The sequence below is a fragment of the Melozone crissalis genome, unplaced genomic scaffold, assembly GCF_028551555.1.
Source record: "Melozone crissalis strain CALT ecotype California unplaced genomic scaffold, PUWL_Pcris_2 ptg000013l_1, whole genome shotgun sequence".
NCBI classification, from domain to species: Eukaryota; Metazoa; Chordata; class Aves; order Passeriformes; family Passerellidae; genus Melozone; species Melozone crissalis.
In genome coordinates, this window is record NW_026535791.1 from 26,964,553 (window position 1) to 27,036,641 (window position 72,089).

Below are 72,089 nucleotides of genomic sequence, written 5' to 3' on the forward strand. Positions count from 1 at the left end.
TCCTGATTTGCAAGATTCAGCTTGATGCTTTCTGTTTTTAATAAACAGAAGGGACGGGAAGGGGGGAGGGAAGGGAAGGGAGTCTAAAGCATTTGAAAGTCAGAGTAATTTGATAACAATCAAATAACAACCCCTTGAACAAGAGCTGTCATGGATAATTCTGTCTAGATGGATCTATGAACTAGCAGAGCCTGAGTTTAATTCACAGAGAGTATCTCTGGATACCATAAGCACTGGAGCAATTTGAGCTCACTGAAATGATGCAATTTTGGATTTGTACTTAAAGTAAATCCATTCTAATGGTGATTACAATGTACTTCAATTTAATATTAATTAAATAAGCAAAAAGCTCGAAGGAATCATGGTAGTTCAGAGAAGAAATCAGTGTAAGAAAGAAAAAGTCAATTAGCATGAAATTAGCAACAGCTAGGAAGTCAAAATGTTTGCAAGACACACTGAGAATGAAGAAAACATGCTGTAACTTCAGGAAAGTGATTAATTGCTCAAATAATGCAGAGTAAACATATAAATTTACAATAACAAATTGCTAGGTCTAGGATCTATGCAAAATCTCTATGGCAGCCCAAGTGTGACAGTGTTGAACTTCTCACAAACATTTACCCTACCAATCAAAGCAGGCTTGGTGCCAAACAAATTGGAAGCATTAGCTGGGACATCAGCCTTGAAAAAACCACGAAAACTGCTCTGGGGAACCACATTTAATTTAGTCTTTTTTTTTTTTTTAATCAAGCTAATTTGTACAAATTGAAATAAATAACAGAATACAGAAACTATGGATATGTATGATATATTGGAGAAGAGTCTACAGGAGGAGATTTTTTCAATCTGTTGGAGGAGATTCTTTCAAGCAAGGTATGCTCATGAATAGATGAGTGTTTCTGAAGAAGGCAATATGCTTTTGGTTAAGCTGATTTCTTTAACTGAGAAAATTTGGCTTTATAAGAAAACATGAAGTGAGAATAGAAAGAAAAAAATTGGGTTAGAAAATTCCATTTTCATTATGGAGTGAGACAGGAAACAATGGAAGGTTTGGCCTGACTTCTGTGGGGATAAGGCTATATAAATTAGGGCTTGTCAGCTGGGAAGAGAAGTATCTAAATTTTATATAGTCATGAATGACAAAGGGAAGCTGAATAGAGAATGATTAATCATTCTGTCTTTCTCAGAAAACCAGAACTAAGGGGCACCCAATCAAATTACTAAGCAGCAGATTTTAAAGTAGATAATAAGAAGTAGTTTTTCTAACAATACATTATTAAATTGCAGCTCTAATTGCCACAGGGGGTTGTAGAGCCCTCATGTTTAAATGGCTTGAAAATGGGTCTCAGCAAATGGAATATTATTACACATTGGTTGCTATCAAAATTAAATGATCCAGATGTCCTGATTCAATGACTTCTGAAAGAGGGAAAATATCCCTCAATATTTTTCTTGTTTCTGAGATATTTTCCTTACAAAGCTACTATCAGCTCTTGCTAAAGGCAGAATACTGGATAGGATGCACTTCTGCTGGCATGATAGTGGCTCTATTTTTATAAAACAACTTTCACAGCCATTTTTCAGACTGGAACTGCACTTTAAAATAATCTCACAAGACTTGAAGTTTACTGTCTGTGCTCTGACCTTATTGTTACACATCTTTTGTATAGCCCAGACTGGATTACAGCAATTAATTCTTTACTGGCTTGCCTGAAAGGCAGATCCAGCCTGCCTGCAGCTATTGCAGCATAAAGCAACAAGCTTATTACCAGAAAAGAGCAGATGGGATTTGCGGACTTCCTGCTTCTTTGTTCTCTGCATCGACACCCTATTAGTGACTACACTGATTCAGAAATTCCTAACAGAGGATACAGTGTAAGTAGAATTCTATGGTAGATTTCTACTGATTTAGGGCATATGATTTCCCAAGTCCAAGAGTAACAGGTTTCATAGCACATTAGGATGTTTGGGGTTGGGGTTAGACACATTTTATCAATGCCTTAAAAAAAAGAATGGAACCATCAAGCCTTCAGTGCGGTTTGTAAAGTGCTGATGGAGTTCTGGGTTTATCAAACTCATCATTTATTGCTGACATACTGAATGGAACTCATTAACAATTTATTAGTAATGTCAATATTGGGAGGAGAGTAATTTATGTTTAAAAACCCAAACAATTAGGTTAACTATTTGAATGACTAAGATGTTCAAATCATCTTTGCAGTATTCAAACTGACCAACCTGAGTACCATGGGACAGTGTATTCACCAACATACATTTTACCTGCCAGCACCTCCGTGTGAAGCTATGTTATTAGTGGAATTATGTGTTAGTGAAATTACAAGTACACTTAAAATAGAGCAACAAATACAACACAGTGAAATGCATTTTTATTCTTTACTAAATCCACTTGTACAGGAAAGGCCTGAAAAAGACAGTCTCTCACACTGATTGTGAGCATAGAGGCTGAAGTATGCACAACTTCAAGCTGCTTTCTACCCATACTACTGGGTATCTCACTTAAGAAGTCCCAGTCAAGGAGGAGCCAATCTCTGGGCTGTTTTCTTGGTGATATCATGTCTGTGATCAATGCATTTCTCTGGAGAAGATGCATTTGTACCCATGCTAGGGCACGACACTGAGTCCTAAGCTTTTTCTCTCTGGCAACTGAGTTCTGAAATGAATGCCTGCAAGCAACATTTGTGTAGGTGGCACAAACAGTAGAGGGCATTTGAAAATTTTCAACTGCTTGTACTGGTAACTGAGGACAAGCATTCCCATGGTGACTCTTAAGATCCTGTGCTATGATGCTACATGCTCTGCCCAGTCTTCAAATGTGTCTCCTGATGTATCTCCAAACTGGTGTCTGCATCAAGATATTTTTAGTGATGCAATATCCAGATCACACTGTCATATTCCTGTTATGAAAACTGAAACTTTAAATAATAAAAACCCATTTAGTGTTTTTTTTTCTGCACTAAAAGACTTTGGATCCTTGGTTCAAATTAAAAACAAAAGCCTCCATTTCTTTTGATATTTCACAGAATCATCAGGGTTTGAAGACACCTTCAAGATCATCTAGTCCAACCATCAACCTGGCACCACTATTATCACTCCTAAACCATATCCCCCAACTGCCACATCCAGACACCTCTTGAATGCTTCCAGAGAGAGTGGTGGAACCACTAATGTAATAAATTACATGGGCAACTTATTGCAATGCTAACTACTATTTCAGTGAAAAAAAATGCTATGATATATAACTGAAGCTCTACTTCCTCAATGCATCCTCCAGGACTGATATTATAATAAACTTCTTCTTGGCTTTTTTTTTCATTGTACACTAGTGATGTACAATAAATTCAATATTACATATGCTGCTAATGAATCCTTTTATATAATTTTGCAATCTTACTGGAGTAACAATGCACATCTAAGAATTAAGGCTAGTACCATTATTAGTGATAACAAACTGAGAGACACACATTTTGCCTGGGACTAAACATGTAGAAGCTCAATTCTCCATTCACTTGTGCAAATAAAAATTACAGATATCTGTAGTAGTGAAAACTGGATGATGTTACTCATTCTAATAAAACATGGTAGAATTGGGGTCAGATGGTTTTTACACTCAACACTTCCCCCTTCTTTCTTCCAAAGGGACAGAGAAGACACAACCAAAGTTTTGTCTTTGCTATCTGGTTGCAAAGTAGTACACTGGGGGCTACTGAGGGTATTTACTCTCTTTATTCTGATAGATATTATATCATCTGGAAGGCAATGCTTTGTACTCCACCCTAGCTTCCTTTCTAGTCATTCTTTTAGAACTGGTTGTTATTATCTATACTGCAAGAGTGCTTCAAAGACTGACAAACAATAGTGCTGTTGTCCTGTGCACATGCAGAAGAAAGTTTCCAGATTATAAACAAAAGAGACAAAATTGTGACAGGCTGGATGATTCCAAAGTTGACTTATGCCCTGAACAGAGAATTACTGTCTGTTCCTCCTTACACCAGAAACCTGAGACAGCCACAAAGCGCAGTGAAGGCAGCAGTGGCTGACAGTGCTACTGCTCTGCCTAAAGCTGATGTTCAAGAGCTGGGTAGTGACTGACCAACAGATATTTTTAGTGGGTAGTTGAGCAACTTACAACCCTTAGACCCACGGAATCCTTTAGGCTGGCAAAGACATCAAAGATCACTGAGTGTGTTAACCCAGCACTGCCAACTCCTGGCTAAACCATCCCCAAGTGCCACATCTACACATCTTTCAAATACCTGCAGGATGGTGACTCAACCACTTCCCCAGGCACGCTGTTCTAATGCTTGATGACACTTTTGATGAAGAAATATTTTATAATATCGAATCTAAACCTGCCCTGACTTTGTGAGATTTGTTCCTGATTTCATATCAGAGCCATAGGAGACCTAGGACTGTGGCACAGAAGGTCGTCCCCTAAAGCTGTAGCCAGAGGAAATGAATTGAACGAGGGTTGTGCGATGCCTGAGCTGTCCTGGGCAACACTGAATCCCTGCTCACCTCCCAGGTGACACAAGGGACACAAGCAATGGCTTCCTACAGTGCTGGGGAATGAAAGACAACGCAAAACCACTACTGTAAGTGAACACTACTCACACCTCTCTCAAAGATCTGCAAGCTGCAAGCCCACCTATGTACCTGGATTGTGTTAAGAAAGACATTTCAATACGAGGGCATCTTTCACCTCAGGAGCTCTCCGATACATAACCAAAACATAGTTACGTAGTTTTTAGCAATGTTCGGTTCAGTGTTTGCTTCACCACCAACGCAACTTCCAAAACGTGTCGCTTTCCTCGCTTTGTGCCAAAACTCCCAGAATGTTTCAAACCTACAAACGGCGGCTTTTGGCTGAATTAGCTCCTTTCAAGCCCAACAAAGCCTCTATTTGTGATTCCCATTCCCCTCACACTCTCAATCTGCATAATTACAACCCTGACACCACCAGGCTCTAATTACACGGCTCACGAGAGGCGCGGCGCCCTGGGCCGGCTCCAGCCCGCGGCCGAGGCGGGGCGAGCCTCGCTGGGGGCACTGGGGGAAGGCACTTTATTCTTTAAGCACCCGGGGCACCCCTCGGAGGTGGTCCGTGCCGCCCTTCCCCGGGGCTGGATGGCGGGGGCGCCGGGCGGCTCTTTGTTCCTGCCGAGTGCGTGCGCGCGGCGCTCGGGCTGCCGGAGTGGGAGGGGATCCCGCCCGCGCCGCCGTTAACGGGAGGCGCAGGAGCGGCTCAGCGGGGCCGGGCGGGCGGCTCAGCGGTGCAGGGCCGGACTCCGGCGCTGCCAGCGGCGCTGCCCGGCGCTCCCGCCTTCCCCGGGGGCCGGGCGCTGCCCTCCGGCGGCGCGGCGGAGCAGGTGCCGGCGGCGGCAGCGGGCCGGCAGGATGGAGGCTGCCTTGCTGAAGCCGGCGATGATGGCGGAGGTGAAGGGGAGCGGCGCCGGCTCTGCCGTTAGCGCCGAGCTGGAGGTGAAGAAGCTGCAGGAGCTGGTGCGGAAGCTGGAGAAGCAGAACGAGCAGCTCCGGAGCCGCGCCGCCGCCGCCGCGGTGGCCACCGGCCCGCCCAGCCCGCACCTGCTGCTGGCCCCGCCGCCGGCCCCGGGCGGGCTGCGCCCCGCCAGTCCCCCCGCCGCGGGCCCGCCGTGCATGCCCAGCCCGGTGCCCACCCTGCTGTGCCCGCCGGAGCCCCTCGCCTACTTCAAGCCCTCGCCCGGGCCGCCGGCCGCTGGCGGCGGGCAGGAAGGCGGCGACGGCACGGGGGCGGCGGCCACGGTGCTGGACGAGGTGGCGGTGCTGGAGCTGGAGGACGGCTGCGGAGAGGACGAGGATACATGGTACATGCGGCTCGGCCCTGCCCTGCTCCCCGGCCCGGCCCGGCTGTGCCTCCCGGCCGGGCCTCCCGCAACGGTCTCCCGACTCTGATTAGCGTTAGCCCCCAAATCCACTTGATCTCCCCGCTTAGGCTGAAATCTGCTTTTTTTCTCCTTTTTTTCCCCCCGTCCAAACCGTGCCGCCCTGCCGAGGAAGGGCCCCGTGTACGAGACGCGGCTCCGGTCGGGGCTTCACCGCTCGGCTCGCCCGGGGCGTCGCGCCCTCCGTGGGGAGCAGAGCTCGTTTTCCACCCCGAGGAATATCGTTCAGATCTCAGCCTAGTTTCAGCCCCGTGTTTACATAAGGAATTAAAAATAGCGGAATTTCGTTCCGGGAAAGCCTTGATCTGAGCAGCGCTGCCTGCTCATCCTAAAATCTCTGCCAAATTGACTCCCATCTTCAGGGATTTGGGAGGGCTTTTGTCCTTTAGACGTTGATCTGAATTGTGTATCTTACGCGCCCATGTAGCTTTAAAAGGCACGGCAGGGTGCTAGGAAATGGAATAAATCGGAAATGAATAGCGAAATGGATAGAGCAAAAAATGAAATCGACCTGGACTGGTTAACGTGTGTAACCCGTAATGGTTACACTCCCGTAAAAAGAAACGGAAAGGGAGACTGCAAGGTAGAGGTATAAGTAGATCAGTATAGCTTGTGCCTCAAAACCTGTTTCAGCAGCGTGGGCGAGCATCACAGGGGCAGTGCTGGAATACTGTATTGGGCGTTTAGCCATGTGGAACGTCAATTTGTTTTCAAGTGTCAATAGCAATATATAGATTACCTTTATTTAAATAAGTTTTAGGGTATCTGTCTAAGCTTCTACATAGCTTTCCTTTTTATGAGGTTAGTTTTTGAATCAAGCTATAAGTTATTTTCAGATGAGAATAAAATGTAGTATAAAGAAGCTGAGATATGTTCAAAAATTAATCTTAATATCAGAAATATTTCTGGTTGTTCTGCGTGCTTCGTGGTACACAATATCGTGTTTCTGGAAATGGCTTTTGAGGATCATGTACAAATTGTGTCGAAATTTTTGTCAGCGTTGCTTCATTGTGTGTGTGGTTGGTCTGCAGGGCTGGCTTGGACTTGTCAGTCCAGACTTAAATCAAATTTTACATTGGTTCCAACTTCTAGCTTTCCTAGCATTAAGGAATATCAGATTTGTTTGATAATGTCTTGTTAAACAAAATGCTTTCCTTGTTTCCGTTTTATGGTGGTAGTCAGTCATTGCTGTGCCATAGTGAAATTTCCAATTTGATTTCCTCCCTGGGAGCAATCCTAGATTTGGGTGCCAAAATTTACCTGTATGTCACATATGTGTGTGTCCACAGGCAGAATTTCACGACAGCAATTTGTTAACAGATTTATTGCGCTAGGAGTAGTTGTTTTAACTGTTGAACGTTTTTAGTTCAAGGATAAATCTCCGTCATTGTCCATGAAAGGTCAGGCGTGTGGTGCCAGTTGCTTGGGGCTTTTTTGTAATCTCAGTCTTTAAAGCAAACTGCTACCTGGAAAGCCAAAGCCCTCACTGCATATCCTAGTTTTTGATTTGTAATTTTAGGCCTTAAATACCTTTGAGGTTTTGTGTTTTGCTTGCCTTTTTTTTTGTTTTTGACTGCAGTTACAAAAAACCCCAAGACCAACCAACCAACCTTGTCAAACTGCAGACAAGTGAAACTACTTTGTAGTGTTCAGCTTTTCACAGGAATATCATCAGTCAGATGTTTAGCTTTTGAAGGACTTCTGCAGGTTAACAGGAAACCTGAAAGCTTTTCTTTCCTTTGCTTTTTGGTTTTCTCAGCATCATTTTTTAAACGTGTGGTCAGGCACTGCAGGAAGTCTGGGGAAATGAGTCCTCTCCTCAGAGCAATTCAGTAGTTGATCTTTGCTGGGATTGCCAAGAGAGGGAGATGGCAGTCATAGTGAGGATATTTGTTCCTTGAGAGCTGGATAAACAGTGCTGATTGACTTCAAAGGCAAAGAACTCCATGGAGCAGCCACTGGAGAAGGGGTGCTCTGGTGGGACTTGGGTAGCTCTTGAGCCAAAACTGTGAAGGTGAAAAGCTGCTGCTACCTGTTAGCGACCCCTTGAAGGACAAAATCCTGTTTAGTTTTCGGTCTTGCCTTTCACTCCCCCTTTGTACAGGCTAGGTCCCTTTAAGGCCTGTGAAGTGTTTTTGTGGTGCCTGGAGAGTCTGGCTCTGGGTGTCCCTAGCCCCGTGTCTTGGAGGTGGTCAGGCCGGGGAGCTGTGAGTCGGACTCTTGTCCAGCAGACAAGAATAGTTTGCTCCCTGGAAGATTTGCACTCTGCCAGGTGAGTTGGCATCTGCTGTGCCTGCTAATCTGCTAGGAAGACAGCAGCAACCCAGATCTCAGCCTCAAGAATTCTCCCATGAAATCTGCTTTGAAACCTGCTTTCCTGATGTGCAACTGATCAGTTGCCAACTCTTGTCTGAGAATAATGCACATACGCTACCTTTTTTTGCATATGTGCTTTTTCTTTTCTGCTGGTGTTGAATGTTGAAAATAGATTTTCAGTGTTTTCTCATTGAATGTTTTTTAATCATTACAAATCTGACTTGAACAACATCTGGTTCATCTGTGTGAAGATAAATTCAGATGCTGAAATTATCTAAATCTCCAGTAAATATAAGTATAGGGAAAAAAGAGCACCTTTGGTGTGTGTACAGCACCTAATACACTTGAACTTTGGGCAGTGCTGACATTTAGACAATGGTAGTCATTAGATAAAAGATTTTAATGTGTAATCTACTTGAACTTTGTTTGGACATGCCAGACCTGTAGAGTTGATATTTTGCCACCTATTTTTCTGAGGAGGGAAGAAAGAAAAGAAATGTAAACTCTTCTACTTCAGGATATGTTTCTTTTTATTAGATATCCTCTTACAGGGCTCTGGATGTTATAAGTTATTAGTGACCTAATAGGAAAGTGGGCATACAAAAGCAAGCTTTGCAGTACTGCATATCTTGCTGATACTTCTGTGTGTTTTGGTTAAGGTTGTACGTCTTGCCTACCAAGACTCGCACTCCTCAAGACAAATCACTGACTCCTCTGCAGTGGTGCAGACGTGTTCTGGATCATCCAACTCCTGAGATAGAAGCTGCAAAACGTTCCCTATGCTTTAGACTGGAGCAAGGTAATCTTATTATGTTAATTCTGTTATTAGGAGTTTGGCATTTCTGGTCTGGTGTTTCACTCCTCTATTTTGTTTGCACGATTTAGCAGGCTTTACACATGGCAGATGTGGAGTTTCTTCATATGTATGCAAGTCTTCCTTCATTACATAAATGCTAACAAATCATTGAATATTTTTGTTTCTGATCATGCAGTTTTGAAAGTATATGCCTCCTTTGTTATCCATTTTTTTTCTCCTGCACAACTTGTTCTAACTTGTCAGTTTTCATCCAGAGCTTAAAATAGAGGACCTCCTGGCAAGAAAATACTGATTTTACTTTACTATTGCTAACTTCACTATTGCTATATCTATTGAGGTTTGGAAAAGGGTGCTTGTAGTTTTTTGTAAAGTCAGAGTTCTCATGGGGCTATAAATCTTTACTGACATATCTATCAACATATGATGTAGTGTTAGAACTTTGCTGAGTTTAGCACCCACCAAAAAGAGCTGTAACTTGACTGTGGTGCTGTTTTGTTGGCCTCTCTGTAATCTCAGGTACTGGAATCTGTCTGATGGCTGATCAGTGCTGGTGAACTTGTGGAGTTCTCTGTGTGCTCTGACTTTTGTTTTAAATAAATATCAGACAGCACTTTTCTTATTTTTGTACCATCTGGGGTCTCATTAAGATTGTATTAAGTGGTGTTGAAGAGAGCAGTTAAGGAAGGATATTAAGGTTTGTAACTCACTAGGAAAGAAGAGGAAAATGAACAATACATGAACATGACAAAAGAAGGAATAAAGCTAATGACAGCATGAACATATGGCAGTGTAAGTTAGCTACAGCCATCATTAAGAGAGATTGAGTATTTTCCTGTATGCTTTGGAGTATATGGGTAGCTGGATAAATCTTATCCAAAATCAAGTGTTTTGAGTGAATCAGGCTTTGAAGGCATTGGCCTCTTTGCATTGACTGCAAAAAAAAAAAAAGATGCTACAGTGATTATTGATCTGGAAATATTTAGTTGAGCCTATTTGCCTCAAGTTACGTGGGCCAAACTGTGGTTCCTACATTGGTGATCATCCCATCTAGTTTTAGGGTGGACTTTGGCTTGTTAATTGGGTGTCTTGAGTTCAGGTGTCTGTAGGGTGAGCTGAGTGTCATGTTTGAATATCAATGGAAGATTTGTGTGTAGAGTCAGAGGAATTTGGGGGGCTACTCAGGTGACAAGATTTAGGTGCTGACTGTAGAATGAATTTAGTAGCTCTCTTGAGTCCACTGGCATTAGTGAGTGCTTGGCACTCAACCCCACGTTTACCTGAAGGTGCTGCTGTGTGGGGTTGGGCATCCCACAGTGAGGTGCAATCTGCTGTAGAAGCTCTGCTCAGATTGCCCCACATGGGTAACTAGTGCCCTTGGAGATGGCCTGTTGCCCTGTTTTCTATTCAGCACAGATGCAGACTTTCCAAAGGTCCTGTGCTTTTACTGTTCTTTAATGACATCTTGGCCTCCTCAAGGGCCTCTCAGGTGGGCAGGCACATCCAAGTGTGGACAATTGAGTCAAGCCTGTAATGTCAGTGTAGAAACAAGCAAGAGGACTGCATGACCTTTTTTTTCCCCCTTCGAAGGATTTATTTAAATTGAATAGGCAATAAAGGTTTCAAATTAAAATCACTCTATAGTTATCAGTTCAGTCTCTCTCTGCAGAAGTCACAGCAAATGGCATATGTCACTGAGTTATGTTGACAGTGAGTTACTCTGATCCATATGTTCTACTCATGGAAATTGGCTCATGAATTTCCTGAGCTCTGTAAAAAGTTTTTGAGAAATTATGTGCCATAAATAAAACCTATTGTGGGAGCAGTATGTTCAAGGAGTGAATAGACTTGTATTTCTACTGCATCAATTCTTTGGTAAAATTGCTCTAATTAATAATTCAGTTCAGACTTGATTAATACTAGTATATTTCTAAATATTTTCTATTAGCACCTGTGCCTTTTTAAGTAATACGTAATCAGCAAGCATCATCCTTCTTACTCTTAAATTTTTAGAAGTTAATTCCACTATATTTATTTATTCCTTAGTTTTTCAACCAGATGCGAGATTTTTGTAAGAATATAATAATTTGGTTTTTGAAGTACAGCAAACTTTCTGTAACCTGACTTCGCCATGTTTTGTTTTGCAGGGCACTCAGTCAGTATTATACATGTGAAAATATGTACACATAATCCATCCTAATTTTATAAGTGACTCACTAAGTATGGCATTCTTCTTTCTGGTGCTAAAGTTTCAAACTTCGTACTTGTAAGTTGAATGCTGCTTTCCCCTTTTAGCCATATGCCTTGCAAGGGCATTTTCAAGGTATTTTAAAATCTACTTGTGCCTCTTCTGCTTGGCTCTGTATCAATGGTTAACACTGAAGTACTTGAGAACTATTAAATGAGCAGTCAGAAAACATTTATAGTGTACCAGAGTGTGATTTCTGAAATGGCTTATTGGTAGAATTCGCTTAGTGCATGGTGCATTAGCCAAAAATTAAACCAGTTTAGTTGTTATAGCTCTTCAGACACCATGGTGCACATGGAAATAAAAAGCAATAAAAACTGATTTTTGACTGCAAAGTCAGCATATCTGAATAAGTTCATGCAGGGAGAAGAGCTGCGAGCCAAAAGGAAAAAAAATAATTGCCAGTCATATTTTTGAGCTGTAACTAATTCTGATTTTCTTACTAAGATTTTTAATCCTCCCTCATTTATTCCTGCTCCTGAAAATTTTTAATGTGTTACATCCTGATTGTCATAAAAGTTTTAATTTGTTTTTTGCAATATCCTAGCATTAGGGTATCTCATAACAAGGCTGAAAGTCTGGTGAGAGACTTCTGCCAGGGCAGTCCAAGGCAGTGAAATAGTCTAACAGCTACTTGGTCTTTCAGGCCAAAAAATCAATTGAATGGTGGTATTTTCTTTTCACTTTGCTGTGCTCACCAGCCTGTTTCTTTTCTAGCGAAAATGACTGTTGTGAGTATTTCATGGTGGAAGTTAAGAATTCATTTTGGCATAAATCCTTAAGATTTATTACAAGCACAGAGGTGGTCTCCAGCAGGTGGTTCTTCTGTGAGCCACTCTGAGAACCTGGGCAAGCTTCTCAGCATTCCTCTGGTCTACTACTAAGTAGGTAAAGCTTTTATAATGTTTATAATGAACCAGGCTTATTACAAACCCTGTTTCTGTGGATTAGGCATGCTAGCTTTAAGGAGGATGAAAGTTTAATGTAACCTCCTATGATAGGATCTTTGCTTGGAATTGTGCCTGTTTTCCATGAGCAGTTACAGTGTTGAGGTAACATTTGTTTGCTGTTTGTTTCAGTTGTTTTATCTCTGTGGGCTGGACTGGATTGCATCTTTGTTCTCACTCTTCATCAGTTATCTTTTGTTTGAAACCTTTCTGGTTTGTTGTGCTTGCAGCAGTTCTTTATATATTGTCGGGTCAATTAGCTTGCTGTTTGGATTTTAGTCTTGCTGTCTTATTTTATATTTTTAGGTTAATTGAAGTGAACAGGGCCACCTAACAGTCTTAATGGTGTGGTAGAGCCTCTTCTGTGTCTTCTTAGCAGTAGTTGAAGATGTTGGGACATGCATTAATTCAGTGAGCAGAGGGATGTGACATACAGACTTCCTAGCTGATGCAGATGGGTATAACCCCTCTGAGAGTGATGAGGTGGTGGTGACTGACACCCTGGCTGAAGATACCCTGCCTAACTTCACTTCTGAAAAAGCTCTGAAGCAGGCGGGTGGATAAACAGAGGACTTAAGAGGCTTAGCAAGGAGTCAGTCTGTAGGAGCTCAGCTTTTATGCAGGGCCTCAAAGTGTAACTCATCCAATTCAGCCTTCCAGAGAGGAAATATTGGCTCAATTCAGAATTGTGCTGAGATGAGTTCTTACTCAGAAACACCATTCATTTCAGATGTTTAAGAACAGTAGGCAGCTGAAGTATGTAGGTTTTGCAGTTAGCTGTAACAGTTCATAGTTTTAAGGAGGTAAACTCTGTTTTCTTTCTTAAATTATTATTGTGCTTCAGGATGAATGCCGTTATGTCATCTGTGGATGACAAGATTTGTTGTGAACCAGATCCATTGCAGTTTCTCTCCTTTGCTTGAGATTCCACTAAACAAGGATTCTTTTTAGAGGAATTTTATTTGTTATTGTGCTGTATCCCAGTGATGCATACCAGTTAAGTTTGATAACCGAACATACAACATACCTAGAAGAAAAACTGTGTGGAGACCAAACAAAATGATTTATTTTGATAGTACTGTGTTCTTTTTACCTATTAAAAAAAAATCTGGTAGGTTACAGCTAGTAGGGCCCCAGTCAGAAGGTTTTACCTGGATGTGTAACTTGTGGCTTATGCAGGTAGAGGCAGTGTTCTCTCCCCTGATCCTAACTCTCTTCCACTTTCCACAGGTTCATAGTGAAAGAATGAGTCTTCAAGATATGGAATATGCTTCAACTGTTACAAACCACTGTTATAGGGAATTTTTATGCTGTATTTTATTAACCCCAGAAACAAACAGAAAATACTATGGCGGGGGAAAAAACATGAACAAAAGTTTTTGTCTTGTATGCTTGAGGTATATCCGGTGCTGAAGCAAGGGCAAGGCAGATTTTGTTTGGTTTTTTTTTCTAAGGTAGATTTTTTAGGTTTAATTTTATTTGCTGTCCATTGATGGATCAGATATATATGTTGTGATACTTCACTGGATTAATAAAATTTCATGTAGTTTTCTTGATCATATAAAATGCAGGTTAGTTCTATGTAAAGTGCTTTTGAGACAGCAAGTAATAATGTGTAGAAGCTTACAGATGATTATTGTTTCCATCATAAAGTGCTTAAAGCTCTAGAAAGAATGGAAAAAAGTGGCATGAAGTTTTGGTTCCTTTTTGTGTATGTTTCTGATTATAAAAAATGATAAGCAGCCATAGCTCTTATCCACATGTTAGCACCTTTTGAGGAATGTTAGGGCATCTTCTGCTGCAGTGCAAGCTTAGTAGTGCTTGGAATGCACCTATACATGCACAGCAGTTACTTTGTAATAGATTTCATTTATTTGAAGTAATTTCTTGTAACAGCTGCATCATTCCAAGCACTTCTTAGAGGTTTTTGCAAATGCTGATATCTCTGGATCTTGTAGCACAGCTGCTGAGGATTCGTTAGTTCAAGTTGGAAAAACTCAGGTTTGATACTTGACTTGCATTTCAAACAGAGTATTTCTCTCTGTCACTGTAACATTGCTGCTCTGCAAGTGCACTTGAAGATGGAAGTGTTTGGTTTAAAACCCTTATGGCAACAAATGTGTACAAGATCAGACACTTAACTTTCTATTAACTTCAGAGATATCTCTTGCCTTTTTACTACAACTCTTCAATATGATTTCTACTTTTTATTAAATTACAATATACATACTATTTAGGAGTTTAATTTCATATTTGGGGATTGATTGTTGTGCAGCTCATAATTATTTGCCTAGAATAGAGTTCTGGTTATCATTTCACTTGCAAGGGGAAGCTGAATTCTGCAGTGTCTGTAAAGGTAGAGAGGTGGTGTTAGATCACGCCTCAGTTGAGAAGACACCCATCCCATTGTAATGTGTGGTTTTTTTTTAATCCATGATGACTACTGAGCTGGGATTATCATCTCATCATGAGTGGTTAAACAGCTAGAAACACTGTTAAAATTCATGTGAGGATTTCAGTAGGGTTTTTCTTACTTAAAATAATTTATACTCACAATGTAAGTTCAAAGCCTGTAATGCAGTGTGTGTCTAAAAGCAATAGAAGTAGCATCAACACTGCTTTTTACTAAAAGTACAGGCATATGTAGTGTTACCCAGCAGAGTACTAATCCGTGGGTTGGCTTCTAAAGTGTGCAACTACTTTCCTGTATAGAAATTAAAAAGAAACCTAGGTTTTAATATTTGACTTTGGGGGCATTTGAAAGCCTATCCTCTGGAGATACTTTTTCTGTTGAAATGAGGATCTTTTCAAAACTGGACTGTTCTGGATGCTGTCATTTCATTATTGCTTCTAAATCTTATGTGCTTACTTACTCACTGTTGTTAGCCCCCAAATTATTGTTGCAGCTTTTGTCTTTCATGTTGTCTTTCTTTCACAGTCTGGTTTTTTTCATGTCTGCAGAAGAGAGCTGGGAGTAACATTTCAGAATGTGATAGAGGTGGCACTGCTTCTTTACTAAAAGGTTTATTTCTGTATTTTCACTTTGGCTGTTTGCTCAACTTAGCCAACCCTGTGTGCCCCTCTAATGCAGAGGGGGACATTGCACTTTGTGCAGTGGGACTTGGAACAAGTCTCCTACTCCGCCTGCTATTTGGAAAGAAAGCTTCTTTGTGTTCACTTGTCTTTTCCCATTAGGTAGTACCAAGTACCAGTGTTGATTTTGCTGCCTGCCCTGTATTAATTCAGGGTGAGGAGACTTGTGTCTTGAAGTGCACAATTCTGAAGTGGTTACTCAGAAAGTTAGGGGCAGATAACTTGGAAGATATCCTCATGCAGTCAGATAAATTCTTCTGTAAATGTTGATGAATTGTGTCCTCTGCTGCATAGGAGAGATCAGTTGGTCTTTCTTAGTTTTGTCTGTAGATGATGGAGGATGGATTGTTTCCAAGTTAAGTACAGTAAGGATTTGTAAGAGCTCTTTTTGATACTAAATGTTACGCATAATGTTACGGAAACTTGAGTCATTTAAGCTAGATGCTTGAGAGAAACAGTCTGTCCACAGATGCTGAAGAAGCCAAAGCTGCAGTCCACCCAGCTGTTCTTAAGCAGTTGGGTGAACTGAGTCTGGAGATGGTAATTTCTCTCCACTAATTAGAGAACAACCTCGGAGTACTTAGCATCAGAAGGATTTGGATTTTTAACAAGTTTTGAGTACCTTCTGCATTTTGCAACAATAGTCCTGGTGGCTTTCATGCAGAGATAGTTTCTCATGGTCTCCTGTTTCTTCAATCATGGTTATTTCTAACCTTGTTTGTAATCTTTTGTTTAGAAGCTAAGCTCATTCTCCAAAATGTGGATGCAGGATACTTGCAGATTTTTTTGTGTTTTCACATACCAGTAGCTATCTGTATCTTTCTATGAAAGGCACAAAAGTTTTGTTCCACATTCCAATCAGTGGTGGAATAGTGTAGATTCTATTGTTTTGTCTGCCAGTCTTCGGTTAGATGCATGGGATATTGCATTGTGTTGTATCTGTATCACAGAGGAACATCTGTGTGATTGAATCTTCCTTGGACATACAGTTTGTGTCTCAGTTTCCATCTCCAGACTTGGAGCTTTTCCTCTTGTGTATGGCTGTAAGGACCTTGTTGTTGGGTCTCAGGTATTTATGGGAATTCATAGAACATATAACGGTCCTGGTTTGTTCAACTTAATTTTAGGTTTGTGTCTAGTAAATACACAGTTTAAGGTTCAGTCACTTTGACTGTGATCCGTTGATCTTAGTGAGGGTGCCAAGAATAATCTGACACTCTTTTGCATCCTTGGCATATCTAGGTGGGCAGATGGGTGTGATACAGGATCTGCACAACAGCCTTGCTGAACTGGACCAGCTGGAGCACCAAAATGTCAGTACATTCTGGTTTTAGATGACTGAATCATGCCCTTGCTGTTTATGCTGAAGGATTGATTCTGCTCCAGACTGTAGGTGTTAAAGTGAGGCTGTCTGCAAGTAGGCCCTTCTGTGTGTATGTATGCATTTTTTTGTCTTTTCTGTTTAGATATGCTTTTTACATATAAGAAAATACAGTATGCACTTTATATTGGTGCTGTCATTTCATAGAAAAATTATCAGTACACAAGAAAGTAAGTGCAAGATCACTCATGTGGTGAAAGTATGCCACTGCAGGTTGACTTTAAGTAGTATTAGCTGCTTGCCACTTCATTTAAAATCACTTGAAAATCGTGTAAAGATTTGTGTCAGAATATAAAGTGATTTCTTAGGGCTAGGGGCTCTAATTTGTTTTATTCTTTAGGAGTGGCTCATATAATGTAATTCCAGTTTCATTGGGCTCAAGGTCCTACCGCAGTGTAGTTTAACAAAAGCATATGATTGAGTATAGATCTTTAGAATTTGTGTCTGACTGGTACCATATATTTTTTAATTATTATTGTATTTTATTTTAGACTTAGTTGGTGCTTGATGTATCTGTCCCTTTTGTCTTCAGGCAATTTTTTCTTCATAACATGTTTGGAGTCCTTGCAGGGCAGGGTTTTGTGGCCTGCTGTTACGTGGGTGATAGCAACTGAGTCATCTGTTGCGTTGTTGCCTTTGGATACAGAGGACTTGGCTCAGCATCTCAGTGTCCTTTCTTCCTAAAAATCCTTCCACCATGTCCTTCAAGCAGCTCTGTGAAATGCTAGCAAACTTTTTCCATGTTCTTTGTTCCTCCTTCCTAGCCCTTAGGAAAGGCAGGATATAGGGTAATTTGCAGTCTAGCATGAAACAGGGCAGGGTGGAAGGGTCGAATCTTGGCTTCAGCATGTTCATCCATAGTGTCTCGGTTTTCTATTTTGTCATTTCTGCTTCATGCATTGTAATTGTATAGCCAGTATTCAGACTGCCTCATGGTTGTTTCTTAATGTCTTTTGAAGCACTGGGTGTGAAATACTTCACTATAACCACAAATGGATCTTTATTTAAAATTGAAAAAAATAATCTCAATTTGTATGTAGACACATACATTCTTATGGTGGATGTAGTCCAAAAAATATTTTACCTGTTTCTGGTTTATGTGGATGCTGATAGATCTCTAATAAATATTTGGAAGAAATAAAATGTTTCTTTCTACAGAGGCTTGAGGGAATAGCTCAAATTATATTGTCCAAGCCCATTTCTGCTTATTGTGGACATGACAATGATGGAAACACTTAAAAGATGCTGCAGAGTACCTTTTATCCTGAACAGTAAGACAGGGCAGAAGGATGCTGCAGCAGTGTAATAGTTGTGCTGATGGTGCTTCTGCAGTGTGTGTGCTTTGACTCCTGTTGGTGTGCCATTCTCATGCCTTCCCTGTTGTACCATGTTCTTGGGTGATATTATACTCCTCTCTCCTCTGCCAGCTTATATCTGTGTTGCTTGTTAGTGAGGAGCAAAGATTGCCTCTTTGTTATATGTTTGGACAGTTCTTGGTGCAGTGTACATCTGGAAAGTACTTGCAAGGCAAAGTTTACCTAAGGAGATTCCCTTGAGATACCTGAAATCACCCCAGGGAACTTTACATGTAGGAATGCGCTCTGAGTTAGTGTCAGGAGACATTGGTCTTTCTCCAAGGAATCTGAAGAGGCTGGTCTGCTTAGCTTCAAAATTGTTGCAGAAGCCCTAACTCCCATGACAGTAATGATAATGGTTTTCATATGTCACTTTATCCATTTTCCTGGTAGAAAATTTTTGGTTAGTGCTTCTTAATTTGACTCAAGGTTGGTGTTGAATTTTAATTCTGTATGAGAATACATATTCTGAATATGTAATTATATTTAACAGTCAGTTAAACCTCTGTTAGAACTTTATTAATCATAAATGTATGGTGTTTTAGAAGTATGAAAAATCTGTTTCACAGTAGCTTTTATTTTTTAAGTGTTTTGTATCTTTTTTCTGCTTTTGGTAATAGTGTTAACAGTTTCCCATTATAATGACATAACTGTGACACCTGCTATATTTATCCAAAAGCCACAGGGTTCCTGGAGGGTAAGTGCTGCTTTTGACCTCGATTTGAGCCTTAGATTTAGCTTTTTCAGTCTGCCTCAATATAGACAGCAGATATACTTGAACAAAGATGGGAGTGTGGCATCTTGGAACAGTACTGAAGTCAGAAACTGTAAATTGGGCTCTCTGGCAGAAGCCTCCTGCCAGAAATTTAACCTATGAATACAGATGGCAAGCAGATATGGTTTCAGGGGAGCTGTAGTGTTTGTGTAGGTGTTGCTGGGATGCAGGGGAATTTCAGGACCAAACAGTAATGACAGGAAAAGTGCAATTTAGGGTTAATCCTGGACTAACTGGACTATTTTTTTGTCTTTTCATCTATCATGCATGATCAAGAGAGTTATATCCCAACAGACAAATATTTGAATTCTAACTAGTATATAACAAAGATACTGTTAGGAGAAGAATGGGAAATTGTCCTTCTTTGAGTCTGTTTTTAACAGAATGGATCCCCTACCCTTTATTCTTCTCTGTTTTGCTGATGATATTGCAACAAAGAAAGAATTATGTAAGCTACCAGAAATTTAAATTTAGGAAATGTAATTATATATTTTTAACTGTGTTTTTCCTCCGGATACTTGTTCAGAGCAAAAATGCACCTTTGATTCAAATTCTTGCTACTGTGTCTGATTAGCAGTATAGCCCATGTCCACTTAGGAGAAGTGTTGTACATCCTGCGTGGCATGTGGAGATAAAATTCTCTTTTATTAACTGGATTTACTGTCTCTGAAGAGTCCACTAAATAGTTCATAATAGCATTTTTTATACTAGTGCAATGTATAGACTAAATGAATAGTGCATTTTTAGCATGAGAGTACCTTGTGTAGTAGCTGAGCTCTGATCTGCAAGGGGAGTTAACTAATTCCTGTTCTTTCAATCACACAGAGAAGCCTTGCTCCTTATCCTAGAGGATCTCCCTAAGCGAGGACTTAGAGAGTGACAGGGCAGAGGCACCCTTCATCTTCGTTCACTTTGTCAGTAGCAGTTGAGCTCTTCTTGAAATATATTCAATGCTTTTCAAAAATAAAATTTTTTATACTGCCATTGAATGTTTGTCCTGATTATTACATAGTGGTGATTTGATCTTAATTTGTTTTTCTGCAGTGGTGCTGTTACTATTGTCTTCTATCACTTACTCGACTTTGAAGACCAAAGCTGCAGAAGGGGAGTCTGTTCAGTAGAGTTCTTTGGGATTGCTGTGATTGCAATGACTCAGCACCAATACAAATGATTGAAATTACAAAGCAGCTGTTACTTTCTAAGGATTGAGAATATTTCTGAAATAGTGGATGAATTGCTATCAGTGGGATTTTAAATCCGCTATTGGCTGCATATTGTGGGGATGTCTAATAGACTGTTTTAAAAGAGTGTGGAGGTTTATTTCTGCACCAAAAAAAGCCTGATTAGGCTAAGTGGTCTTGAAAACAGGCCTTCTCAGGCTGAAGTTAAGAAAACACTGTAAGACTCATGATTTTTTCGCTATGTAGAAAGTAGCTTGCGGATGAGAGAAGTTTCTCATGTTCTTAGTAGCCTTGAAGGATACAGAGCATATCCAGGCACACAGAAGACCTCACATGTTCATAAGTAACCTAACAGGAGATTGTAAGAATTGATCCTGTCAGTGCACACAGGCTTTCTACACCCTGCAGAGCATGCCAGGCTCCAATATATCTGCACAGCTCAGTGCTGCATGGATAATGCACATTGGTATGGCTGTCACTGGTATCCAGCGTGAATGAATGTCATGATAGTGCTCATATTTTGGTTTTCAGGTTTCTAGTTACCATATCTGTTTCTCTGTATGTTAAACATTGTTAAACATGCTTTAAGTGCTTTCAAGATAAGGTTCATACTGCTTTATTTAAGCCATCTTAAGCTTCAGGCTTGAAATTAGTTACTAGCTGAAAAAAACAACATTTTTGGAGCATGAGATCTGTCTTCTTCCAGTGACAGTAGCATCATTGGTTAGGTAGGACTGGAGGTCACCTTTGAATATTGTACACTAGTTGAGATGAATACAGGTCACAGTTTCTTAAAAGATGGAAGATATGTTGTGTTTTGCCAATTGTTCTCCTCCTCCTCTGTGACTGAAATTCAGATTGGCTTCTGTACTGTAACTCTCATAAGAATTTTTAGTCATCAAGCAAAATTAATTTCCAGCTTTTACTTACCCTGTGGTATACTGGAATTAAATCTGTTGAAAACAGGCTTTCTGCAACTTCAGGACTAACCTGAGGCAAGAATCAAGTGTCTCCAGTTTTGTGGTACAAAGGAAGGTAACTGAATAAATACCATTTAAAAAATCTTTTGTGATTGTGTCTAACATACTCTAGATAGGAGTAGAAAACTTAAAATCATAGAAATGTAGTAAGAAAAAAACTGTATGGATTCAAAGCCTGCTGAAGTCACTGGAAGTCTTTAAATTACCTGGGATTTGTGCATTATCTTTATATTCCTCCAGGTATTTGCCAATGAATTATATGCTTTTAGGGATGAGTGTCAGTGAACTTGGAGAGGAGTCTTCTGCTTTATGTTTCAGGTGCTAAAATGTGGTAAGCTTTCCACATGTGTATTGTTTCCAACATGACTGAAAAAGAAGTAATTTTATGCTCTAGATTTGACTGGCTGTGATCAGTACAAATTATTTCAAACTCTGGAATTTGATGCCCTATATTTAGAGATTTTACTACAGGGGGACTTTGCAAAACTTGCCTAGACACCATGGGGTTCTTCTGACTCATATAACAGAGCTACATGTGGTATTTTTGACATTTGTATAAGTGTTGGGAAGGTCAGGTCTTTGCTAAAGATGTGAATGCAGCATGGTTTTGTTCATCAAGAATGTGAAAAGATGTACATCTGTGACCTGCTTTGGCCAAAGTCCCTGGTATATACATACATTTGTTCTGGGACGTTTTCCTTGTATTGATATAGCCTGTCTAGTCCATGGCAATGCTTGTGGAGTGTTTTATAAAGAGCAACTTTGCTCAGTGGTGTAAAGTAATTTACAGATGTTATCCTACTGTATTGGCAAAATGCCTCTTCACCCACAGGCTTATTTGGTTTTCATATTAAGGAATCTAAAGAATTGAGTGGGTGTGTGGAGTAGACGAGTTAGGGGAAGCCAGTATCTTCTAGCTGGGAGGCAGATGCTCCAGAAAGCAGCATGGTCATAAGCATATTCAGGGAGTTATCTGACAGAGAGCTAGCCAAAAATGAATTTACCAGCTTCTACTGCAACTGAAAAAAATTGTCACTACAACCACCATGATGTGTGTGAAGGTGGATGAAGCCCTCTGAATAGGGGGCATGAAACTGCTTCTTCCTCTTGGATGGTGAGGCAAACTCCTCATATAAGGATAGCCACAAGGCACAGAGCTGACTGGCTGGGCAGGAAGACGACCTCTAACAAAAGTCACATAACCAGTGTATATACCAGATGGGTTTCCAAAGAAGCAGCAGGCCAGATTCTTCTCAGTCAGCTTCACCACTGGATAAGTTTTAGGATGATGAAGGGCTTATTTAAGTGCACAGATTTATGATCATGGGCCTACATCAGAAGCAACTCCCACTCCAACATACATTATTAATTTTAAATGTAATACCAGGTTTCTCTCTTCATTGATCCAGAATCTTGGCTGTCGAGAGTTGTAAGTTAGAGGGCTCAGCCTGCCCCAGGGGATTGTGTCCAGGGAGAGTTGGAGTGCTACAGCTCTCCTGTTCCTTTCTGTTAAGTGGTTTGTAGTCTTGCAAAATAACAGCTCTGGTAACTATTTTCCATATCAAAGTGGAAGGATTTTTTTTTTTTTAATTAATATCTTGATCAGGGCCTGACTTTGGACTTTGGACTTTCTTTGTTTCTTTACACCACACCTGAAAATCAGTGACAAACCCTACAAACAGCCTGATTTCTGGTGAGGTTGCCAAAATTGTGCCTCTTTCCTCTGTGAGGATATGTCAGCAATCTAGTTACAGTCAAGGTGCCTCTGTGCAAGATGATAAGTATAGCAGTTTTGAGCCAGAGAAAACAGGTCTACCTCCATCCTCATAATTCTGGGTAATGGCCATAAGCCACAGAACTGTGCTGGTAATAAATCTGGCACAGTGCCTGTGAAACTCCTGGTCACCAGAATTTTACCATGTGAGCTGCATCCTGGGCAGGCATCTTCGCTGAAGATGCTGCAAGTTTGGAATTGTGGCAGCTGTGGAGGTGATGGCTACAGCCACATACTTCTTGCTGCTGCATATCTGCTGACATTCCCTTGACTGTTGCAGACAAGAATATGTCATACTGGTCTGCAAAGCAAATCTCCACTGGATTTATAAGCAATGAACTATATGGTAGACAAAGTCTGCTAGCGCTCTGCAAGCAAGTAGGCTGTGAAGAGATGTCCTGAGGCCCAGACATGCTGTCTCTCAAACCTGGGAGATGCCACAGACCCAACCTGCATTTAAAGAAAAAGACAAAAAGAACTTTTTCTGTTCAAAATGTACCTGTTTTTGTTGCTTGTGGAATGTTGTGGCAAACAGAACAATTAAACCAGGTCTGAGTGATTGCAAAATACTCTTCCCACAGTATTCTGTGGGATTTTGCTGTATCACGCTGTCACTGAAATACAAACAAAGTAGTTGCTAAAGGTAGCAAATTCAAGAGAGAAAACCAGATTGAGATGAGTTTCACAATGTTTATGCAAAATGAGTATGAGACTTTGGCTTTTGCCTGTCATGTTGTGGTAACATGTGCATGTGTGTAGTCAATGATAGACCTGTGTTTCATTAAGGAAAATATAAACTCTTAAACAAATTGTGCCAGCAGAAATGATTTCCCTTTGGATTAGTGGGCAGTGAGTAAAATGTGATTCATGATGATCACAACGCTCCAACGATGTTGAAGTGATATGATATGACTTGTGGCACAGCTCTGCTTAAATCTTAGTGTCACAGACTGCAATAGCAAAGTCTTTGTGAAGACACCCTTTCCACATTAGAGGAGTAGGGCCGCAACTCCGAAATTAGTGGTATGGAGGTTTGGCAAAGTTATTTCAACAGATTAATTTTCCTCTGGGGCACAGCTGGCTGCTTTGAAGGTACACTGATTGTAGAAGAGACATTAGTTTCTTGCTGAAGTTCTACCTTGCTCTGGTTGATGCACTAGTCTTCTCAGAGCTTCTTCAGAGCTCTTCATTTGTGCTTACAGAGGTTGCTGCCCCTTCAGATCTACTAGCTGAGATGATTGGATGATGCCCAATTCAGTCTGTACCTGCTGAGTGTACCTTACCAGAGACCTGGGAACTTAGAGCCAGAACCAGCAGAGGCAGGAGGTCTATCCAGCTGGCCCAGAAAGAGTTGGGGGAAGATATTTCAGTGGCCTGAGGTGCATTGTCTGCACATGCTGATGGTAGATCTTTATCCAGTGAGTGACACCATAAGGTGGTTACAATTTTCTTTTTTGTTGCTAATTGTTAAAATACGCTGAAAATGCTCTTGCTTTACTCTGTGCTGTGTGGGTGTGTGAATGACTGGATTCAGACATGGAGTTCATCTCTCCTGCCCTTACACACACCTTGGAGGCTGTTCTCTGATGTGTTTCTTTTGGAGGCAGTGTTACTTCAGCTGTCCCACCTTCCTGCCACTGTTCTCCACTTCTCCATCTCTCCCTTAAATGTGATGGTACAAGTGATCTTCATCTTCCTGGTAAAGGGGATTGAGAAACACTCCCTTGTTTAAAAAAATTAATTAACACAGAGGTCCCCTTCCAACTGGAAGTGCTGCTGAGAAAGTTGCTTGGTGACTCCAGTTGAATACCAGCTGGTTTCAGGAGGATGTATGCAAGCATTGCTGTGCTCTGGTGCTGAGAGAGTTGTCTTTTTCAGTTGTTTAGAAAAAGTGAAAACTGAAGGCAGTCTTTGAACTCTGTTTTTAAGCTCTGTTTATTGTTCTCTGTAATGAATTCAGTCAGAGAGTTTAGTTTGTATGCAGTGATCTGTATTGGAGCCAGTCACACTGGGCTGCCATTGTAGGCAGAGCAGACAAAGGGGTATAGCTCCCTTTGCAAGGGGTGCTATACCTCTTTGTCCTTTGCAAGCAGAAGTGAGATGAATCATTCCCTCTCCTTCCTCTTGGAAATATAGTGTCCTGAGGTGACTAGGTCAGCCATTGATGTCCGTACAGAAGAGCATCTTCCTTGTGGCTGGGGCACAGGATCCAGCATCCTAAAGCACCATGAATAGATACTGGAAGAGAGACAATGTGGGAAAGTACTGTATATGACTGCCCTGACACCATGCTAGCTGTGTAGCCAGTTCAGTAACTGACAGAACCAGATGGGAACTCTGAATTAGATGTGATTTATTAACCTTTGGTGGATTCTTCTTTAGTGAGATTGTGTATTCTTCCTGTGTTAATTTTTGCATTCACAGTGCCCTTTGGTAAGAATCCTTACCAAAATCCTGTTTTTGAAGGCTCTTAAGGCCTTACTTGAAGGCTTTTAAATTAAGTGGAGTAAACACTCTTCTTAATAATGAGATACTAATAGTTTGGTAGAATCTGGCGGGGGCTGTATATTTTGTTCCAGGTTACCCTGTGTATTGATACACACGAATGAGTTGTCTGTTCAGAAAGGTCTGTCTTAATTCAAACTAGCTGAAATGTGAGCTGCTCATGTGTGCACATGGGTTCTGGTCAATCCACCTAATACAATGGGAATGCATCAGACTGACTTTTTTGTGTAAAAACTGGGAGCTGGGGAGGGAACAGATATTTGGGCCCTAGGTCATGCCTAAGGCTTAATATTTCAGCATAGTATTTGGCCAAGTTCTCAAAGGAGGGAAGCCAAGTTTGGCTGTTAGCTCTAATCAGAACATTTGCTTTTGGGTGTGTGAATGCAGGTAGAGTTTTGCACCCAGGAGGAAAATGAATGCTGAGAGAGTTGCATTTTTCACAGAGCCTCTGTGCTTGTCTGTTTACATAGCTGTACAGTAAAAGGCTTGCCTTAAAAAAAGAGCCAAGTTAAAAAAACCCACAAAACAAGACTAAACCCACAACTTTACCCTCCAAAGGACATAGCTAAAATCCTCCTTTGGGATTTGTAGGAAGTAGCTTGCACCTTGTGATTCCATTTCCTTTCTAGTCTTTTGAATCCTTTGATGTCATAAAATAATTTTTGTTACAAAATTGGGTCAGTGAATGGTGTTTGGAGTTTCCATGCTCTTCAGTGTGCTGCAGCTGGACGGTGCTGTGGTTGTGTTTTCAGCATTCAGTGTGTACAAAAACAATTTTTAAGTCAGTCTTTCACTGGAATACATCAAAATAGAAGAGTAATTTACATTTACCTTTGAAACTTCCCTGCTCACACCAATGGGTAATCACTGGCACAACTAGACTGTGTCATGCAAAGTATTAGTCCTGAATCTTAGATTTACATTTTTGTCACCAATAGCAGTATGTCAGACACCACTGCTGATTGCATTCCTTGCTGTGCTAGCTGAAAGTGACAGGAACTGCTGCAATTTAGACAATCTTTCTGATTCTGCCTTTAAAAGAGGTCTGTGCTATTTTTTCTGGGGCAGCTCTTGAGGTATATGTTGTAGCTGTGTATATCAAGCAGTTTTATACTAATGTATACCAACTGAGCTGCTTTCTCATTTTATGCTAATACTAGATCAGTTCATGTGAATGAACTGGGAAACAAATTTCTCAGGTACTCCCAGTTTTCTCACATTTTTAAAACAGAAGCTCTCACATACTCTTGAAGTTGCTTTTCAGTTTCCTAGGCTTAGGGGCAAGTGGACACTCTTCATTGATTTTCTCAGCTCCTCCTAATTTATCACTGTTTGTCCATGTGATGCATTGCCCCTAGCTAGACACCAGCTGCCCACCAAAACTCTGCTATTGTTCCCATCTTCACTTGCACAGGGGAGAGAGAATTGATTGGAAGGATTCTGGGTCAAGATGAGGACAGGGAGAGATCAGTCACCAGTTAGTATCACAGGCAAACCAGACTCAGCTTAGGGAAAAAATTATTTTATTGCCTATCAAATCAGAGTACTGATAATGAGAAATAAAACCAAGTCTTAAAACACCTTCCCCCCACCCCTCAATTCTTCTGACTCTTGAAAGGAGTCCCTTTGTGCAGTCTATACTGGGAAGTTTCTGTTCTCATTGCAGTTGGGAATGAGGGGGTGCTCTGCTTCTTGTGATGGAGAAGTCAACAGACAGAAATGACAAGCAAGCCTCAAGCATTTTGTGATCTCTGTGTGACAGGGCAGGGAAATAGTTCTGGGCAATGACAATTTCAGTGTGACTGCAAATGTGCATTAAGCATATGAGGTGTGACTGTCTGATTGCAAAGTTTCTGCCACTAGCAGGATGGCTGGCTGAGCTACAGCTGTGGTTAGGAAATCAAACTGTAATAAGCTGATGGGATGATCAAAGCTGATGGCTGTGGGAGACTGGAACTAGGAGTGTGCTGCTTGAAAAGTCAAGAAGTTTGCTGTATAACATTCAACAAGATGGGAAAATGGATGTGCCCCAAACTAACTTCCAGATTTACAGGTACAACTCCATGCTCTTTACTCACAGTTATTAGAACTGAAAACATTGCTGTCTTAAACCCCGATTTTACAATCTTGTAAATGATAGACCCATAATTTTTTCCAAAAAATGAATTTTTAGGACTTGAAATTGCAAAGGAAAGCTTTGAACACTGTGTTTTGAAAAACTGTGGAAGGTATTACAGCCATTCTGAGCACAGGACTGAGTGCCTCACCCTGTGAAACAGACCAAAGATTGCACGTAGTTTGAAGGTTCATGTGTTCAGGAGCTACTGAGGTACTTGAAATACAGATGCTGCTTTTTTGAAAGCTTGGCTCCCTGAAGTTCTTCTGTTGGATAGGAGCGACAGTGTTGGTTCCTGGTAAGTATCTAGCAGGATACTTACTGTCTTGTATTGCTTCAAGTTCTCACATGAACCTCTTCTGCCTTGTATTGCTTCAAGTTCTCACATGAACTCTGGGTTTTCAAGTGACTCAAGTAAATCTCTACAGGCTGCTGAGTAGTGGGAGCCCATGTTCCCTGCTTCTTGGGCCAGTACTGTTATTGCATAACAGCACTAATCAATGAGTAGTGGGGAATATTTTCATGTTTTCCTCTGTCAGTCTTTTCAGGCATGTTAGACACACAGAGATTCCCAGATGTATATCTGACTGCAGGAGTAGTTCTCAAACTCTGCATTGCTTTTTAACAGGGACCAAAAGTGAAGGTAAAATACCTGTCTTCAAGAGGGAGAAGTTAGTTATGCCTCACGGAGGTGATGCCTCTTATTTGGCTTAGGCATTCCTATCTATGGTAGAGTGAGGGTTTTGAATTCCCTTCCAGTACTCTGGATTTTCTCCTGTGATCAGCTAAATGCTTCTGTTTTCCATGTAGGTCTCTGTGTTTTATTCCCATGAGAGAGATTTTTCTTTTAAGCATGGCTACTGTGCAACCACACATATTCAAAATACACCAGGGATTTGGTTTGGGTTTTCTGCTCTAAAGAAATTGCATTGGCAGAAAATTATTTGCAGTGCTGCAGATTGACAGTATTGTAAGTGTTCCTCCAGTGCTGGCTCGAAATGGGATTTTGTTCAGGCTTTGTAATTAGAACCCATATTCAAATGTCTGCATGTATGCTATATAATTTGTTTTAAGCATGAGCTTAAAAGGTATTTTTGACTTTGCCTGGAGGCCTATACAAAAATTAACTAATTGAGTGGATAAACAAGTCAGATGATGCCTGATATAATTTAGCATGTTTAGTCAGTAGTACAACACTGATATATATGATTTTATTGTTTTCTGTCTTTATAGCAAAAAAATATTGTTTATTTGTGTTGCTTAGAGTGAAAGAAAGTTCTTGCCTGGCAAACTGCGCTCACTGAGTTTCCTAATGGAGTCCTGAAAATGGGAAGGTGTTTAAAATGTGCATGTACTTGGTTTGGTTTCCTGGAAACCCTTATACCCTTAGCTAATATGACAACAGAATCACAGAATGGGTCACACTGGAAGCGACCATAGTGGGCCATCTGGTCCAACGTCCCTGCTCAGGCAGGGCTATCCTATAACACATTGCACAGGGTTGTGTCCATAGGGCTTTCAAGTACCTCTGGTAAGGGAGACTCCACAGTCTCTCTGGGCAGCCTGTTCCTTGTGAGTGCTTGGTCACCCACATGTCCTGGATATATCACATGTGATGTTCCAGGTGTACCTGATTCCTCAAATAGAGGATCTTGTCTTGAACTGTCCCTGTTCTCACCAGTGTAACCCCGCATAACTAAAACAACATAATGAGGATCTCTACCCATTATTACCTTGTGTTCCAGCTGATGAACATTCCCATTAATTTAAATGGCAGATTTCATCTTCCCTTTCAAAAACATGCTTCTGTATATGTTTAGGATTTTTTTTACACCTTATGTGGCTTAAATAAGGAATTAGTTTTAGGAAGGGGATTGCTTTAAAAATGGTACAGAATCCTGTGGTTTTGCAGGGTATGTGGTTCCTTTTGAGTGCTGCAATTCTATGGATGTTCACTTGTTCAGGCTTTCATGTGAAATTTTGCATTGCAGTTCTTATTAAATACTGATTATTTACAGGAGTCAGCAGGGTGAATATTTTTATTTTTAAATTACTTATTCATATTTTCCTATATGAGTTACTATTTTCATCTGTTTTAGCATTTTGATATCTCCAGGGATGTTATAAAAATAAGGTTAATTAATTTTTAAACCTTCAGTTCTGTTAGTAAATATTTAAAAGGTATGAGCAGTCTCACTTGTTGCTGATGTTATTTTTGGAAGGAAAGGTTTTGATTGCTCGCTTGTGTGGTCAGTTTGAAAGTCTTTTTTTTATCATATTAGAGTAGGTACCATGTAATGCAGTGCATTATCAGCAATCTAGTTATTAAGAATTTATCAAAACTAAGGAAATAATATGCAAAAAGTTGGACACTTCTAATAGCTGTAGATTTAAGATGACTGGGACAATTTATGCTTATTTTATTACAATATTCATTCCACCACCTCAACGTATCAAGAAGTGAAATTTAAAGCATTTACGTCTTCGATGTCAGCAAATGAAATGGATTTTTTGGCTTCTTTTCTCCTGGTTGTTGTTTTAGATGCCTCTGCTTTCCTTTTCATGGCTGAATCTCTTCCTTCCTTCAGTGCATCTTCAGTGTAAGTTACTCAGAGCAGAATTATCTATATTTCTATTCAACTGCAAAAATTAGAAACTTACTTTGTTTTTAAAGGGTGCCTGATCATCTTACTTCATCTGCAGATAACTGGCATTGGGGCTTTAAGAAGAAGCTACAAATACTGTAAAATTCAGACCTGAACAGCTGGATTTTAAACTTAAAATAAAGGTCTTAACAACATTGTCACGTCCATGCACAGCAGAGTAGTGCCTATCATGCTGACCAGGGCAGTCTCAGATTCAGTTTGGAGCAAAATAAGTGTTCTGAAATGACTATCTATTGCACAGTTTTGGGATTTTACAAATTTTACATGAATTTACATATTTGCTTGCATGTCTGTAGCACTCACTTCCTACGTACCTTTTTATGGTTTTGGCATTAGCACAAGACTTCAGTAAGTCTTAATTTTGCTGTCTTTGTTAGTACGGGAGAGTGCTCAATATGTACGTTGATGTTCCTATTTGAAACCTAATGAAAGCTGTTTTTTATATTTGATCCTAAACAATGGATTAACTCATATGCCTAAAAAGTATCCATCATTTCCTGATGTTTAGACTAGAAAGTTTTATTTTAGGCAGAGAGGCAGAAGTTTGTAGGATTGGGAATGTTTTACATTGGTGTCCCTAGAGATTTTATATGTATAGAGGTTAGTGTAGATAGAGCTTCTTGGCTCCATCCATCCATCCATCCATCCATCCATCCATCATCTTTCCTTGAGAACACATGCTGTTTGAAAGAGGAGTTTGAAATCTGGTTAGCCATAAATATTAATTAAATTCTTGGTGTGGGTTCTTGCTTTCAAAGTCATAACAACTGTTGCCTTGTGCTCAGCTCACAGTGGTTATTGTAGAGGGTAATGAATGATGTTTATTTATGCTGTGTGCCTGACCACATCTGGGGGTGAGAACATGCTGGCAGCTAATTGGCCTGGCAAATGGTCAGGCTGCTACAAAGCAGTGGCTTGTCCTAGGCAGGAAAATAAAATCTCAGGCAACTGTCATCCCTTGCTCTTATTGATGGTTCCTGGTGGAAATGACAGACATTAGCTGTGGATGTGATATTGAGATCTGCTCTTACTGTATGGATTTCTTTCAGTGAATACCTTAGATCAGTTTGCTGTTATTAACACCTTGTGAATTAATCTCATCCCCAGGGACTCATGTTAATTGCTAGTTTGTAGAGTTACATTCATATGTGCTTGCTCTCCTTTTTGTCCTGAGACACTTGCATGCTTCACTTTAGAACTGATCCTGTTAGTGAATGTTGAGGACAAACAGTCCAGCTGGGCAGTCTGTGTTGTGTGCCTTGGTTGGCATCGAGCAATTTCCTGAAAGTGGTGCTGATGCTGCCTTTAAAGATCTCAGAACTTTGGGCGTCTTTGAGCTCGAGGGAGCCAGAATCACCAAAAATGAGAGAATTGCAATAATTCTTCAGTGAGGGGACAGCAAAGAACACAGTTTCAATTTTTATGCTACTTATGTGTACTAAGCTACCTTCCTCAGAGCCTGAGCCGTGCAGGTACTGCCTGTCCCTGCAGACTGCTGTGTGCCTGTGCTGGACCAGGCAGTTGTCTTCATTCCAAGCTTAGTAGTACTTGTGGGAGGAGTTGAAGAGGCTTTTACTCCTTAAAAACCCAGGAGACATTTAAGTAGGTCAAAGCAAAAGGAATAGGAAGAGAAATTACACTGTTTGGATTGGTGACAAACTGATTGTTCCAAAAGTTGTGAGGATGTGATTGACAGCCTAACAAGACATCCTTCCCATGGCTACTTGAAGTTGATGTTAGCAGGAGGGAGGAATAAAGTTTGTATGTCCTGTTAAATCATTTTGGTGATAGGGAGGTTTGAAAGCAGAAAACTTGAATGTTATTTGAATCGCTGTTAGTGTGTAAAATGACCAGATGAACAAGTCCAAATAACACAGCAGTTTCCATGAGATGGAGAATGGCTTTTGGGGGCTTCTGGACCCTTCTGGTTTTGAAAATCAGTTTGTGGCACCTGACAGTGCAAAGAACACGTGCTGAACATTGAGGTTATGCTGTTGATTTCAAAGGTAGGTGTAAGTATTATCATGGCTCCCCCTCTTGTCTCACTATACGTAACATCTATGAGTCGAAAATAGATTCTATTTTAAAAAAAGCAATCCCATCATATGTTTTCCATCTTTCTTTGTATTTGTATGAGTTCTCTTTAAATTTCAGAGAATATATATTTCTGTATATTTTAAAATATTCCTTTTTCTTAAAACAAATTTATTACTAATATTTATTTCTTTTTGGAAGAGCATGTGAATGTTGTTTATTCTACTTTTTCAAGGTATGTAAAATAGGCAAACAAAGGACAGTTGTATTAATACTGGGTGGGTAAGAAAATGTAAATTAAATAAATGTAAATGAAATAAGCCTTTAGCTTTATTTTTGCCGACTCTGAGTGCTTTGTGATATTGCTTAGAAAACCAGATGCCTTGCAAGCTTTTTGTAAACAATGTATAGAAAAAGGGATGCCTTGTTCTGTTATTCAAGAAACAGTGGGAAAAAAAATCATGCTTATGCAATCAGGAATTTGGTGATGTAAAAAGAGAAGGGAAATATGGTAGCTTAAAAGCTTGATATGGGATTACAGTTGTTTTTAGCACTTGATGGTTAAGCGTCTTTTACTGCTCTGTCTCTGAACTCCCATAACTCATAATTTAGCTGCTAATTCAATTGTGTGATGATTAATTGTCAGGAACAATTCCTTGAAGAGCACTATAAATTTCATTTTCATTTCTCTGCTAACTGTAGCAGTTTTTACTTCCTGTTGTTTGTGTGTTGGTCACCCAGTGATGTATGTGATGAATATATACCAAAAAGGTGCATATGCAAAATATAGTCAGCAGATATATTTGCTAGAAAACCTTTTAGACCTCACTTTTACATGCAGAAGACTGTGCTGATCCTCTGATTCACTGCTGAATTTTCACCATTTTTTTCCTCTTGTATTAAGTAGAAAATGTATGATGAACAGATTAAGATGCGATGATTTTTCTCTCTGACAGTACTGTTCTATTAATAACTGTAAATCTTGTTTTCTCCCCCTCCTCCCTCGCATCCATAACAGCTAGCCGATGGCGGAGCCTCTTCTCTACGCCTGTCTCCTTGGCTTTTCCCTATAGTCCTGTTGCAAGACTCACCCCATATACCAATGGCTGTAATAGTCCCAGCTTCTCTAAAACTTCCAGTAAAGCAATACTAACACCTGAGCGGACAGGTAATGCTTATCTTTTTATTGATTTACGGTGCTTACAAAAGTGCTTGATTGTATCTAATCCTGCTAGCATTTAACAGCAGTACTCTTTTTAGATGATTGTATATGAACTCATATCTCAGAGGGAAATTGGAGTTTTGGGCATTTTTTTAATGCCCTAAAATTTGGCTGTTAACTACAAGTGTTACGCGGCATGTTACAGGAGAGTGATGCTAGTAAATACCACTAATGATTTACCCAGTAGTACAGTTGTGACTGTGTCAGCTTCAACAGTCCCCAGCTTTGTTGCTCATTTCTGCCCCATGGTGCCCCTTTCTTATGTCCACAGAAACATATGTACAGCTGTGTAATGAAATTGGCAGTGAGAATTTATAATAAGAAGAGCTGGCAGAATCATGCCTGTTTTCAAGCTGATATTGTTGCTTATGTTCAAGATTTGTTTTATGTTTTCCACTATTTTTCAGGGTACACACAAGTTCTAGGAAAATAGAAAACTTTCTGTGGTCTGTAAATTGCAAGGATTTTCATTTTCCTTCTTCACTACAGATATCAGGAGTCAGTTTGTATCTGTGACTGCCCTTAAACTGCAGTGGCAGTGGAGAAAACAATCTTCTGGGTGAAAGACAGTTATGTTTCATTGCTGGCAGGAGCAGGCATGGGCTGAGGATGGGCTGATGATCAGTGTCACACCCATCTGTGTGCAGTGTTCCTTACAATGCTTGAAATCACTGCAGAAATTCCTATTTTAAGGGATATGAGCACTGTGGGTGAGAAACAGCTCCAGACAAAGAGTCTGCTGTAGCTGTCTGCGTGTGAGTGAAACATGTTCCCGATTCAATGGCATGAAGCCTAGTTCCTAAATGAACTCATGCTATTTGAGATACCCTCAGGTACCTTTTCTAGCTTCCCTCTGCAGCTCCAAAAGAGCACAGCTGTTACTACCTCTGCAGAACCTCAGGGACTGCTGTAACTTACACATTTAAGAAAGCAAACACATTTACTCCATACAATGCTTCCAAAACAAAGTAATCCCCTGCTTATCCTTTTCTTTTGGAGATATTATTAGAAAATAGCTGAATTTAGGATGAATTTTAGGTGGCTGCTTTCAGCAGTGCTAGAGGATGCAGACACACCTGTGATGCAAGCACAGCTGGTGAGCCATAGTCACAGCAGTTCTTGCCCTGCAGGCTGTGGGTCTCTGGTGGTCCACAGGACATTAGAAAATTATTTACTGTTTTAGTTGATGGGATTTTTCTTTAAAGTTGGACAACAACTAGCTCATGCAACTAATTGCAGGTTAGTTTATGTTTTACTATTACACTCAGGGAAAAAGTATAATCCAGAGCCTTTCAAAAAGGTAGCTCTGTGAAGAAAGTAATGCTTTCTCTGTTGCATAATGTTCGACCCTAATTGTTACTGAGATTGAGTTATATGATAATTGTATATAGTTTAAAAAAAGAATAGTAAAATTTAGCTAAATGGCATTTGAGTATTGAGCAGAAGTCAGTGACACATATCCATTTGTTTTTCAAAACAGAGTAGGGAGAACCACAGTCCCATAAGAGAGATGCAAATGCAGATTTTGGTTAGACTATACTAATCTGAGCTGTATCAGAACAGTATTGGGTAAATTATTCATTGCCTGGGCTATGCAATGCTATTTTGGGAACAAGCCAAGGAATTCATGATCCATTCCTCCACATACTACTTCTCATGAATATCAAAGCTCTTTGCTAATTGTTAGTGAATTGCACTACACTTCTGTAAGTTTTTATGTGCTATTCAGAAAATGTTTTAAGCTACTGTAATGTAAATTCAGATGATTCTGAATGAAGTTGGCCATATTTGTAGCCTAAAGTGTATGCTTTCTTACTTAGGGTACATTTCTAGGAGTTCCCCTTTGAGTCCGCAGTCATCGATAGACAGTGAACTGAGCACTTCGGAGCTGGAGGATGATTCCATCTCCATGGGATACAAGCTGCAGGACCTCACTGATGTTCAGATCATGGCTCGTCTACAGGAGGAGAGTAGGTGGCACTTTTTTGGTTTTCATAACAGTCTGAGGAAGACTTCTCATTATAGTTAAAACTGCTCCAGTCTGGTCTCAGTGAAGTAAATATTTTTTAAGTTGTATTGCCTCTTGAGTGGCAAGTGGAAGTACTCTTCACCTGCATGGAGAAGGTGTGCATGTTGTTGGGTTCATGTTAATCTGAACTGGATCTTTTAAAATCTGATGTTTATGTTTTCCTGAATATTAATTGAAATAATTTTATTTCTGGACAGGGAAGATCCTAAAGCATTTTTTCTCATATGTGCATTTAATGAGAAAGGTAAAAATAAGCAGCTCTCTTGGCTTTCTTTGCCTCCACTACAATTTTCTTATATTTTCAGATGAGTTTTGAAATGAAATCCCACTTAAATACAGAATTGGGACTTTTAAATTCAGTATCTTGCTTTAAAACTAGTAATTATGCACAAATCTGAGTCTAAAGTCTTCTTTGACATAGATTTTAGTTTGGCTTAATAGTAATTTTTGTAAAATGTCTTTATTAATAAATAAAAGGCATTTGACTTAGAGGTTACTGAGGCATTAAGTGGAGTATTTCTCCCGTATCCTGTTAGTGCCAAGTGAGATATCAAGGAGGAAGTGATGAGATTAAAAGCAAGAGAAATTCACAGATGGGGCCTGAATGAAAATGCCAAGTAATAAGTGATTTTATAAATCAAAAATAATAAAATGAGAAAAAAAAATTAGAGCCATGACCTGGCTGAAGCCACCAGACTGGGCAGGCAGTGTGATCACCTGCCAGCAGGAGAGCTTGCTGAATATCTGGTGGGACGCATCATGTTCAGCAGAGAAATGAACAAGTGTTCTAATTTTGAAAAGAAAAAAAGTTATGACTGTCAGGGTTACAAAGGATTGCATTATTTAAATGACAGCTGTGCTCATCTCCTTCAGAGTGAGGTTTAAAAAATACTTCAGGTACTTAGCTCTTTAAGGAATCAGGGCATTGGCAGACTGGAAAGAAAAATGCTGGTTTCTCTTCAAATCTGTGTCATGTGCAATTGATTGTATGTCATCCTTGTAGTAGCAGCTGGTGGAGAATGTTTGAGCACGTGACAGTTGTTGACCACTTAATCCTGTGGAAAGTGGCAGTTCTGTACGTGCACACAGGCGCGCTCTCTTCACAGCCACAAATAGAAACTCCCACTTGAGGAGAGGGAGAGGAAGCATATTAAGAAGTTTGCATTATGAGGCAAAGACATCTGTTAAAAATTAGGGCTTCTTGAAGGTCTAGGAAGGTTGTTATCTGAAGCTACTTCAGAGTTACTTGTCTCCTGGAAGTGCAGTGTTTTTTCCTTGGTTGCTGTGCATCCGGAGAAAGGAGGGATGTGCAAGTGATGTTAATGTTTCCCTCTCACTTGACCTGGAGCAAACAGGCTCTTACAGGGTAGTGCTTATTATAAGATGGTTTTCAAAACCTGGCATTCTGAGAAGAGGGTGTACTGTGTAAAATACAGTCTGAGAAGATTGTGTACCTGTGTAAAATACAGTTGTGTTACCGCTAAGCCTTGTCCATGGGACTGGATGCTATCAGGAAGTAATTCTTGTTCAGAGAGTTTGGAGAGCCAAAAGATTTAGGTGGGTTGTAGGCTTAAGAAATGTCATTGTAAACATTTTTGTTGCACGAATACAAATATTCAATAGCAACAGCTTGGAAAACTAATGTGGGTGTAATTCCTCTGATTAAGAGTATTGAGAAGTTAAAAACTTAGTACTCATGTAATCCTTATTGGCAGAGAAATATGTGCCTCCTGAGAGTGGTTCCTCTTAGGAAAGGCATCTAAGACATTGTTTAGGGACTCCTGTATTCTTTTTTAGTATTTTATTTTAAAAAAAAATTTCAAGGAGAGAATTCAGGCTTAGATGCCTGAAAGGTGGATCAGATGAATCCTACATCAGATCCTCAGTCTGATTACATTTTAAATTCAATTCTTGATGTAAAATTCCGTCTACTTACCTGTGTAGTTTTCAAGATTGAAGTGCATATTTAGAGTTAATCACTTAGCAGAAGCTGAATCATCCTCCTCTTGGAATTTACAGGCCTTAGGCAAGATTATGCTTCAACTTCAGCATCTGTGTCAAGGCACACTTCCAGTGTTTCTCTGAATGTGGGGAAAAAAGGGACATGCAGTGACCAGGAGTATGATCGCTATAGTCTTGAGGATGAGGAAGAGTTTGACCACCTCCCACCTCCGCAGCCACGTCTGACTCGCTGCTCCCCCTTCCAGAGAGGGATTCCTCACTCACAGACTTTCTCCAGTATCCGGGACTGCAGGAGGAGCCCTACTTCCCCACAATTCCCTACAAATACCTATCAGCAGCCCTTCTACTCTCCTCAAGCCCAAACTCCAGAACAGCAACCAAATAGGATTAATGGAGGTGGGTTGCATGCTTTTCTGAGAAGTGATCTTTTCTCTGCCATTTTAAAGATGAATTGTACACAAATTGTGACAAACATTGTGGCAGTTTAAGCCTGTGTAAATGATGAAGGGATGTTATTGTTAAGCAGTTTTCTACAAAATGTAATCTGTGACCTGGTCCTGAAAGTTGTGGCTTTAGTCTGTTTTAAAATGCTGCAAAGATGACCACAGGTGAAGAAAGAAGGTGAAGCAGAGCATGTTTTAGCAGGCTAATAGTTGGCTAGAGGAACCTCTGGGGCTTTCAAGCTTGATGTACACATGTCCATTCTGGATGCAGTAAAATACAGATCCAGGTTTTCAGATTTTAATTTTATTTCTTATTCCTGAGTTTGCTGTTAATGCAGCTGTGCTGTGATGAGTGTTTATGGCCCTTTGCTTCTGTTCCAGGTCTGATAGGGCTGATTGTTAAAATAGTTAGAGATAATGTCACTCCCAAACTATCCTGAGTTATTGCTGCTTTTTTGCACTGCATTTGAGATGCATTCCAGAATATGGAAGATTTGTATCTCGATGCTTACTCACGATTTAAGTTTCTCTCCATTTTTGCTGTTAGCTTCTTTCCTTATTATGATCACAATTTTTCTTCTTTCTGCTGCATTTTACTTTCCTATACCTTCAGTCTTTCCCCCAAGTTAATTCTTAACAATCCATTTCCAGCCAGGGTCTTGTTTGTAACATTGCAGGTTACAGCTCACCCTTGGGCAAGAAAATAAATGTGTTGTTCAAAACGACATATAGTTGCTATTTATGGTGCTACAGGTATGCATGTTGCTTTTCTGACAAACAAGACATGACAGGTTGGTGCCCAAACCACTTCTATTCAAAGTAAGCCCTGGCATGGAAGTATAATTGACAAGTGACAATATAGAAGGAGAGGTGATGTTAACAGAGGGTAGAGCAGCGTGGGTGTCTGTTGGTACAGCATTTGTGCCGTATTAATTTTAATGTTACTTCTCTTGTCAGTGAGGTACAAGAGTGGGACAGCATTGCTGGGCTTGCAGAAATGTTGGCAGTTTGAAAGGAAGGCTTTGGGATATTTTTGTTCAGGAATAAGAGAATGATTTGTTGCTGCCATGTTTTTATGTGGCTCCCAAATATGTTTTGAATGGTTTTTTTAATGTTCTGTGTCAGTGGAACTTAAGCATTAGATTTCCTGCATGGAAAGGCATGAAAACCTTTAAGGTACTAAAAACATTAGACTCCTAGTTTATTAACTGTGAAGTGTATACATGTAAAAGACTACCAGTTTTATCACCTGGTTGATGTTTTTCTCAAGATCTTTGAGGTGTTGGATAATGTGTTTGGCATAACCCAGAAGCTGGGGATGTGACTTCAGTTACCTGTTTGCAGGATTAACAAACAGTGCTATAATAGTACCACTGTCTTTAGGAGGGAATGATCTCCTCAGCTTCTACACCTTCAACCTCTAACACATGAAACTCTGATCCACGTAAGTGACAAATACTGATGGTGAGAAACATTTGTTTGACTGTGTTCTTTTGGCAGACAAGGGGATAAGGATTCAAGTGTTCACTGTACTGAGGATGTCTGTGTAGTACTACATCTTATCAGCACTTACCCTCTTGGCAACCATTTCATTGTCTTTCAAGAATTCCTACACATTGAAATGGAGGTAGACTGCTAAACAAGAATTTGTCTGTAGCTGTCTGTGATGGATGGTGTGTTCCACACTGTTAGTTTACAAGGGCAGTTGAAAAGGAAGGATGTGAAAGATGGAAAAACAGAACCTTTAGTTTCTGCCTTCAGTATATGTGGAAAGCATGATCCATTATTAATAATTAAGTCACACTTACCACATGCTGTACTGCTCTTGGCCATTCCAGCAGTCTTCCTAAATCTTTATCCCTTTGTCTTCTCCCAGAGATCACTTTTGCTCTTGTATGTGCAGTCAAGGGACTGGCCTCTGCTTCATCTGGCATTCACAGAGCTTTTCATAAAAGAAGAACAAGCAGCAAGTAACTGTTGAATTTTGACACTCAGTCTAGGTTAAAAAACCCAGTATTTAGCTTTGACACAGTATTTCTAGTGTTTCATAGTCTACATATTTAGCTTAATTACAATTTTTTGCCTTTAGGCAAATAGTGTGAGGGATGCTGCCCTACTTGCTTTTGGTGAACTTTGTTTGGCATGGTTGTCTAGGTGAGATACTTAATTTCCTGCATGTGAAAAATACGGTGAAGGTGTGATACGCCTGGAAAACTTCCATAATTATTTTAGGAGTATAGTATTGTTTGCCTGATGAGAAGCACCTACATTTAAGTGCTGAGATATGGGTGCCCACCTCTGTATGAAGGGCCCAATTCAGCTGTCCAGGTAGAATTGCATGAGGTACTCTGCTGCACCCTGGCTTCACCATCACCCTGTGTCAATGCTGTTTAGCTGCCATAAACAACCCAGGATCTGTGGGATACCATGAGGTACTTTCACATAGGCACTGACTTGTGCACCAGGTGTCTGGTCTCTCACTGTACCTTGTTCTCCATTCACAGGATTATAATTTAGCAAATAAATGGTTTGCAGTTTCTGGTCCTCTAGTGATCTTCTGCCTTTCCTGGGGGTGAGAATAGTCTCTCAAATAGTCTCTCTGTTTTCCAGCTGTGTCTGAAGCTATACTTCAGTGAGCTCATACATTGTTCTTGCCAATGTATTGTACCAAAGTGCTGCCCCTGCTGTAATATTGACACTCTGCCCTGTTTTAAATTGCTGTACATCTATTTGAAGATAAAATTACGTACTTCTGGACCACACCACACCATGTTACCCCCACTCTCAGGTCCAGGTTCTTCATCTCACCTTATTCCACTCATGCCTGAATGAATGGTGTCAGTCACATTTACTGCCAGCTCCCAAAAGCTTGCTGTACTGGAAGGCTCCTGGTAAAACACTAGTGTAAAGTGGCAGGTGTGTGCCAATCTTAATATGTTTAGATGTGAAATACATTGCAATGTGTTTAGTATGTGGGGCACTCCCAGCATGAGCTGTAGGTGTACTGGTTGTTACTTTTAAACAACATTTTCACAGCCATTGTCTGTGGAATGTTGATATTATCTTTGCTTTCTAATAGGTTTTATTGCCAGTTCTGGCAAGAATATAAATAAGCTTTGTGTGAAATCTGTCTGGATTTGTTTCCCTTGTTGAATTACATCTTTCTAAATCAGCTGAATTTTCTGTAATGATGAGTTACATCAGAAAAATTACATTTGTAAACTTTTTAAGGTATCCTGATTTTTGGGGATTTTTTTAATTGGTCGATGGGTCAGAAAATAGATAATTTAAAGAAAAACTGAGAGAGGGTGTGAACAGCTTTTGAGCTATCTGTTTCAATTAACTTAAGTGAATTTGTCTAGTTAGTGAGTGTTTTATACTTAAATAATGTTTTTAATATGTTTGCAGTGGAAAGATTTATGCTTATGTCTCTCTCCCCTTAGTCTAATTTGAAGAAGTTACTATTTAGCAACTTAAAATGCTGCTAACTATTAATATCCAGAATACTTTATATATAACCATTTTCATAGAAGAAATACCACAGAAAGTCATAAAACCAAGCTGATTTCTGCTTTATATTGTCCATAGATATACATTATTTTTTTTACTTTGATGCAAAAGTAACTGCCCTCACTTCAAATTTTAAAATATTTATTCTATTTCTGTTTAATAATTTTATTAATTAGCTGATAATATTTTTGCTCTTTATGCTTCTGATTTTCTGAAACCAGAAGTAATGGTTAACTGTAGTACTGGGAAATCATCCAGAGTAATCAAAACCCAGATGACAAGATACTGAAAATGGAATTGATTTTCTTGTATTCAGGCCTACTTTCTATCTCTTGAGATCAGCTTGCTCACAACCTTTTATCCTGGCAGACAAAAGATATTGTAAATATTTTATGTAGATTTTAAAGTGTCCATTTTTATAATATGTGAAAATTGGAAACTTTGTATTTTGGATAAATTATTCCAGGTAAAGAAGGAGTTTATTATAATACAGTAAGAAGAGGTGGATAAAAAATAATGGTTCATGGAGTCGCATCGCATTCAGTCTGGTTAATCTTACTGTATATTTTCTATTTCCTTTTCATGTTGTTTTTTAAGTTTTTGGCTTGGCATAAACCTTCCTAAAAAAGCCACAGATACCATTCACTTGAAAAAATTCACTTTTCCAGAAATTACTAGTTATGAGTAACTTTCTCACCTATGCTTCAAAAATATTAGGGACATCATTGGCAGTTGCCCCATTTTGAAAGCTGCAGTTGTGGTTTCTGTTTGTTGGCTGGGTTTTTTAAGCAAACTCCAGGCAGACATAGAAGAGCAGCAGTACATTGTGTTTAGATATAGGTTCAGCATAGACTTATGAGGTGTTCTCTGCTCATAACCTCTCTTGCTCAATAAGAAAGGAAAAATTCTTTCTAGGAGATTGTTGCAGACTTTATTACAGAAAAGGAGTAAAACAATATTACTTTGCTGCCTTTGGATTATATTGAGGACAGTGATCAGTGGGAGAACTCATGGAAGGCTAATGGAAAAATCTTTAATTGGCTCTATCCGTGGCAGGAGACATATGCATGTGGAGCCAGGATGAGATGAAGTAATAATTCTGAATAAAATGGAGGTATTGACATTATTGAGAATGACATCACTCACTTAACTGAAGGTCTTGCTTTAATCTGTATCTGTGCTTTTACACACTGATGTCTCTGTTGTATCAGCTTGTGATTCCACAGACCATTAAAGTGGCCTTGGTGTATTTGGGATGTTACAAATGCTATAAACTGTGACAAATGTAATGCAGATACTCATCTCACGTCCTCAGAGATGAGGAAGAGAAATTAATCCCATAAAGTGAAGTTGTAATAGAGTCTACAAGAGAAGTTGTTACAGAGTCTACAAATTTATTAATGATTTCAGAACACACTCTGAATGTCTACATAATATAGAACATAATATTTAAAATCAAAAAGCACCGTTTTTTTCCTTATAGCTTTACCCTAACCTTTTTGTACATACAATACATGTAAAGCAGAATTGAACTTGCAGGATTTCTGTGAAAGATTTAAATATGTGTGAGAAACTGCTAAGGTAGCTCAGACAGTGATACAGATTTCTCTGAGACACCAATACTTCTGATTCACTGTATTACATTTCTGTGCTTTTGGTGAGGTTTGGGAGTCCTTTTGTTCAAATAAAACATTGACAACACTTGCGGAGAATAACTGTGAAGGAATAAACGTGTTTTAAGAGACTTCACTGTAGAGTCAACTTAAGCCCTCCCTGCAAGGAGAACCTCATTGGATGAGGCATTTTGGCGGATTGAAGATGATAGTGACCAAGGACTGCTACAGAAGTCCCCATCTGGCAGCCCACCAAGAGTGCACCTCTTCTGGAGCAGCTTTGCTCTGAGGACAAGGTCTGTCTGCGTGCTACATGGAATTAATCTTCGGCCAGTGATAGTATCGGGTCAGGGAAGGGAAAAGGAAAGCAGCGGTGGAACGGGGACAGCCACCAGGGGTGCGGGGATCAGAAGACAGAAGGCAGGTGCTGCCTGTTCTGGTGTCCTGCCAGAAAGAAGCTGGGCCCCTGATCCTGAGCTGACTTCAGAGAAGAAATAGCATCAGGGGAAGAACTTCCTGGCAAAAAATCAGAACTGAGGCAGCAGCTGGGTGAGAGGCGAACTCTTGTCTTCACTGGAATTCTGTGGAATGTTTGACAAGGAAGGGACGCCTTTTCTTGCCTTTTTGACCTGTTTCTAGTAGTAGTGAATACGATTTGTGCTGTGGGGTGACACCTTTTCAGTTGAGGGCATAGGATCTGTATTTCACAGTTCCTAACTTTTCTTGTGCTGTAGAGGCAGTGGGCTAATTCAGCATGGATGCCACATGTGGGGAAAAGTGTAAATATGCGGTAGGCAGTTCTACTGCAGATATGTGAAAGGGCAATGTATGCTGCCCAAAGAAAGCTCATGAAATTACAAGCACGTGTGTATATGCATGAATTATTCTTAGAAGGTGGTAAGAGCCAGGAATTATTAACTCCCCTTGCATGACCTATCCTTTTGTACATGTGAATTTTCTTCACATGTACAAATACCTCAACAATACAATGTCTGAAGGTCATAATATTTCATATCAAAGAAGGCTGGGAAAGGTGAAGATACACCTGTGATTCTTTATATGGCTGCATTCTACTTAAGCACCATATTTTTTTCAGCCTGAGTTATAGTTGAGACTCAGTAGTGGGTCACAGTAACAACTGTGGATGCTGTTGGAGATCATCAACTCCAGTCTTTGACTGACAACCACCTTGCCAGCTAGACCATGGCACCAAGTGCCACATCCCGTAATTTCTTGAACAGGTGTAGGTCCTTTGAAGTCTCTTACTGGTGTTACTATCCACTTCTTCCTAAAAAACCAGCTGCAAGCAACTGATGATAGTTTTAGGTTTGTCACTGAACCAGATTAGCGCAGAAGAGGTAGCAGAAACTGTAGCAAATTCCAGTGTTCATCGCAAACAGGATGTTTGAGCAAATTAATTCTCAACTGAGAATACATCTCTATTCCATCTCCTCTCTATTAATTTTCTTGTCAGTCTTAGGACAGCAAAGAGGTCTGAAAAGTGAAGCAGCTTGGAAAAATTTTTTTTTTCTTCTCATAAATTTTCAGCAAGTTCATATCTATTCACATCTCAGTGGCCTGAAATTATATTAAAATCACATAATTCCCACCTTCTGGTTCCATATATTAAGCTCACAACAGCCATCGTTTGATTTACAAACAAAACGTCTCTAAGACTCTTTCTACTGTTCTTAGGAGGGAAGCAGGTGACAGAACAAACTTCAAGGAGATGAAAGAGGATTGCATCATCCACAGAGATGAAAGCTGCAAAATGCCATCAAGGCGAATGTTTCTGGGTTTTCTCCAAACGCAGAACTGACCCGCTATTTTCATTGCTTTTCAGGGCCATTTATCTCAGCAGACACAAGGACCCATCAAAGAAGTAACACAGCTGCTTGATGGATGAGAATTTGCAGGTGCAGCAGGAATCTGCTGCCTGAGGAGTGAATGAATCAGCAGCAGAGCAAACTGCTGGAACAAGAAGGGACTAATGAACAGGAGGCAAAAGACGTGGCCACCCAAGACATGGAGGAAATCCAAGCTACTTCTGTACCTATTTTTCTGCTATTGTGGCTGCATCCACTGGACAGTTCAAGGCACAAATAATGCCTGGGCTGGCTGATGCAGTCTCTAAGTGGAAGAGCATGCAGAGTCCAAAGAATTCTGCTATACAACATGATACTTAAAAAGCTATTTTATGCAGTGCTGTCTTCCCTACCACCATCCTGCTGCTCAGACCTTTCTTTGCCAAGTTCTATGATGTTGAATTAGGATTTCAGGACCTAGGACTTTGAAAGGGTAGGCTAGGACTCCAGAATTAACTGTAGCTACAGACATCCCATACTCATGATTTTTTTGCCACTCTTGCCCAAGGATTGCATCACAGGGTGACAGTTCCCTCTTCAGTTTGCAGAATTCTTGAATATTTTAAAGATAGATACATACAGTAGCTGTATGGGCGCTATTGTTTGCATCCCCAGGACAGTTTTGGAAGCCTGATAACTGTTTTATCATTGTTACATCACTGACATTAATACTCACTACCTGGCTGCACCACAGTGGTGATCCCCTTGCTGTTCATTGCTGTACCACTGACAGTTTCAGTCAGTAGTTAGTCACTGAAGCACAGTTCTGACTTGTTTGGTGAAAGATTGTCTGTATTGTAGTTCTTTATTAGGATTTGACTGTATTCTGGATTCCAAGGATTCAAACCTTACATTTCCTATTCCTGCTGGAGATACAGCCTTTCTGTGACACAGGTTGCTGGAGTTATGTAGGCATCACATCTATTGAAATTACTGTCAGTGATTCCTAATAACTTGTATAGATAGAACTGTACTGTCACATCTTACTACTTTTCACTTGTTATCAGCTTTAAGGATTAGAGGACTTAATGATGGTGCTAAATAGGTTGTATATTTATGTGGACTGATCAACAGAGATTTCTAAATAAATCTGCAGTTTCTGTGAACTGAACTTACCCTTTATGAGCCAGGAGGTTGACCCATGCCAGCAGTTCCAAGGAGCGTGCTGTGTTGTTCCTGTGCATAAAACCAAAGCACCAGTCTGGAAATGCCCTGCTCTCTGTGGGAGAGAGCACTTGTAGCTGCTGTGACAAGACAAGCACACACCTGCTTTCTGTTGCAGTGTGAGAAGTGTCTTTCTGTCATCTGCCAGCCTTTGGAACCTGTGTGGAACAGGAGCTGGTGTCCTCTGTGCCGACCGTGCTGTGAGGGGTGACGCAGCCACCTCGGCAGGGCACAGCACTTGTGCTTCTGAACCTGGCCAAGAGGCAAACGTCGGTGATGTTGTCAGTGACAATTGAATAAATGCCCCTTGTTTTCCCACAGCAGTGCTTTACTGAAGTCTGCCATGCCACAGGACCAGGTCCTTCAGTCTGTGCCTTTCTCCCAGTCCCTTCTGATTGCACATAACTGAGTCATCTCCCTTTGGCCTGATGGCAGAAGAGACCAGAAGAGTTTTCCCTTAGATTCCCTCATGGTGGTGTGGTTGGGAAGATGCCTTGAGATGTCAGGAAGGTTTCAGTTCCTCTCTTCAAATGAGCTGGTGTGACTGGGATTGAGGATATCTTCTGACCACTTAAGACACTTGCTTAGCTGTTGTACCTGCCCCAAAAGCATCTGGGGCATTTGCAGCTTTCTTTTTGTGAAAAGCCCTACAAAAAACCTTACTCTGAAAATGCCTACCAAATCAGGTACCATAAGTGAGGTAGGAGGGAGAAACACCAGATTTGAAAATTCTTATATTGTCCCAGGGCTCCAAGCAGCTGAACAGAATCAAGACTTTGCAGTTTTTGCAAGTGGCTGCCTGCAGAAACTTAACATGCTAACAAGGTTAGGTTCTGAATGGAGTTACTTAGCATCTTACTGGCACCTGAAAGCAAGACTTCAGTCACTTAGGATAGATTTCTCACCTGTCTTTCGACATCCATAGAGTACACAGCTGTGTCTGACTGCCACTGCAGACTTGCTTTTGTATTCACTGCAAAGAAACAGGCACATTTAGGGCATGGTTCACCTGACCTACTTTACACATCTGTGTGAAACTCATCATTATTTATTGTTTAAATCCTTGCAGTTCTGCTAATGTACTGCCTATTGGTGTCTTTAAAATTACTTGTGAATAATCATGCTGTTACAGTAGACATAATGGTTCAATTTGAAAACTGTCAATAACATATTCATGTTCTTCTGGTAGAGCAAAACCTCTCTTTTTGTTGAAATAGTTTGTTATAATTCTGATTTTCTGCAGGAGTGATGCTGAGGCTGCTTGTGTTTGTTGGAAGTTCTGACCTGACTGTGGGTATTGTCTTTTTTTTGCTGCAGACAAACTCCGCAGAAGCATGCCTAACCTCGCTCGGATGCCAAGCACCCCCACCATCAGCAGCACCCCTGGCTTTGCTGGTTCTCCTGTCACTGTGAGGAATAGTCAGAGCTTTGACTCCAATTTGCATGGAGCCAGTAATGGGATTTCAAGGATGCAGTCGTGTAGTAAGTACCTGTGTTCTTCACCTGAGCACAAGAGATGGAGAAAATGGTAGAATACAAGTCCTGGTCACTGATCTTTTGTTCTATGAAAAATTAAAAGCAAACTTCTCTTTTGCACCACATTTTAATAAACTTCAGGATTTTCAAAGTTACTGTTTTGGAAAGCAAATTCTGCCAGTCTTGTTATTGAAAGTTGTTTCACTTTTTTTTTTCCTTTGCCCATTTATCTTGTGCTAGCATTAAAACTGAAATAATAATAATAAATAGTAATATTGTAGAAACACCAAAAATACAATTAATTCATCTGAGCTCACATTTTTAGTTTTCATACTACAATTGAAAACTGCTTTTCTTTGTAATTTATGCAATACTGGTTGTACAGTACTCTGTATAAACACTATCTTAAAATACATGACCTCTCTCCTGCTGAAGTTGAGCCACTTTCTTCTGAGGAAATGCAGTAAAAAGAGGGTTATATTCTCAAATATAATATACTTGTTGAGTGGGGGAATTAAAATTTCTCTGTAATTGGTTTAGTTTAGGTAAGTCCTTGATAGGGGGGATGAAGGGAGTATTGAATCTAGTAGCTGAAATATTAATTAATTATTAAATAGTGTGTGAGCAAGATAGTTCAAGATCCAAACCCATCTTTTCTAGCACAGTGATTAAGGTTCTTGAGTGGAAATGGGAGAAGTGGATTTCACTGGACACAGGCAGAAGCCTGTGGAAAAAGAGGAAGAAATAAGTAATTTGGGAAGAAGGGATTTAACTTATGCTCTCCATTTCCTGTGAGGTTTTGGAGGGAGCAGTTGGCAAAAGCTTGTTGCGGGTGTTTTCTTTCAAAGTTGAGCACAAGTTATAAATATCTTCAATTAAATTGCGTATTTTCTGGAAAATATTCTTGACTGATGGGTTGTTTGGTTGTATTTTTTCCTGCTTGAGTATGAGAATGGAAATAGTTCAGGTTTTCACATGGATTTTCATGGTTATGCATTGAAAATTTGATTTTGTTTATTATTTTAGAAGTACATATTTCTTTATGTGTTCATGCTCTTATATATGTGTGTGAGTATAAAATTCCATTTTTCTGAAATACTTTAAAAAAAACCCATTCATAGTAAGTGGCTGTGCTGGGGTATTTTAGAAGCTATGTGATGATAAGTGTACCATAACAATATATTGACTGTATAGTCTAATTGAATCACTCCCCTGCAATTTTTCCTGTGACTTTAAATTGTTTAAAGATGTCCTTTTTTCAAAGACTTGAAAAAGGATTGCTCTAAATGTAGTGTCTTAACTTATATGCTTCAGGCTGTTGACAGTGGACTCAGAAAGTGATGCCTGCCAAATGCACACCAGAGGGCAGGATTGGGTAGAAAAATCTATATATATAAAGCTTCTGGAGCTCCTAGCCTTGATTTAAAATGATGGTTTACATAACATCAGCTGGGGAATATGCTGTTACATTCAAGACCTTTTATAGCCTTTTTATTGTTTTTCTGCATAGAGCTTAAACTTCTGTGATGTTTCATAATGGTTTAATGCAATGTTGCTTTAGCAAGATGTGGTGGTTGCATGCCACCTCACAGAAATCAAAATCACCTAATAGTGACTAATTTATACCTTCAGCAGTTTCTCCTGTTTAAAGCTCTAAGTGCGTAGGTGGATTTAGTGTGCTTATAATGGCTAATTTAATCTCTTTGAGGGGAGGAAAAGGATGAATATGGACTGGGAATTTTTTTTCAGGATGGGGGTGGAACAAGATATTTTAGTTCAGTGCTGTGTTACTGGATATAGTATTGGATTCAAGAGGTTTTTCAGCAGTTTGTAAGCAGCAAGTAAATTGTATAATGGTGTGTTTATCCTTATTCAGATCTATCTTGAAATGAGCATTACTACCTGGTCTAATTTGTTGCATACTGACCTTGTTGCTTTGTTTTCTACCATTCTTCACAGTTCCATCACCGGGACAGCTTCAACACCGAGTTCACAGTGTGGGACATTTTCCAGTGTCTGTCAGACAGCCTCTCAAAGCTACTGCCTATGTAAGCCCAACTGTACAAGGGAGTAGTACCAGTAGCAGTATTCCAGTGTCCAGCAACTCACAGCTGTACTCCAACACTGGGATCCCCATGCCAAACAAGACTGCTGGTCAAGGCATCGTAGGGCGCAGTGCTCTTCCAAGACCATCGCTGGCCGTCAATGGGAGTGGCATTCCCAGAAGTAAAATTGCACAGCCAGTTCGAAGGTGAGGGTTACACAGGCCTCAGTCTCTGTGTAGATGGCTTAGGCCTAAATTGTGGAATTTTTTTACCTCCTGAATATGGAACTATAAAACAAAAGCTTCTGTCTCCCAGTGCTGAGTCACTGAATGGGTGAAGATGGCTTGCCAGAAGTAGTGATGGACAATGCATGCTGGTAGCCCATAATAATCTCTGATAATGGATAGTGTGTAATCACATGTGAATAGGAATGGATTGCCACCTGTCAGTAAGAAATCCAAACAAACACAAGCCTCATATCATTAACTGATGTGGCTTGCCTTCTCCCTGACTTGTGCCTACTGCTATTTCAGTCATGGCATGAGCTAATCTTAGAGTGCTCACATAGAAAGAGCTGCATCCCTGTTGTTGTAAATGGCAATAGTCTGTAAAAATGCAAGTTGTACCATTACAGCATTGTGAAAAAGGAAATACCCTGGATAGTACAGTCATGGGTTGAACCAGCATCTTTTCAATTCCAGCTGGGAGACAATAAGCACAGGGAATCCTGGAATATCACGTAGTTGAAATAAGCTGTACTGTAAGCAAATGCAAATTTTTGCATGCAAAAAAAATGAGAGAAATTCATCTTGAAATTAATTATTTTTAGAACAAGCAGTAAAATAGTCTTGAGGAAAGATGTGTTTTAACCACCTTATCATAGCTGGGAGTTAAACTCTTAGCTGCATGTTCTGTAATTAATAGGAATTAAGTCTTCTCAAGGAAAAACTTCTCTCAACTTGTGTTAACTCCTCCAGCTATTTCTTTGCATTGCACACATCCCTCCTCTTGTGAGGGCCTGCTGTGTGGCCACTTCATTTTCTGTTGGATGAACTGTCACTGTTTAGCTCTCATCATTTCTGTACTTTTCACTACATACTGGCTAGATCCAGAATAAGTTCAATTGTTCGCATTCTTTCTTTGGTTGAGTTACTTGGGGATTACACTGATGTGACTAACAACAGATTTGGACCAACTGTGGTGAAACTTTGATAAAGAGCCGTCAGGTTTCTTCTTTGATGAAGACTGTACCATGAGATTTCTATTATAACCTTCTTTGCTCTCAGCAGGAAGCTCTCTCAGTTAGACTTCTTTATAGCTAAGGGTTTTCTTTCCTTTTTTCTTTTTCCTTTCCTCTACTTCATGTTCTTCTGCAGAGCTCTTAAATCTTTCATAGCAACATGTAAGGAAGCCTTTCTGGGTCATGAAGACCAGTCCCTTGCTATTTTGTAACTTCTCATACAACAGACAATATTAAAGAAAAACAAAATTAAGGGGTTTCAGTGGGAGACTGAGACACTGTACTCTCAATACTGTTTTTATTAGAAGCTGATTCAAATCAGTAACAAAGCTATTTACAGTCCAGGAAGTCTGGGCTCCTGTCTCCTTTCCTACCAATGTGCCTTAGCAGCATCCTGTGTTGCCATAGAGCCAAAGCAGTGATGGTTGAAGATGGATGGTCTTGGCACTGTAGGAGTGCGGAGTTCACGGGACTTGAAACCCCCCAGGTAGACTGGATGTCAGCCTGCAGTTCCTCCACACCCTTGTTCAGTTTTATAGATTCATTTGGAAAAACACAAGTGGTTTCAGTTTTCATACAGACTTTTCTTGGAAGGAATTCGGTTGTTATTTTTTTTCACTGTGGTATTTTCTAATTAATAGCATTTCTGATTATCAGTTTAAGAGTCTTCTTTCAAACTTAAATTGTGTTTGTAGTCATGACTTGATTAAAAATAGGTTTTTGTTTTTTTAAATAAATCAAATGTTTAGGGAGAAGTGCACACTCAGAGCAAATATGTTTTCCTACCTTTGGCCATACTGTTAAGCAGCCAAGTTACTGGTATTTTAGATACATAAAATGGGTTCTTAGACACATTATATTGGGGTGGCATTAGGGAACTTTTGTATTTACTGCATAGAATAAAACACTGGCTGAGGGAGTGCTTTTAATAATTTGTAGTAAAAAATTATAATAGTCAAGATAAATAACTAAATATTAACTGGTTTTCTCCTTACCATCAGTGATTCAAGCAATGTAAAAGAATTGTGATAGTGTAATCCATCTCTTCTTAGCCTTAGAATTCAGACAGCACCTTTTCTTTTTTGTTCTTGTTGAGTGGATCCACACAACCCTCATCCCTCTCCAACTCCAGTTGTGGGGCTTCTTGCAGACCCCACCTTCCAGTTCTCTGTGTTTTAACCTTATGCAGTGTGAAGAGCAGCAGAGGGGGCAGCTGCCCTTTAGGGCAGGGTGAGCAGGGAGCTGAGTGGGACAGCTGGGCTGCCCTGGAGTGCCCAGCCTAGAGCACCACTGATGGTGAGCAGGGTCAGCCAACACTCCCAGTTTCCAGACAAGGCCACAGTGGTGAGACAGGTTCCAGCTAAAGCCAGAATGTCAGTCAGCAGCTAGGGTCTGGGTCGTGCCAGATACCAAGCACAAGTGTGGCAGGAATGTAAGCATACCTGTGGAGCCAGGGCTTGCTTATTCATGCTGCCTTGTACTGGAGCCGGTTGCTGCTATCCAGCTGGTGATGGAAAAGTAGAAATGCACTATGGCCCCTCCAAAACTCTGTTGTCTCAAATAACGTGATGTCATACCAACAGCTTGTGCTTGTTTGAAATGGATTTCATTGCTGGCACATTTTTCTGTCAGTGCCCTGTAGCAGAGATTCACCTCTGGATACATAGCAGTATTCTTACAAATTATTTTTAAGTTAGCTTTTTTTTTTGCCTTCTTTGGTTTGGGTTTTTTTTTTGAAGACTATTAAATATACTTTCTTTTTTCTCTGGAAATGAAAGCAGCAGTTGCAGAAAACAGCAGAGGCAGATTATGTTCTTAGTCTCAAGTAACTGGATTTACATCAAAGATAAATGATGCTGCACTGAAGTGGAGCTGCACAAAAGCAGCTTGGCTGAATCTAACTTTAACCAAGTGTTTTTACTTACATGCAGTGTTTTTGCTACTAGAAAAGCAGTGGTAGCAGAGAGTTGAAGCTGTTCTGTCGACTGACTTACCGACTGCCTGCTTTACAAGATATCTCTGCCTTTTACAGCAAAAAGCATTTGGAAGGGAGAGGAGGCATCAGTAACTTATAATAAAAGCAGAGTAATGTGAAAACAAGGCTTGAGGTCTGCTTTTATATGAAATAGAACACATTTTTTCAGCAAATTGGGGTGTGACATAATTATGGCTGTGGCAAATTAGGCACACAGCCTGCTGTGTTACCAGTAGTTAGATCAAGTCAGATGGTTGTTTTTCCTTTGTTTACTTTTACTTGAAATAGTTTCCTCAGTAGTACCTGGAGGGTTTGGAAGATGGTCAGGAAGTGTTTTTGAAGTTCTCGTTTATGAGTGAGAGATGCAGCCCAGGTGTGAGGGTGGTGATCCAGGGGATGATGAGTTCCCGTCAGGAGTTGGTGCTGGAACTGGTGGCTCTGGAAACACATCATCACATGTCTTGTGACAGATAAAAGAGGGTCTGGAGCAGAATTGGTTGAGTTCTCCAGCTGATAAAATTCTTTGTTGCTTGCACGGTGTTTTTACAAACTGCTGGTTCTTCATGAGCATGCTGAGCACAATAGCTTTTTGGAAAGTGTTTCCCATTAGCTCTCTGCTGCCCATAGTGACAAAAATATGTTTTTACTATCTTTATCCCTGAAAACGAAATCTAGCCATTTAGAGACATCTCATTCATGACTACAGTTATTCATTCAATTCCTTTTTAGAAATCTGTCATGCTCTTCTCATTGGAAGTGCCCTTAATTTCACCATAGATCTTTATATGTCCATTAATATGTAGCCAGAAATGCACCAGAGGGATGTCTCTAAGCAAGCCCCAAAGCCATTGTTACTGCATAAGTAAATGATGTGTTTTACCTTGATCTTTCACAGGAATTATGACCTCCTTTTCCTTTTTTTTTTTCCCCTTGTCATTTGGTTAATACAGTTTCCTTCAGCCTCCAAAGCCACTGTCATCTCTGAGCACGATACGAGATGGGAACTGGAGAGACGGCTGCTATTGATGAAGGATGCCCCTCGACAGTGGAGAACACATAATGTGGATTTCATTACCCAGCTGGCTGGGTAACAATGATTTGGAAAAGGAAGGTCATACAGTATTATTTTCCCCAGGATCTTAATGTGTAACCATCTAAAATGCCATGTCATTTTTAAAAAATGAACATCTTAAAGTCAAACACTAAATATTGCACTTAATCAGTTACCTGAACAGCTGCATTGTTACCAGACTAACAATGGCAGTGTTGGCATTTGGAACTGAAGAAATATATGTGTGCAAAATAAAGAATATTTCCTTGGAACGAACTAGGAGATTTTGCTTTTGGGCGGCTTTGCCATACTGAAGTTCTGAGATAATTTATTCAGTGTAAAGGCATCACACATTTTATTTTGAATTTCGGGGTACTTAAGTATGTGCTTGAATTTTTTTCTAGTGTTTTCAGTACATTTTATTTTGTATACTTAAGTTCATTTAAACTTGCCTGAACCTTGAACTACAGAGAGATAATTTAACTTTTTCTGTGCCATAAATGATATTTTTGGGGTAATGTACTTTTTTAGTGCTAGAAACATATCTTACAGAATCTTACCAATTGGCAATACAAAGCAGTATATTTATGTTGCAGAAGCACAAAAAAAAAGGTAGCATTCACTGGAAATTGCCATCCAGCTGGGTCAGCATGGTTTTGTTGGTCTATCACCATTTGTTGAATTGTTAATTTATTGTCATAGTGTTTTGTATTTAAATGGCAGCATAAATCACATTGCACTTACAAAAGGTACAGTGATCTCTAAAACTACTGTTGATTTTCAGTACTTTATTACAAAGAATAAAATTGTAATGTTTTATTAACAGTTGCTTATGGAAAATGAGTTTTAATGCAAATAAATCTTTTTGATAGATCTTTTACAAAATCCAGTTGCACTAATCAATGCTTTCTTATAATGGCATATGACTTAATATTTGATTACAACTGTGTATACTGCTGTTTTGGAATGTTTCAGGAAATAAAGAATCTATTTCAGCAATAATGCTGTTCTTCAGTGTGCCATGTAAGCATTGTGAGAATTTAGCTACTCACATCTACTTAGCTCCAGAAGTTTTTACTTAACTTTTATAAAGATTATGCTGGATTTTTGCAATTAGTAACTGAGTTACCTAAAAAATTATTTTTTAAATTGTGTTAGGAAGCCATGGTATGGCTAGAAGACAAATATGTATTATTCTCAAATCAATCTTACTATGATCTTAAGAGAGTTTTTCAATTTAATGTTCAGAGCATGCAAGTATGACTTGCAATGGGAAACAGAGATTGGGTACCTTTCACTGTGGCTATAGATTTGCTCTCAATTTTGCTCCACAGTTGCTTGAGGAACTGCTTTTCTGAAAAGGGCAAGCTAAAATAAAAAGCAGAGGGGAAATACTTGTGAGTAAAACTTTCATTGCGCTGAGAAGTGATATATACTAGTGCACTAGGATCTCTGCACAGCATAGCGTTGTTTAACAGAAATAAACAGGTAATTTTTCACACTGAAGTTCTTTTAATACAGTTTAAATCCTTTTTTTTTTTTCCTTTCCAAAAGAACAGAACTGTTGAAGAAAGTATCAAGAATAATCAAAAAAGAAATTAACCTGGCACAGGTAAGTATTTAAGCAGGAGTGTACTAAACACACATTGTTTGTTAGATGCTTTAATTGGAAGAAATTACTTTTAATTAAAACAGTCAATCATTTGTGTACAATCTGTGGTTGTGGTGGGGTTCAGAGGCAGCTTGGGGGTGCTTTGCCTTTTGCCTGTGGAGTTCTGCAGCTCTGATGGCTTCTGGTGCTAGGGATCCAGCATGATCTTCATAAAAGATGGATGAAGGCCTGCGGCAGTGATCAGTTTCTCATTGATGGCAGCCCTGGTCTGAACTGTCTCTTCAATTTGTTCCCTAGTGCCAGGATTTTACCACTGTTCCTACATTATCTGGGACACCACAGCACCACATTATTTTCAATTTTTGAAATAATTTGCAGCTGTTGTATTTAATACCGAGTTGTACACAAGAGGGCAGTATATACTTTGAAAATATTTTCTTTTTTGTAGTTAAAGCTGGTCTCTTTTCCAGGCTCTGAATATTATGAGCTCTTTGAGGGGATCCATTTGTTTTTCCCTTTTTAATTACCCTGTTCCCTTGTAACACATGATGTCAATATTTGGTAACCTTACAGCTTTTCTGTTCTAAGTGTTTTTGTCAAGTATCTGTCACATTGGATTCCATCAGGCTCTAGAAGGAAACCCAAGGTGTGAGCACCCGAATCTAGGAATCAAGAGAATCACGCTTGTTTCTACCACAGGCTGTGGTACTGCTGCTCTTTGCCTGTAGCTGGTGGAGCTGCCTGTTTCCCCTCAAATTTACATCACTGAACAGGGTACTACTGCAGTGTCACAGACTTCACCACAAGTCTCAGTGGGAGCAAACTGAGTGGAATATGCAGCACTAAGTCACTTCTGTCAGGCTCAATTTTATGAGAGGCAAAATCTCCTTCAGGGCAATGGAAAACACAGTTATCTTTAAAAATAAAGACTCAAAACTTACTTTTCGCAAGGAAAAAAATAATTTCTAAGTGTAAGGGTGCTTTCCTTTCTCTGTGGTTCTTCTCTTTTGGTCCATGACTGCAAATCCTGCTCCTGCATCCTTGTTGCTGCATCCCAAAAATTATGTATCTCCTTCAGTCCAAAGTGTACTCTTGTTACTCTTGGGCTCACTTCTTGAGCTACTGGGTGAGTCGCAACCTTTTTCTTGAAGGTCTTTTCCACTCTCTCTCTAGTCAATGGGAATAAAATCCCTGTACATCCAGTCTTTGAGCCCCATAATCTGGGGCATTGTCTTTGATTTTTTCCACAAGGTAATAGTCTGGTTAAGTTGAAGTCCTGCATTGAAGATACACATTTCTTTTTTTCACTCCTATATATGAAATTCATCCATTACCTCCTCACCTGAAGTAATCTTTGGCCTTGCAGTGGCTTCAGTATGTGAAATCTGTCCAAGGTAAAACTGCTAACATAATTTTTCTCTCTGCTTTGGCAATGTCATTGCTTTGACCATTTCATGTGTGTTGCTGATTTTCCCCTCTCTGTTGAAAATAATTTTTGTGATCTACTTGTACTCTTCTGTGAAGCCATGGACACTGTCCCATCCCCACTATTAGTTTCTCATTGAGTGTTGAAGTGAATTCCCACATCAAAGTCCATGATGCCAGCCTGGGTTGTGCATGCTGCAAGCAAAGCCCCTGCTAGCTCCTTCTGTGTTGTCCCTCACTGTAGGGGATCACTGGGCATCTCCATTTTTTAATTCACCATCAAATCCTTCTGAAAAGATTTTTTTCTTTGTCCCAATACCACTCAAAGCAGGACAACAGTTAAATGGTGTGTGTTGTCATCTTTTGCTTTTAAGCCCATCATTTAAAATTTGACTGGTGATTATAGCTGTACCTGAACTACAGATTGTTGGAGACATAGACTGCTGTCTTTTTCCTTTGGATTTTTCAGGCATGAAGCCCAGTAGGATTTTGGGCCCACCATTACAATGCCTTTGTACTAATACACACACTAAAAATCAGCATTTTCATACAGAACACACTATTTAAATATCCTGTGAATGATGGGTGAGGTTTCATAATTAAAAGGATTTGGGGTAGTAGCACAATCACTCTTGAAAGCAGATACGTGGTTTTAATTTTCAGGCATGACTTATTAATTCAGAAATACTTGTTAAAACAGGAGATGACTAAGCCTGGGTGACTTTCCCTGTCACTGAAAGTGAAACGGTATGTTCTGCTTAGTCTGATTTAATTTTCCTGTTTGACCAGCCCATTTACTCAGCCATCTTTCCCCCTCATCAATATTTCTACCTCTTGCGCTCCCAAGATTCAAACCTCATGATCTCTCAGTGATTACACATGCTCTTTGTGGCTTGTGTGGCTATTGCAGTTCTTGACCATCCACCTGCAGATTCCCACCCTGCTATTCTGCTCCTTACTCTCCAGCCTGGGGAGCAGTGAGTGCTCAGTGTGCTTCTGTCTCCATGGGTGGGACTTTCAGCTCTTACCTGCCAAGGTAAGCAGTTGTGCCTAATCTGAATGAATGTCTGTGAGTAGGGGTCATACCTCTGCATCTGGATGTGACCCGGCTGCCTGGATGTTGCAAGGGGAATTCAAGGGATTATCTTTGACCTAAAGAGGCCCTAGAGGTGCTGTTTCTACATGTGCAGTTCAACAATAGTTTATATAAAGTATTCCATGGAAGGAAGGGAGTGCTTAGATAAGCTTATTCTTGAAACCTCATTCCTCTTTTAAATAAGCATTTTATTTAAGCCGTAATTGTTTAGGTGACTTAAGCATTATGAATCCCTTACCTATAAACAAACAAGAATCCTTTGGTACCCAAATGTTGATTGTGGCATAATCATGGAATGGTTTTGGTTGGAAGAAAGTTCAAAGATAATCTAGTTCCAGCACCCCCACCACAGGCAAGCACACCTTCCACTAGGCCGGGGATCTCCGAACCCTGTCCAACCTGGCCTTAAACATTTCCAGGAATGGGGCATCCACAACTTCTCTGAGCAAGTATTCCCATTCCTTAACACCCTCAGTGTAAAGAATTCCTTCCTAACATCTAATCCAAACCTACTCTCTTTCAGTTTGAAGCTATTCCCCCTTTTCCTTTCCCTATATGCTCTAGTAAACATCTTCAGCTTTCTTGTAGGTTCCCTTCAGGTAACTGGAAGGCCACAATTGAGTTACCCTGAAGCCTTCTCTTCTGCAGCCTGAACAATCCTGATTTTCTCAGCCTTTCCTCATGGGAGAGGTGCTCCATCCCTCTAATCATGCTGCTGGCCCTTCTCTGAACTCACTCCCACAGGTCCATGTCCTTCCTGTGCTGGGTCCCCAGAGCTGATGCAGCCCTGCAGGTGGGGTCAGAGCAGAGGGGCAGAACCCCCTCCCTCACCCTGCTGGTCACACTGCTTTGGATGCAGCCCAGGGTACATGTTGTTTTCTGTTACTTGGCCAAAGGTTGTATTCAGTCATCTTGGAGGACTTTTCCAACCTTGATGATTCTATGATTCTTGGTTAATTCTTTAAAGAAGTAAACACATTTCTTAATTCCTGCATTACCTTTAACAGGCATATGGTATGTAGAAAAGCAGCTGGTAGTCTTGTTTTTCACTGGTTCATGTGAACAACAGACAGACATGTAAATTTGGCTGTCTGAACCATGGTAAGAAGTTTGGACAATGAATGGTAGTTGAACTTTAAACTTTTTGCAGAGAAATACTTCAAAAGTGAACCTATCTTGACCTTTTGGAAGTAGAGAGAAGTTCAGTATCTAACACAGTCAAAAGGAATGCACATTTCCCAGATGCAGATGTCAAAATTGTATGAAACTATGGCTAAATAGGCAACAGAAAATGTTCACAGACTATTAAGTGACTTGTACTTGAAAAAATATATAACAAATACACAAAAATGAAGGCAATTCTGTTAGGTATTTGTTGCTGCTTTACTCAGTTTAGCTTTCTTTGAAGAGGGATTGAACATCTGAAAGAGACTGAGCGTGTAAGTTGTTTTTGTGGCTGGTCAGAAAAAAAGCCTTGTGGCTCCTAGCCATGGAGTAGACTTGGCCATGCAGTGTGGATCAGCAGGACAGATCCATTGCTCTGCAGTAGCCTCATTGTTTCCCAGAGCACAGGTGCCCCCTGCACAGCTGGCACCCAGATGCAGCCCTGGCTGCCCACTGCTTTCTATGGAGGTTGCAGAGAGGAGACATTCCTTTCTTGCTAAGATTGAGTGCTTAAAAGAGTCTGATTTCTGGGGCAGAGTCCAACAAGACACTGATACTCAAACATGTTATTTTTGTTCTGTGAGCATAGCTAAAAGATAATGTTTTGCCTTTTCAGAGATGATCTTTCTGCTCTGTAGAATTCTTTCACTATGCTCATGCATTTGTTGTTGTGGTTTTCTATTTTGACTAATATTTTTAGTTAGAAATATTAAAATAATGTTTCTTCTGTGTTAAAAAAAATTGAAATAATATTTCTTCTTTGTTTCTGTTCACTTCTTGCCCCTGACATTTCTGTTGTTCCCCTAGAAAAACAAAATATTCTTTTGTCTTTGTGGCCAGACATATAGAAAGAATGAGCCTGTGGCCAAATTCCCAAACTGAGCTCTAGCAATCCAGCCAACCCTTAATACTTTGCAGTCTGCACGCAGATGTTGCTAAACAAGGTATATTATCTGTATCCAAGACTGAAATTTTCAGTAATGGTAGAAGCAGCAGATAACATGATGAGGATGTCAACTAAAATACACCTAATCTGAAATTTTTGGAACCATTTGTTTTGCAATAATAGAAAACAGAAAAGGTACTTCTAATGTTTCTTTTGCTTTTCAACCCTTCCTGCAGGAGGTTATACTACATTTTTGGAACCCTTGATACATGCTTTTTCTTTTCCGATGAATTTCATTGAGCCAATACAAATGTGTTGAATTCAATTTTAGCAATATGTTTAATGAATACTGACCTCTTTAGGAGACTTACATTATTTCTAGAACTGAAACATTCCAATAGCTAGCATCAGGGTATAATACAGTTTCTTTACATAATGTTGCCAATATCCCATTCAGTTCCTTTAAAATATAAATAATTAAAGTCCAGGAACTCAGAAGAAAAAAAATAATTAGAAAAACTGATATTTTTTTAAGCCAAAGAAAATCATAAAAATGTGTTTTGATTTAATCCATGTTTTTCTAGGCAGTCACTGACTGCAGTAAATTATGCAGGTCTGGGTAGGTAATACATATTCAATGGAAAGAATTTTTCTGTATATGAAAGAAGGAAAAAAGCATCAGACAAAAATGTATAGCTTTATCAATGGCTCACTCTTCACCGGATCTCAATTCACATTAAGCAACCTACTTCTGCCTCATAAAAAGGAACACTTCTAGCACCTGATCCTTTCAATCAATGAGAAGCAGCATTGATGATACAAAATGGGTCCCATCCCACTTAATTTACAGATGCAGCTACTTGGGTTGGTGCAGCTGGGCTCAACTCCTTTAATTATGCTCTCATCTCACTGATAAGTGCAGTCTGATCCAGAAGCTGTGTGCATGTTAGTGGAGCTTATCTTGCTTCTGAAGACATCTTATTGCTTTGGCTTGTCCCGTGCAGGAGGAGCTCTGGGGTTGGGTGGGTGGGGTGGAGGGAGACCATGCATCTGCCTCACCATGTTCAGTACTATCAGCCTGGTAGCTGGTAGCTGATAACAAATCTGTGGCTTTGTTATCCAGCCCTGTGGTTTGTGTGTGAGCTGAGTGATTCTCTTTGATGAGGAGCCAAATGTAATTATGCACAGTCTGACAACATGGGCATGCTTTTCTGAAGCACTGAGTGCTTGCAGCCCCAGCTGCATCTAGTTCAAGTGGTAAGAGCTCTACCACCTCTGAAATTAGACACTGGGAAAAAATTATCTTCCTGATATTGTCTTACTAAGGTCCCATTTAAAATGAAGTTTCATTACAGTATTTTCACAGGTCAGTATCTTAAAAGTTTACTCAGAAAGCAGTTTATACAATGGCATTGAGTGAGAATGGCTTGGAATAAAATTCACTGTCTGGGCATGGATATTTTGTACTTCTGTGGAATTCCAAACTCACTGACAGAACATTCTGTTAGAAGTAGTGGTTTAGATTGTTTTGCATTGCCAGTGATCTGTTTTCCAAAGGAAACAGGAAGAAATGTGCTATTTCTTTGGCAAGCTATTCCAGACAATTGGGATGATCATTTTCCCTGGCACACATCTTTATACGGAATTGAGTGTAAATGCCAATATTGATTGAAAAGTATCAGGTATTCATAACAATCCATATTGACTTTATGATGTAGCAGAGCAAAAGCTAGTCTTAAGGACATTAACATAATGGAGGGCTCCATCATGGAAGGCCTCAACATCATTCCCAAGAGCAGACTTACTCTTTCTATATAAATTAAACCAACAGTTTGCTCCAGAAACTGATGTCCTGCTTCAAAATACAAATCACAGGTGTCTGTGGGGTTTACATAAGCACAAGCATATTTCCAAGAAAGATACGGAGATGTGGAAATCTCGGAGTGTTTCAGCAGTGTTTTGGAACATAAGCTGCTGAAAAGAGCCTTGTTTCCTGCTGCATCATTTCATAGCCTCCCTCGATATCCTGTCTACTTTATATCCTCAGTGTGAACAATATATGATAAGATGAAAGGCAGTTTACATAAAAGCAGGCCATCTCCTTGAAGAGAACTTACAAAGTACATCTCCTGTATATTCCTTTAATCCTTTGTGAAGCAGTAAGCGGCGGCTTTGCCCTCTGTTTTGAAACTTTTCCTTAGTTCCACAGAGCGGTCAAGTTTGTTGTGAAATAGTTTGGGGTTTTTTTTCCCCTTTCCTCTGGGTAGAAAAAGAGATATGGGAAAATCTGTCTCATGGCATGTGTTAGCCTGCGGATAGAATCACAAAGCAGTAGAAATGAATGCGTTTTCTTGAAACCTCTGTAGTACCAGAAAACCTGCCTAACATGCTCACACTTGAGTAATGGGATTAAATGTTTGTGCTCTGGTAGTGTCTGTGGGCTGCAAGTAACTTGGATTTCATGGAATAAAGCCAAAAAGCCTTGTCCAAAGCAGCTGGCAGTCTAAGTGAGGGCATTGCCTAAGCTCTGTGCACCTTGTCATGTGAATAAAGCTCTTCCAGCTGCAAGAGAATTGCAGAACCGATTCCAAAACAGGAACAGTCAGTTCAGTAACTGAAAATCAGAAAACCTGGATTCTCTTTTCTATACATTTTCTCTAAGGCTGATCATTTTTGTGTTCTTTCATAATTGAGTTTCTCCTTATACTTCTTGTTTTAGCAAACTTACCATGTACACATAGAGTTGTTTAGGTTTTATGGGAGCTACAGTGAAGCAAATTTTTTTTTTGCTCTATTGAACACAGGTAGCAGTGAAGAAGAGCAGCAGAATAACAGAACTTCATAATTCAAATTTGAAAATAAATTCTTGTAGATTCATGTATCTTGTAGATATATGCTGTGTAAATGGGATTATTTTGTCTTATCAATGCATTTAGTCAATGAGCAAAATCTGGCTAGCAAGTTTAGGAATCCATAAGGAAGTAATTATGGACAGCCTATTGGGTTTTGGGATTTGTTCTGTGTGCTGATGAAGTTTCATATTTTCATATCATGCAAAAAATAAGACAACTACAAGTGAAAGGAAAGGGGAGAAAGAGAATCAGAAATAAAGGTAATGGAAGGAAACAGCACTTGTTTGAAGACAAGGAGACTTCCATAGGAGGTACTGATCTGTCTTGTGCAACAGTTGAAATGCCACAATAGGGACCCACTTAATTGTCCCTATGCTGTATCCTTTGAGCTGTAAACAGAGAGCTGGTTTAAAAAAATCTCCAGAGACATCAAAAGCACTCATGAATGCTACCCATTCTTAATCTCACACGTACTGATTCTTACCCTGAAGGATAGTGGATTTTCCTGGGATGTTGGAGAGACAAGATGAGAGAGGTACGACCTGAATTCAAGTAGCAGAAAATGGAGGAAATATTAGTGTTCTCTTGTTCCACTATTACAGGTGCCAGCTACTAATCCAGCTGTCAAAACTGAGGAGAAGAAGGAGAGAGGATGGTAGAAAACTCAGATAATTGCAGCTCATCTGTATTTGTTATTATATTACTTTATATTGGGGTGGCTCACAAATGTAATAGTTCTAGCATCTGGGCTAGAACACGTGGTGTTCTGATAGTATATATTAGTTATGCATTCACTGGCCTTTCCATCACAATCCAAACACTTTGGTGTTTTGTGTGTTATAATATCTAAATACAAATACCATTCTGTTTTCTCATACTCAGGGCAGTCAGTGTTAGTTCAGAACTGGAGCCATTCAGCTGCTGTGCACATGGTGTTGGTCAGGAGGTAAAACTGGATCAAGTCAAGAACAGGTTCCTGCCTTGAAGAGTTTAAAAGTCTGAAAAGCAAAGAAAAAAAGAAATATAATACTAAACAAAACAAACCCTGTGTACTTTTATAGAACAAATCAGATATGGTTTAGATTGTTTGTACTTGAAAGGGAAAGGTCTTTGGCAACTTTCTTTGGCATCCTCTTTTTTGGATTTGCCACAGGAGCTGGGCTTGAAGTATTAGTTCTGAGATCAAGGACTCTGAGCCAGTGACCACACGACTGTGGTTATCCCTGAGCTGATGTTGACCCCTTAAAGGGGAAAGGAAGAGCAGGAGTGATAGCATCTATGATGGCTTGAAAACCAGCAGAGGAAAAATAACATGGTTCTATTATTTGATGTTGTAAAATCTTGTGACGCTCTTTTTTTCCCCTAGTGTGTGAAGTTCTGTCCTGCCTGGGCTTTTGACCACTCCTGAGCAGTTCCAACCAGGAAGCTTCTGTTGTTCATTTGAATTTGCATCAGCAGAGGCTGAATGAGCAGAGATTAAGTCTAAGTCTGGTGAAAACCTGCAAAAGAATTATTCTTTGTGGAGGAGTGTAGGGGTGGATCTGATTGTGGAGGTGGGTTTCCTACATGGTACAAAATGTGATGTCTACCTTTGGCATTCCTGTCCTAGTTGGCCATCCAAAGTACTAAATAAAGTTAGGAAGCATCCTAATTGCTGAGGGAAAGAGAAACACCTCAGAGGAGTACTCCCATTAGGGTTAACTAATAAGAAATTCTAATTAAATCCTTCCTTTTTTCCAGACTGCAGGTGCTTGAATTAAGTCTTCAGCAGAGATGACTCTGCTCACTTGGGATTCACAACCACAAATCCTCTAATGAGGGTTGACACCCACATATGTTCTTTGAAGAGATGTTTATGCTTCTAATTAAAAAGGAGCCATGAGCCAACCCCTGGCCTCAAAGCCGAATGGCACAAACTGGCTCATGGCTGCACAGCTGAGGCTTCTTCTGGAACTAAATTTATCATGGAGAGAGTCACCTGAAGCACCCTGAAAAGGAACCGGAGTGTGAACTAACATTTAAATATTGTGCATTATCTGTGGGCCTGCTGCTTAACCCAAATTCTGTCTCATATTTAGCAGTAAAGATGTGCCTTGTGAGACCTGAAAAGAACTACCAGCCTTAAAAAAGATTCTCCAAGACAACAGCCCTCTATGCAGCCATCAATAGTTGTAAGGTTTCCTGAAGAAGTGGTAGACCTATTTTATAGGTTCCAAAGGGGTGCCATTGCCATGAAGTTCCCTCAACCTCTCCTTTTAAACTGGACAGAAAAGACTACTGGAAACTTCAGGCCAGAAAGAGAGAATAACTCTGCATAACTTTGAATGCTAATAGTTAAGGGAAAGAAAACACTGTGTTGGTTGGGTTTGGTTTGATTTATTGCTTTTCTCCTGCAACTATTTCTGTAGATTAAACAAGTCTTAAATACAGGAATTACTATGCAGTTTAAATGCCTACAGTTCCTTTTATTTGTTCTATTTCTTTAAAAAAAAAAAAAGCTTGGAAACTCCCCAAAGAGTTTTCTGTAAAGCAGTCGTGGCAACTGTAGGTACAAGATGTAGATGCAGGCTGTGTATATTATCGCAGAAAGGACTGTGTTTAGCAGGAGAATCTGAAATGCATCTGTTGTAATAGTGCCTTTTTCACTGTTTTTTTTCTGGAAGAGGCTGCAGCTGTTAGATGTACTCAACATTGCAAACCTCTGTGCAGGTGGCAGTAACTAGCATCAGCAGACAGAACCTGTGGTTTCTGCCTCTTTGGGTTTTATTCGTGGCCACGGCTTACAAGAGTTATTATTTCAAAATGTGGCCAGAAGAGGGGGGATCATGGTGGGGAAAATTAGCAGTCTTAAAATCCTAGTAATAGGATTATTAATTGCCTCAGTGTTTAGTTGCTATACTTAAAGCCATAAGCCAAACAAACACACTTTTTTTTTTATTGCTCTGCAGATGCAAACTGGAACATAATAGCCAAAGGCAAATGTATCCATCCACAAATACTTTGCAAATACCTTTATGGAGTACCCCTTTAAAAAGGTTGTGCTCAGTTTTCAGAGGTTTTCAATGTGCATTGGTTTTGAAAAGTTTCCAGAAAAAAAATATTTGCAGTTTGTATGTCCTGGAAGAAATCAAGGAACATTTTGCAACCTAAAATGGTGCAGAGTCACCACCAAATCAAGCCTAATGCAGTCAAGCTGTTGCTGAGCACTGGTTTGTTTCTAGCATGATCCCAGTTCTCTCTTTTGACCAGAGCTCTGTGTCAGCCAAAATACTAGGTGAATATTTCAATGGCTAAAAACCAATAGAGAACTGAAAAGTTTTCCTTTTTGTTCTCCATGGTTCTGACACCACCACAAGCACTGATAGGACATTGGGAAACTTCATGTTTTTGAAAAGTAGAAATTTCACAAGTAGAAGAAAATGGAATTAATGTTGCAACTGAAAATAGTATTTTGCAATATAATTCCTCAGTTTCTAGGGGCCCCTATTTGATTAAATAAATAGAAACTGGATCCATATTTCCCTCCATCCTAGAGCCTCTGGTGTCTGGGGTGTCTTTCATAACTGGCTTGCTCTCCTCACTCGTGGGTGGAACTTTACATAGTGGGGTGAACATAAAACATTGCTGGGGTGGCAGTTACAAAGGTGGTTGTGGAAGAGCATCTCTGCCCAGTAAAGTCCTCCATTTCGACTGTTAGAATTCAATAAAAGGTTTAAGCTTATTTAATGCAGTACTACTCTTGCCTTTTTTTTTTTTCCATTTGGCTCGTCTTAGTATGCTTTGCTTTTATGACTCTATGTTGATTAAAATCTTTCCTGTTCTCTACAAGTTTATCCACTTATCTCGCCATTGACCTCCGTATTTACCTGAATCTCTGGGAAGTTACCTAGTGATGATTTGAAGTGCTCAGGAGAGAGAAAAAGACAGGAATTTTTCCCTCATAAAGTTTTCTTTTGCTAATTGTCCTCCTCACTGGCAAAAATATGTGCCTTGTTTCTCACTTGAGTAATGCAAAAGTCATTGACTATCATTTTGATCATTTAGGAAAAATAGTTCAGGGAGTTTCATGTCATGTGCTGTAACAAAGACAAGTTAATACAAATTCTCAAGCTTACCAAAAAATAGTAGGGGGTAAAACTTTAGGAATTAACTGTAAAATGCTAGAAAGATGAAGAAAGTGAATATCCAGCTTAACACATCTAATGGATTTTTTTTTAGAAGCACCAGGAGAATCGTGAGTTGCTCTGAGCTTGTCATGTGGCATGTCCTAACATCATCAAACATTCTTTGCAGTATTAAACTTCCCTAGTTCAAACCATTTTATCAGACACACGCAAACTGGATTTGCCAGTAACAAGGGAAACTACCCTAAGGATATGTTTTTGAACATTTATTCAAGATGTATTTTGAGTGCTGTTTCAGCTTTCATTCCAGGTATTGGCAGAAACATTATTGCTTTTGCTGTAGATGAGCAAGGCTCTTTAACCTCTCCAGATACCAGGGAAATGAACACTGTGAACATACAATTGAAAAATAGTTTAGAGAGCTTGTGTTCTGTGAAATGAACATTAAATAGATATTGTTTCACTACACACAGGGGACATGGAGTTCTGTTTTGAAGGTTCAGAAACAGCCCTATCTATCTGATTGTTTTAATAACTGCAGCTAGAAGAAACGACTGAGAAAGCTCTTGAACAACACTGATATTGCTCCTATTCAAGAAAGCATGAAAATAGGTGCCTAACATTAATTGCAATGTATATTTAATAAACTTAATTGCAAACTCTGTATAGGCTCTTCTGAATCTGAAGAGCTAAAGCGCTCATGCATTAATTTCCAGTTCTCAAACATTTTTAAAATGCTACTTCTTAAAAATACAGCTCCATATATTTTACTGAGCTACAACCAATAAATTCAGCAGGCTTCAATAAAGCTGCCATTTTGAGGATCTCATTCTGTGTGTCTTAGTACTCCTAAAAGAAAATTTCATTTTCTAAGATGGAATTGCAACTCTGCATTGATAGCTCTTTTTTTTCTTTTGTCCCATTTTCTTCTGTCCCAGGGAACCAAATACTCGTGCTGTGAGAAAGCCTCAGTGTACTTTATTAACAGTGATTACTTAGGCTTTTTAGAAGCCATTCAAGGGAGAACAGTGGCAGTTCTTAGCATTTTACAAAAGAGGTCGAAGGTACAGATGGTAATGTCTGTGTCTCATGCAAGTCTCATGACTTTTGGGTTTGTGCCAAGTGCTCTGCCTTCTGTAAAAGCAGCATTCACATCAGAGTCACACCAGACAGTCACAGTGTCTACCTGAGAACCTCTATGTAAATAAAAAACCTATGTCTAAGATATGTTCAGTTGTCTCTTGCATCTGTGGCTTTCTCATCACTAAAAATAATTGAGCTTTTTTCTATAGTTCTCAAATTTCCTTTTACAGATAGCAGTTTGCTTAATCACATAGCTTCATTTTAAGGTATGGAAATGAATTATGGAGTGGAAGTGCTACAACAGTGTAACTGAATTATCACAGTGGAAGAAGGGATGCTACGGGCAGCAGCTCCTGTGGCTTCTGAGTATGTGAATGTGCACGGCTCTAAATCTCCATTCCACTTGGTGGCAAGATTGCAGATTTACACAGGCTAGCTCCTCAAAATCAGGCAGGCATGTGAAGAGCTGTAGAACCCCTTGTTTGTTGCTGTCCAAAGCTTTACTTTGTACCATATTTGTTGCTCATTTTGGGGAGAGGAACTCCCTGTGAGTGAGGAGAAAATCCATCCCTGTGAGCGTACAAGGCAGCACAGCTCAGTCAGTTTTGCTCCTCCTTGTTACAATGGCTGAATGAAGAAACCCCTAAATGGGGACACTTGCACAGCGGTCTAAAATACTGGAATATCTTCCTCCTTCCCTGAAGGAAATTTAAGTGCCTCAAAAGATACATTCTAAAACCATTTTAAAACCCAGAACTGGAAACAAAACTTTTTTAACGTGAATGACAAGAACTTGCTTGAACTTACCAGGGTTTTTTGGTTTTGGGGGTTTCTTGTTTGGGGTTTTTTGTGTTTGTGGGGGTTTTTTTGGTTGTTTTTTTTGTTTTGTTTTGTTTTGTTTTTGTTTTGGTTTTTTTCTCCCGTTGTAAGCTATAGAAATTAGATTTCAAAATCATTATAGAAAATAAAGGAAAAAAGACAAGGTTGGATGGGGTTGTGAGCAATCTGGTTTAAAATGGAAGGTGTCTCTGCCCATGGAAAAGGGGTGGGAAATAGATGATCTTTAAGGTCCCTTCCAGCCCAAGCCAGTTTATGTTTTTAAGAAACACCACAAAATAATATGCACACACAAGGTCACCTAAAATCTTCTTGTTCATTTTATGGAACCTATTTCTTTCTAAAAAAATATTTTGGACCAAAATCAGATTATTGTATTTCTGAAAAAAAAAAAAAAGTTGCATAAATTATTTCTAATAAGTATCAGAACCTGTATATTCAGTAAATCACCATCCTCAATTTTAAATGGATTTTGAAAGAAACAGCAAGACTTTGCAAGTTATCTTTTCACAGCCCAAGGGGAAAGCTCCCTCCCTTCCTTTCACACCAGCTATTCTTGACCACTAAATTGTCTTCCTGCTTCCTCCCTCTTAGATTTCATGTTTAAAGCTGCAGAAAGTTAAGATAAACAGGAGTTGTCACACTAACATATGACTCAGTAATACTGCACAGCTTTGTTGTTTGTTTTGTTTTTGTTTGGGTTTTTTGGATTTTTTTTTACTAGAACTAGGACTGCTAGTGCTGCAGGGTAATAGTATTTAAAAAAAATATGAAAAGCTCTCTGTGGATGCTTTAATCAGAATGGATTTCCTCATAAGAGATCTTTATAGTCTCACTCTTAAGGTAGATGGCTGTCATAATTCCCAGTCTGACAAGCTACACATGAATCTCAAGTTTCACTACCTTCCTTATAGCTTGCATTTATGTGGTCTTTCAGATGATCCAAAAGCTGTTACATATGTATGTATGCTACCACAGAAGAGTGAACAGTCTGCTGCTGGCAAAGTATAAAAGAAAAAAGGCCTAGTTTTATGATCTGTGTCCCAGGATCTCAAATGTCTACTCAGAATAAACAGGAACTTTTAAAGTTTTGTGAGTGACACACCCCCCAGAGCACTGGTAAACTGCACTGATTCTTTTCTGCTCAGAGGACAGGAGGGAGAGTAAGAATTCTCAAGTTTGAAAGCTTTTATTCTGTGATAATAGGATTTATTTTTTTTTTTTACCACCTAACATGTAAAATATATATCTCCTTCCCCTCTGAATAGGTAAATTCCTGTTGTAGGGAAAACAAAAACTATAGGGTTTGTAGGGCTGTGGTATTCCACTTACCTCGGTGATTTTGCAGATGGTGAAATTTGCCTCAATGCGTGTCTGCAGATCTTTCATACTTGGTGAAGTAAATCACATTTCCTTTAGGACAAGGAGTATCTTGTCAAACATCTGAGCAGAATGAACTGTATTGACCCACAATTATGGATACCCAAATGATACCCAAGTGGCTCTCATGAAACACAGTCCTGAGCAGTAACAGCCAAAGCATACATGGATTTTAAGGCACCTAAGGAATGATTATCAATACTGAGTGCCACTAAGGCACACTCAAAAACCAGAAACACTCTGGTGTGTGGTTCCTTAATTCTGGCTTAAGAAGTATTCTTATAAAAAAAGAAAAAGGGACTTGCTTTGGTTTTTCATTTTTGTTTAATATTTAATAAAGCTTGTCTGCCCTCCTGCTGACTCATTATTTTGGAAGTTTTTTCTTTACCATATTGAAGGGTACTAATTTTTTAATTTCAAGTGTATTTTTTCCATTTATTGTCTATCAAGAAGAATTTTTCATTTACTCTAGAATTGTTTTTATACAAATTCCCTTGCATCCTTTCATTTTTGCTTTACTGCAGAACAGTACACTAGTGCATTCAGTGCACTCTCTTGCATTTCTTTAAGAAAGAGTTTTACTGAGAAAATGACTTACAGATTTCTCTTTTCTTCTTAATCCTGCTTTTCTTCCCTCTTGTCTTGTGCAGGTGACTTAGATTTGGAACAGCTGAGCACTGTTCTTCCAAGGCTGGAGGAAAGTTGTAGCACAGTGCAGGAAGAAGGACTGCAGGTGCCTGTGTCATGTCTGTGTTCCTCTTTCCCAAATTCTGTCAACATTTCTATCCCATGCAGTGGGGCTCTTCCACTGTCTCCCTTTCCATGGCATCTCTCCTGAACATTAAATAATTGTATCCCTGTGTTCATGCTGCTTCTGCTTATGTCCCTTCCTGACAAGCATTCCTCTGTACAGACTACTGGATTTCAGGTTAAGGAAATCTCTATTCAGGTGCAATCCTGAATTCAGGTATGGATGGGTGTGTTGCTTGTTGAGTAAGAAAGACAACACTGTCAGCTGGAAAAAGTTCTTAAAATTAAAAAGTCATTATTTGCATTGGCTTGCTAAGGGTTTTGTTTGGTCTCACTGCCCTTGAAAATCTCTGAAACAATGGTAAATTGTTGTGGAAATGTTTTTGACTTTTATGCCTCAGGTCTAATCTGAATGTATTTAGCCCACAAAATCAAAGGAGCTGCTCTGATTTCAATGGATTGCTTGTGTGCCTAATTTTGGGGCAATGGTCTACCCACAGAAACGTCCTCTTTTATTCTGCTGGGTCATGGCATTGGAAAACTCCCTCTTGGTAGGGTTGCACTGAAAAGGCCACCTGGGAAACTCAGCTAGGGCAAAACACAGCTGCTCAGTTTGCTGAGCAAGGATCCTCTAAGGAAGACCTAACACAGTGCTCACACATCTCGGTTCTTTCAAGTTTGGTTGGAAGTGAAGAAGAAAGTACTTTACAATAAAGTGCCCATTGGTGTCTGGGATGCCTTTTGGATGGCCTGCTGCCTGCTCACAGTGGGCACTGTTCAAAATGCTGCTGTACCTGTTCTGGACAGAGGCTTTGGGCAAGGGAACTCACTGAGGGATCTGTGTCGTGTGACTGTAATAGAAACAAGATCAGAACTTATAGGTCTCCTATAACATAATGATGATGAGTTTTGGTTTAACACAAGCAATGTATCCAGCATTTGCAATGCTTTCTATATACATTACTATTGTATGTGAATAGCCTAGAGTGCATGAGAAGAACAGGAAGAGAGGAAATTCATTGGTGGAGATAACTTGGTACTTATTGTCATTACTTCCACGTCTTCTAAGGTTTCTTGGGTACTATTTGTTTTCATTAGTTTTAAGGTTTTTGCATAAAACAGTAGCTAAATTATACAAAAGAAACTCCAAAGCGAACA

General features: G+C 39.8%; 1 protein-coding gene across 2 annotated transcripts; it reads left to right on the plus strand.

The window, feature by feature from the left end:
* Positions 1 to 5,415: 5,415 nt before the first annotated feature.
* On the plus strand, positions 5,416 to 54,836 carry SLAIN1 (SLAIN motif family member 1). Of its 2 annotated transcripts, XM_054271640.1 has the most exons (8): positions 5,416 to 5,864; positions 8,918 to 9,057; positions 33,146 to 33,295; positions 35,170 to 35,319; positions 37,398 to 37,736; positions 47,253 to 47,417; positions 49,371 to 49,662; positions 53,622 to 54,835. In XM_054271640.1, the coding sequence occupies exons 1-8, from the start codon at positions 5,416 to 5,418 to the stop codon at positions 53,695 to 53,697; spliced, it is 1,761 nt and encodes a 586-aa protein (XP_054127615.1). In that variant the 3' UTR covers positions 53,698 to 54,835. The 2 variants fall into 2 exon arrangements, with proteins under 2 accessions (XP_054127615.1, XP_054127616.1); XM_054271641.1 differs by lacking the exon at positions 33,146 to 33,295 and having other exon boundaries at positions 53,622 to 54,836.
* The last annotated feature ends 17,253 nt before the right edge of the window (positions 54,837 to 72,089 follow it).

What these genes read in the sequence shown, in the direction of transcription:
- SLAIN1 (XM_054271640.1), top strand. Translation starts at nt 5,416, where the DNA reads ATGGAGGCTGCCTTGCTGAAGCCGGCGATGATGGCGGAGGTGAAGGGG. An exon ending in GGAGAGGACGAGGATACATG is followed by an intron (nt 5,865 to 8,917) that starts GTACATGCGGCT and finishes GTTTTGGTTAAG; the next exon opens with GTTGTACGTCTTGCCTACCA. An exon ending in ATTGCACAGCCAGTTCGAAG is followed by an intron (nt 49,663 to 53,621) that starts GTGAGGGTTACA and finishes TGGTTAATACAG; the next exon opens with TTTCCTTCAGCCTCCAAAGC.